The sequence below is a fragment of the Malania oleifera genome, chromosome 10, assembly GCF_029873635.1.
Source record: "Malania oleifera isolate guangnan ecotype guangnan chromosome 10, ASM2987363v1, whole genome shotgun sequence".
Classification (NCBI taxonomy): domain Eukaryota; kingdom Viridiplantae; phylum Streptophyta; class Magnoliopsida; order Santalales; family Ximeniaceae; genus Malania; species Malania oleifera.
Window position 1 is genome coordinate 3,211,458 of NC_080426.1, and position 72,089 is coordinate 3,283,546.

Here is a 72,089-nt window from a genome sequence, read left to right on the forward strand (position 1 = left end):
ATTATCTAGGTTATTATTCATTCATGCATGCATGCATATGTGTGCCCATTCACACGCCATACATGCATGTTCGTTCTCATCCATGCATACACATATTCATGCATTATGTCATTACCCAGGTCATTATTCATTCATGCATGCATGCATATGCGTGCCCATTTACACGTCATACATGCACATTCATTCTTATCCAAGTGTACACATAGTCATGCATTCATGCTTATACAAGCATCATGCATCATTCTTGCACCCTAACATATACCTGAACACACACAATCCACGCGAAAGGCAACGCATGTTGACTATGGTCTCGACCAAGACCTTAAAATGGTTTTCTCCTAGGTTGGTCAATGTTTGACCGGTTCACCCCTCCCGAACCGGTTGGGACCGGCTTTCTTCATTTATTTATTTAGTATCATTTCAATGTTTGAAAAGTTCACAAAAATTCACAAAAAATGTCAAAAAAATCACAAAATTTTTAGAATACTCCAAAAAATATTTTCAGACTTTGACATCTATGGTTTTTTTCTTAATTTTATTTGCGTTATTTTGAAGTTCGGGAAAAATATTGAAAAAATCAAAAAAATCACAAAAAAAAAAAAAAATTGTTTTCACACTTCAAAAAATAACAAAAATATTTTTAGGCCTAGAAAATCATTTCCATCCCGAACAAATTCCAAAAACCTCCCGGAATATTACTTTTCACTTAGAAAATTCTATAAAGATTTCAAAACCCCAGGAGTGTATTTTTGTAAACTATTTTCTTGATTTTCCATCTCGATGATTGCAATGGGAGGTATTGAACTCTTCGGAGTATGGTTTGCCTCAGTTTTGAGGGCATATCTATATAGTATTCATTTTATGCATTTTCTTTGATTTTGAGAGGGAGTAATTTTCTAAGGCTTATTAAATTTATTTTGAGATAATTTTCTATTAATTTGGTACCGTTCATTAGAACGGGCGCATAGGGGGCACCAATACCTTCCCCTCGCGTAACCGTACTCCCGAGCCCGATTTTGGTAACGCAGACCGATTCTACCTTTAATTTGGTAGTAATCAAGTGTTCTAACCACACTCTAAAAGGTTAGTGGCGACTTCATTACACATTGTTTTTTCACAAAAATATTCCTTTTCAAAATATACATCCATTTTTTTCCAACTCGTAGCTGCACCCGTGCCAGCGGTCTGGCGGGTTCGGGACGTCACGACAAAGCTTATCAAATAAGGGTTACAAAATAATAATTAAATACTAACCTTATGTGTACAAAAGACTTGTACTATAACTAAAACACTTCTTTAGCAATCCTCCAGAGGAAAATCCTCCAAAATCTCCCAATCTACTAATCTCTGATTCAAACTCCATGACTTACGCCGAATAAAACCATTGACGGTTTCAGCAAATCGTCTCTCAAACCGTCAATCAATCCATCGCAGGTTTGATCCTACAACTAGCCTCCTTATTCTTTGCATCATTATGCTTTCCCTAGTACATGCATTGCACTTAAATATGAGCCAAATCTCCAACAACAAAGCCGAAACGTGCTGGTTATTAAAGCTTATGTCAACACCTGAATGATTATGTGTGAGCAGTAATACTTTATTTCCCTTAAGCAGTCATAGTTCAAGTCTGAGACCACTACTGACTTTAGAGTAAAGATTATTGTTTACTAAGTGAAGGTTCAATGCAGAGCACACCTTCATTATGTATAATTATTCATCTTTAATTGTTAAACTCTCTACATGCATGGTACGTACATACATAATATTAAAATGAGGGGGGGGGGAATTGTTAGTGTATTTTAATATTATTGTGTTATTTATTATCTTTGAAAAGAGCATGTACCTTGGATTGGATTATGTATCTACATTTAATTAGACCATTAATTTATGTATTTCATAAATGCATAGGATTAATTATATGAATGTGCCTTAAATCTTGATGTGTGTCTATTTAATATATACACACATCTTATTTATTAAATACATCGAGAATGAAGGGTCATTTTGTGCCTATAAATAGACTCTTGAGGCATTAGCACAACACATCAATCTCTTCTCTTCATTCTTATCATATCATCCTTCTTTTGAGTCTAGATAGTTTGATAAGCAGAGAAATGTATTTTTAGTGGAGCTTTGGACTCCCCCGTTTGTGCAGAATTGGAGAGGGTCATACGATTCAGATCGGGCTAGTATATCCTGGGAGAAAAATTCTTGAGGATTTCTACTGCATTGGTTCATGGGTTAAGCCAAAAACCGGAGAAGGTTTGAATCTCCTTAAAGAAAGCGAGATATTCATGTCTTAGTCTATTTGATAATCATATTTATATTTGTATTTTTATTTGCATTTAAGTTTTATTATTTTTATTTTATTAGATTTCCTAACAACAACTAATCCTCAAATCCATAGCTAATTCCATATATCATGCTTATTAGGAATTAGTCTAGCCAGCATAAGTCTAATTAGCCAACTTCCAATCCGACGGTTTCAATTCTTCTACTATTGTATATGCCGCACACATGTCTGCTCAAACTCAAGTCAAAATACTTAATTCTCATGATTAAAATAAAAACCATAAATTCATGATCAGGAAAAGAAATATATATAATTTAATTATTTATTACTAAATGTTGAACAATTTATACCAAATTATAATTTTTAAAATAGTTTCAATTATTATATTATGAAATAAATTGTTTATTCGATGTTAAAAAAAATTATACTTGAGATGATAATGACGAGTTATCTGCTTTTTGCCTTTAATTTATCGACTAATATTATTAATCAAATTTAAAATTTTAATTTAGTTAATGTAAATTCAAATTACTAAATAGTTATTGCTCAATCCAAAATTGTATTATAATAACTACTATGTCATATGCATAGAAAAATAATACGTAACTATTTATATATTTTTAAATAAAAATATTAAGATTTCATAATTTTAATTTTAAATTATAATCAAATTAATTTATAATTAAAAATTAAATATTTTATATTAATTAAAATAATATAATATTATTTATTAATTAAAAATAACTTTGTTATTACCTTATATTCATAACATATGATTATCACATTAATTTATGTTAAAAATTATATTAATAACTAAATTAAGAGTTTTAATTTATTTAATATTAATTTAAATTTATGAACAGTTCTTTATATTCATTCCAAAATTTAATTATTTTTTTAATAATTACTATGTTATAATACATAATAAAATAATGTATGATTATTTTCTAATATATTTTAAATTAAACACATAATATTTTTTATTAACAATTTAATTAATAAATAAGTTAATTGTTTTTTAATTAACATTTATATATTTTTATTAAGTAAGAATAATATAAATATTTTTAACATGAATTTAAATTAATAGATGGTTTTCCATCTTCATTTCAGAATTAAACTATAAATCATTAATAACTAATATATTATTATATAGTAAAAATAGTATATGATAATCTTCTAATATATTTTTTAAAATTATACAATTACCAATAAATTTTCTTATATTTACCAAATTGACCCTGCTTATGAATAGTATCACTTATAGGTGCAAAAAAAAAAAAAATCTTAAATTGCTTCTCAAAATTTACTTAAATAGTTCTTAAAAAAGAAAACACTTTTTTCAACAAGTGTTTGTTGTACTACAAGTCAAATGTCTCTTCTTCTTTTTTTTTTCAATAAAAGTGTTTATTTTAATAAGTGCTTTAAGTACTTTTTAAGTGCTCCTATTAAAAATATATTTATTTATTTATTTATTTATTGTGGCTTTTATCACAGTCGTTGGATCGTCTTTAAATCCAATGGTTGTGTGGTGTCATATATATGTTTGTAAGTCATGAGAAAAAAAGAGTATTATTTGTCATTTTGTGTAAGGAGAACTAGAGGGGGCTTTCTCTCTAGGAAGAATTTTTCTTCACAGGTTTGAGGTGAAGGAGTGTACAGAGGATCTGGGATTGGGAAGAGTCTAATCAGATCCTGTACTGCCATCGTTTCATAGTGGGTTTTTCTCCAGGTGCACGCTCTGTGGACGTAAGCAATCTTGCTGAACCACGTAAAATCTCTCGTCTACATTTTTTCTATGAATGTTCTTTGTGTAATTTATTTTATTGATCGGAAGATTAAAATTGTCGCACGTCAACAAGTGGTATCAGAGTACGGTTTCGATTGGATGCAAATTTGATAGATTAGATCAGATCAAAAGAAATTTTTTTGATCTGTAGTTTTTCCGCTGGAGTGCTCAAGATCAGAGTGGTTCGTTCAAATCGGATTGAGGTATGTAGATTCATATCAGGTGCTGAAAAATTATTATGGAATTTTTCAATTGAAAATCGGATTGAAGTATGCGGATTCATATTAGGTGTTGAAAAATTATTCCGAAATTTTTTTTCAATTGGAGGATCATTTTTCAATTGAAGGTGTGAAAAAAAAAATTCAAAAGGAAAAAAAAAAAATTAATGGCGAGTACTTCAACGGCCAAGTTCGAGGTGGAGCCCTTTAATGGAAAAAATAATTTCAGTTTGTGGCAGAGCACTGTGAAGGATTTGTTGGTCCAACAGGGGCTGATTAAGGCACTGTATGAGAAAGACAAGAAGTTAGAGACTATGCCAGATGATCAGTAGGAGGAGCTAGAAATGAAAGCGGTAAGTACTACTTTCTTAAGTTTTGCTCCAGAAATTAAATACAGTGTGTTGAATGAAACATCACCAGCTGAGCATTGGAAAAAATTGGAGAATATTTATATGTCCAAGTCCTTAGTTAATAGACTGTACTTGAAGAAACAGTTGTATCAGTTAAGGATGACTGAGGGCACAAAAGTCAGAGACTACCTCAATTATTTCAATAAATTAATCATACAATAGCTGAGTATTGAGGTAAAAATTGAGGAGGAATATAAAGCACTAATTCTGTTGTATTCGCTTCCCAGTTCACTTGATACTTTGAAAACCACAGTACTGCTAGGTAAGGAGTATAATGACCCGAAGAATAATTGTGACAACCTGAACAAAAATGAAATTTAAATAATAAACAGAAAGGGAAATGGAAAACAGTAACAGAAGGGGGAAGTCGACTTTGTCGATGAACACGAACTTTGGAAGAATAACTGAGGAATCAGCAGCAAGGCTTCATCGACGAACACAGGGAATTCGTCAATGAAGATAGAATTTGTCGACGAAGAAATACCGAGAGAGGTTTTGAGCAGACTGAATTTCGTCGATGAAGACTGAATTTCATTGACGAAATTATTAAAAGATTCATCGACGAATGACGAGGCTTGTCGACGAATTCCCCTGTTCTATAAATATGAAAAATCTGATTTTTATCTTCCTTATTAAGTTAACTCCTCTCCCCCCCCCCTTCGATTCTCTCTCTCTCTCTCTCTCTCTCTCTCTCTCTCTCTCTCTCTCTCTCTCTCTCTCTCTCTTCGATTCCGGGCCAAATTTACGCCGGATCTACGATTTGAAGCCACCACGACGCTCCTAGGGAAGTTCTCTCCAAATCTGCCAGAGCGGATCGTTGGTGAAAACAAGTTAGGAATCATCCCAGAGTTGAGGTAAGACTTTTTAAACTAAATTTGGTCTTGCGATAGTTATAGGAAATGATGTACGCATGAAAATACTGAAGTTTAATACTGGAGGTTTTCATTTTCAGAGTATTAGTTAGGAAATCCTACAGGTGTTAGACTATAGTATTTTGGGGGCCTTCTCAGTAACCAAGTAAGTGGATAAACTAAGCTAGTATTTTACAAAAAATGTTGTATATTATTATTATAGAATTTGATTTCAGGGAAATGTATATATTTATATATGATTTATAATTGGGAAAATACTATTAAAATGACGATATGTTGAATATGTGAAAATTTGTTAGTGTGGTATGAGTATAAAATGTCATGAAATACTGTTTCTGGAATTGTGACTATGATACGGATTTTTATAATGGGAAAATCGGTGTATGGGCCGAGATTTTTTTATATGTTGCTGGCGTACGGGTCGTGCTATAATATGTTTGCCGGCGTATGAGCCGTGCTATGATGTGATATTCCAGTGTGCAGGTCGTGCTATGATGTGATTTACCAGTGTACGGGTTGTGCTATGATGGGATTTGATAGCGTACAGGTTGTGCTATAATTTGCCGGCATACGGGCCGAGCTATGATAAAATGTGTAATACCGGCGTACGGGTCGATGATTTTGATGATATACGTATATATGCAAAATGATATGATTGATGTGAAAATTAATGATATGAAATATCCATGTATCACAGTTTCATTATATGTATATGATATCAGAACCTGGTTGGCTTGGTCTAGACTAGCACTTACATGGTACCGTTGCTATGTGTCCATGGTCCTCATAATTATGATATCTGTGTTAACGCCGCTGTATAGAGTGGTATGAGATTGGATGGTCGATGTGGTTTTAAGTAGTGTGTGATCGCCCCTAGTGTACAGACCAGGTCAGGCAAATCCATCGGACTTACAGACTGTACTATTGACTTGGTAGTGATCGGCCAACCATTGTTAGGTCCCACCTTCGGGCCACACAACCCAGTCATATGGAGGTAATACATGACAACAGCCAGCTAACCTGTTAGGAATGTTTTGTGTTATTATTATTATATGAGATGAGATATGTTTATGAAAATGCAGTCTGTTCTGCCATGATTTGATATATATATATATATATATATATATATGTTTTCTTAGATCTGACAAAACAGTTATAGTATATGTTATGTATGGTATATGTATAACACGGAATACTCAAGTTGCCACACACTAGTATTAGTTTATTTCTCTTACTGAGAGGTGTCTCGCCCTTAAATTTTATTAACTTTTCAGGAGCCCCTGATAGGAGAGCGAGTAAAGCCTCGTTGATCTAGTACGATAGATCTGCCCCTTTTGGAGGGTAAGTTTTGTAGGGACAGTTAGATTTTGGGGAACTATCCCTAAATCTCATTTTTGGGTTGCATATATATACGGAAATATAGTGGTTATAGTGACTCTGGTAGTTATGGTTATATAATAGATGTTTCAGTATTATTATATTGTGGTTGTATGTTTCCTGCTGCTTAGGCTTCCGTGCTCTGTTTTGATTTATCATTAGTACCCACAGTTCCAGGTGTATTATGATCTGCTGAGCTGGGAATTGTAATATTGATTATATATATAAAAAAATATGGAAATTAAGCAAGTCGTCACAGTGTGGTATCAGAGCCTAGGTTACTAGGCTCTGTAGACTCTAGAATGCAGTAGAAACGATACCAGAGTCTAGGAAAAGATTTAAGTTTGTTCTATAGTGTAGAGGCAGGACTTCCATGGTAGTTTCTGTATTTTTCCTGGGGTGACGATTTCAGGAAAACCATAGTAAGCTATTGTCAGATTGTGTTCCTAGAATGTAGGACTGGGGATTAGATATAAGTTAGAAATGTTGAGCTGAGTAGTGAGGATAGGTGGGTAAATTACGAGGATATGATTACTGAGTTGCAACTGTTATTTTTCAAGATGGATCCAGGAGAAAATAGTGCCCATGTGAGTCGCAGCGATGGAGCAGAATCATCAAGTGCAGCTGGGACCGACTCTGACGCGGTATTACGTAACGTGGCTCAACAGGTCATGGCTGAGATCGCTAGGAGCTTGAGGGAGCAGAGTGGTCCATCTATAAGCCATGGGTGCACTATAGAGAAGTTTACGAAGATGAATCCTTCGACATTCTTGGGTGGAGTTGATCCGGCAGCCGCAGAGAACTGGATGCAGGAAACCGAGAAGGTCTTGGCCATGTTGCAGTGTACTGAGGAACAGAGGGTCCTCTTCACCACCTATAGACTGACAGGAGAGGCCGAGAGGTGGTGGACTGCAGTGAGACTGTTGGAGCAGTAGAGAGCAACCCCTATAGCCATGACATGGGACCGGTTTAAAGAATTGTTCTTCGATAGGTATTTTCCAGCTACTGTCAGGGAGGCTAAGGTAGAAGAGTTCCTGAGTCTGAAGCAGGGACAGCTATCCATCCAGCAGTATGCGGCGCTTTTCATCGTGCTCTCCCGTTTCGCCCCATACATTGTTCCTGATGAAGTGAGGAAAGCCAGGAATTTTGAGAGAGGTTTGAGACGGAGCATATTCAAGCAGGTGATAGTGCTGCAGATCTAGGACTTTTCTAAGTTAGTCGACAAGGCAGCCTTGGCAGAGATTGGTGAGTGTCTTGATGCAAAGGAGTAGGGACAGAGAAAGAGATCTGCAACTGCTGGCTACCAGTAGGGTCATAGACTGGGACAATAGAGGAGAGGAAATCATGGTAGAGGACGGAGGCAGGGGACAGGAGGACGCGAGGTGCAAACAGGGCAAGGTCCTACAGTCTATCAAATTTGTGGTAGGAGGCACTAGGGAGAGTGTCGAGCTGGTGGTGCGGTATGCTATCGCTACGAAAGATCGGGGCACATGGTGCGAGACTGCCTTACCCCACCAGATGCAGTTGGTGGTGTGGTATGCTATCGCTGCGGTAGATCAGGGCATATGGTGCGAGATTGCCTTACCCTATCAGATGCAGTTCCAGCTCCCAGACCCTATCTGGGAGGACATCAGGTAGCTCGGGGAGGATACCAGGCACCACGTGGGGGCTAGCAGAGAAATACGGCTCTAACCAGGGTGTTTACTCTGACGTCGGGTGAGGCTGAGACGGCGGGTGACGTGGTGACAGGTATGGTTGCTATGTTTTTTTTTTAAAGTTATTGCATTGTTTGATTCAAGAGCTATACACTTGTTCATGTCTTCAGGGTGTGTTAAATTATGTAGGGCTGAAACACAACTATTAGAAGTTGAATTGTTGGTATCTACACCGACTGGGTTAGCAGTGAGGTGTAGTAGGGAGCTCCGAGGTTGTCCAGTTGATATTCAAGGAAAGACTTTGTCTGCTGATTTGATAGTGCAAGATGTGCATGAATTTGATGTTATTTTTGGCATGGATTGGCTAGTGACCAATTTTTCCAGCATAAAATGCCGATCACGAGAAGTGATATTCAGACCTCCGGGGGAAATAGAATTCAAGTTCGTAGGGTCGCGAGTGCAATCCCCGCCTCAGCTAGTTTCAGCTATCCAAGCTAGAAGACTATTACTGAGTGGTTGTCAGGGATTTGTGGTGGTTGTGAAGGAGATGTCAGAGAATGAATCGAAACTTACTAGCATGCCTGTAGTAAAGGAGTTTACAAATGTTTTCCCAGATGAGTTACCAGGCTTGCCACCCGATCGTGAGGTAGATTTCCCTATTGATCTACTTCCTGGTACAACGCCGATTTCTAAAGTACTGTACCAGATGGTGCCTGCAGAATTGGCGGAATGAAGAATCAGTTGCAAGATCTACTTGATAAAGGCTTCATACGACCCAGTGTATCTCCGTGGGGAGCTCTAATTTTATTTGTGAAGAAGAAAGACGAGACTATAAGGATGTGTATAGACTATAGGGAGATTAATAAAGTGATAATCAAGAATAAGTATTGTAACGACCCGGAAAAATAATGATATTTGAATATTAAGAGGAAGAGAAATGAAAGCAAAAATAGAAAGGAAGCTGCCAAGCTTCGTCGACGAAGGCTTTAAGAATTTCGTCAACGAATACAGGGCTTTGTCGACGAGAAAATACCGAAAGAGGGTCTGAGGCAGCCTGAATTTTGTCGATGAATACAGGGTTTCATCGATGAAATTTGTGAAGGATTCGTCGACGAACACAAGGTCTCGTCGACGAAATCCCCTAGTATATATATATACGAAATCCAGGAATTATTTCATTTTTAAGAAGCCTCTCTCTCTCTACAACTCTCTCTCCCTTCTCTCTTCATTTCCGGCCCCACCGGTCGCCGATCGACGATCTGAAGCTACCATGACACTCCTGGCGGAGTTCTCCACAAATTTGCCGGAGCGGATCGTCGAGAAAATAAAGTTGGATTTCATCCCAAATTTAGGATAAGGTCTTTTATTGAGTTTTTGACTTTCTAGCAGTTATAAAAAATGATGTAGACTAAGAAATACTAAAATTTTGTTCTAGGACATTATGTTTTCAAGATGTTGGGTTAGGAATCCTACGGGTATACAGCCAGATTTTTATAGGGGCTTTTCAAAATTGAGGTAAGGGAAATATGTTATGTTAGGAGTTTTAATAGAATTAATAGAGATTTTATAAGCATGTTTTTATGTCAGTTTATTGTACAGTTTTTATAGAAAATGAGCATAAATGTTTGTGTGGCCTAAGTAGACTTTCATGTGAAGAATGAATTTATACAGTTATTATGAAACATCATACTATACTAAATACAAAGATATAGATAGTATATACATTTGATATGGTTTTCCAGCATATGAGATTATACAGAGATAGATTTATATTCACAGAGAAATGTACATGCATATACAATTTTTATATGAATAGTTCATGAAACAGATATATATACATATATACAGATACATGTATATAGTATTATTCAGATCAGTATTTATACCACAGCTTTATACAGAATTTGTTATGCCATATTTCCTATTACCGTAATATACAGACAGAGATACAGAGGTAGCATCAAGATGCTACAGATGCAGCATACAGTTTTACGGTATAAATGTATATAGTACATAAAGACAGCGTTACGATAATTTTGGAAACATGATGAAAACAGTAAAAGAGTATATATGTGTATGTATATATATATATATATATATATATATATATATATTCAGATCCCTGAGGAAAGATACATAGACAGATACAGATTACAGAGCACGGTACCCTTGCTAGATACAGATAAGTGCAACCACATATCTCAGATAGTATGTGGGTACCGTCATGCCGTGCTCGGAGAGTGTGCAGCTCCCCAGTACACTGGGTTGAGGGGGCCGGTATTGACGAGGTAGTAGCCAGTCCCGAGCTTAGGAGAGGATGCAGTTTGGTCGGGCTGAGGTAGTGTAGAGTATGATGACCTATCTGGAGGGCCAACCAGATAAAGTCCCGCCTACGAGCCGCACAACCCTGTCATAAGGGGTCAAATCATGACGTACAGAGTCCCAGGGATAAAAACACAGTTTTATACATATATATATATATATATATATATGTTTACAGTTTTATAGTATAGTATGATATTATCAATATGAAAAGTAGAAAAACAAACGATACAATATGTTTAAAATTAAGAAAGAAAGATATGTTTTACAGATGTTTGATTACATTGCAATTCAGTTATTATTTCTAAAAGTATCTTTAACTTAGTTGTCACACACTAGTGATAGCATATTTCCACTTACTGAGCGTTGACTCACCCCATTACTCTAACATTTTTCAGGTGAGTCAGATAGGCGAGCAGATTAGGCTCGCGGATAGAGAGAGTGTTTGGTCACCCTGGTTATAGGGTGAGTTTTTGGTAGAGTTGTGTATGTTTTGGGATTGATGATACTGGAGGGGCATTTTTGTATGATTTGTATATTTTAGAATCTGGTATTGTACAGTTTATGTATAAATGGTTTTATGATTTGTGTTTCTGCTGCGTAGGAATGTTTATTGTATATATAAAAAAAAATGATAAGAATTTTGAGGTCGTTACAAGTATCCTCTACCCCGTATTGACGATTTGTTTGAACAGCTCCAGGGTACACGGGTGTATTCGAAGATTGACCTCAGATCCGGCTACCATCAAGTAAAAGTGAGAGCATAAGACGTCTCGAAGACGGCCTTCAGGACTAGGTATGGGCATTATGAGTTTCTTGTTATGCTATTTGGTTTGACGAATGCTCCTACTGTATTTATGGACTTGATGAACAGGGTCTTTCACCAATACCTAAACCAGTTTGTTGTTGTTTTTATTGATGATGTAGTGGTCTATTCGTAGAGCTATAAGGAGCATGAGACGCACTTGAGGCAGGTTTCACAGACACTTCGGGAAAAGAAGTTGTACGCCAAGTTCAGTAAATGTGAATTCTGACTTGAAAAGGTCGTGTTCTTGGGGCATGTTATTTCAGGAGACGAAATTTCTGTAGATCCCAGTAAGATTCAGGTGGTAGCGAATTGGGCTAGACCAAGAAATGTCCAGGAGATCAGGAGTTTCTTGGGGCTAGCGAGCTATTATCGCCATTTCGTTGAGGGATTCTCAGCCTTGTCAGGACCCTTAACACGATTGATGAGGAAGAATGTCAGATTTGAGTGAGACGACAGCTGTGAGTAGAGTTTTCAAGAACTAAAGCAAAGATTAGTCACAACACTAATATTGGTTATCCCATTAGGGGGCAGGGGGTATGTTATTTACAATGATGTGTCCTTGAAGGGACTTGGCTATGTATTGATGCAGCATGGTAGGGAAGTGGCGTATGCGTCCAGGTAGTTGAAAAAATATGAAAAGAACTACCCTACACATGATCTCGAATTGGCTGCAGTGGTACACGCATTGAAAATTTAGAGGCATTATCTGTACGGCGAGCAGTGTGAGATTTTCTTCGACCATAAGAGCTTAAAGTATTTCTTTACGCAGAAGGAACTGAATATGAGGCGAAGAAGGTGGTTGAAGCTGATAAAGGATTTTCATTGTACCATCAGTTATCACCCGGGGAAAGCAAACGTGGTAGCTGATGCATTGAGCAGAAAATCTAGGGAACCAGTATTGGCAGCTATGGAGATCCAGTATCCGATCATGATGGATCTGGAGAGACTTGGCATAGAGTTGGTAGAGAGTGATCTTCCAATGTGTATTTCCAGCCTAGTAATACAACCTACTCTGCAAGAAAGAATTAAAGCCGCTTAAAAGGAAGACCTAGAATTAGCAGAGGTGATGGATAGAGTACATATTGGTCAGGGGGAAGAGTTCAGTATTGCAGATAACGGAACTTTGCGATTCCATTCCAGATTATGCGTTCCTACCGATACAGAGATCAGGAAAACTATTTTAGAGAAGGCTCATAGATCTTTGTATACAGTCCATCATGGTAATACAAAGATGTACAGAGATCTGCGAGAATCGTATTGGTGGAGTGGTTTGAAGAGAGAAATCGCCGAGTATGTAGCCCAGTATTTGATGTGCCAACAGGTAAAGGCTAAGCACCAGAGGCCGGCAGGGCAGTTGCAGCCGTTATTTATCCCAGAGTGGAAGTGGGATCATATATTTATGGACTTCGCGTCAAGACTGCCGACGGAATTACATGGCCAGAATGCCATTTGGGTGATTGTTGACCGTTTGACTAAGACCACCCACTTTATACCTATCAAGATCAGCTACTCCCTCAACCGTTTAGCGGAGATCTACATTCAGGAGATAGTTCATTCTCATGGGGTGCCTGTATTGATTGTGTCAGATCGAGACCCACGTTTTACGTCCCGTTTTTGAAAGAGCTTGCAGGAAGCTTTAGGGTCTCAGCTATCATTCAGCACGGCATTCCATCCTCAATCAGATGGGCAGACTGAGAGGACGATACAAACATTAGAAGATATGCTTCGTGCATGCGTAATGGATTTTGGGGGTAGTTGGACCCAATTCATGCCATTAGTAGAGTTCGTGTATAATAATAGTTACTAGTCCAGCATTGGCATGACACCATTTGAGGCTCTATATGGTAGGAGATGTTGATCTCCTTTGTTTTGGGATGAAGTGGGTGAGTGGCGAGTAGTGGGGCTGGAGCTTGTGCAGCAAGCGTGTGATAAGGTTCAGCTTATCAGGGACAAGTTCAGTGTAACTCAGAGCCGACAGAAAAGTTACGCTGATAATTACTGCAGGAATCTGAAATTTGATGTGGGTAATCATGTGTTTTTGAAGATAACTTCATTGAAAGGGGTTATGCAATTTAGGAAGAAGGGTAAACTTAGTCCTAGGTATATCGGTCCATTTGAGATTCTAGATAAAGTAGGGCCAGTAGCCTACAGACTAGCTTTACCACTTGTGTTATCTAGGATCCATGACATATTCCATGTAGCGATGTTGAGGAAATACGTCCCAGATCCCTCTCATATCATCAGCTATGATGAGTTGGAGCTTAGTGATTCACTGGGGTATGAGGAGGTACTAGTACAGATTCTAGATAGGAAAGTACAGGAGCTACGTAACAAGAAGATCCCTCAGGTAAAAGTTTTATGGAGGAATCACGCAATTGAAGAGGCTTCATGGGAATCTGAGGAACAGATGAAATAGAAGTATCCGCATCTATTCTAAAAAGTTTGATTGGGTAAAATGTAAGTAGTTAGGTAGTATTTTCTTTTGCAGGTATATGTAATGGTTTAAATAGTATAGCATTGTAGTTTGGGGAGAAATTTTCTTTTATATATGTAATCTCCCAGGACTCGGAATGTAACCACCGTATTCCTCCGCCATAAGTGAAGGCAAGTAATAAGATAGGTAGACCTCTTTTCTTGTTAAGGGACAACGAGTTACGTGAACAGTAAATTTCGAGGACGAAATTTCATAAGGAGGGGAGAATGTGACAACCCGAATAAAAATGGAATTTAAATAATAAATAGGAAGGGAAATGGAAAACAATAACAGAAGGGGGAAGTCTACTTCGTCGAAGAACGCAAACTTTGGAAGAATAATCGAGGGGAATCAGCAGCAGGGCTTCGTCGATGAATACAGGGAATTCGTCGACAAGGGCTAAAGAAAAATCGTCGACGAAGACAGGATTCGTCGACAAAGAAATACCGAGAGAGGTTTTGAGCTGATTGAATTTCGTTGACGAAGACTGAATTTCATCGACGAAATTATTAAGGATTCATCGACGAGTGACGTGGCTCGTCGACGAATTCCCTTGTTCTATAAATATGAAAAATCTGACTTTTATCTTCCTTATTAAGTTAACTCCTCTCTCTCCCCCCCCCCCCTTCGGTTTTTTCTCTCTCTTTCTTCGATTCCGGGCCAAATTTACTCCAGATCGACGATTTGAAGCCACCACGACGCTTCTGGGGAAGTTCTCTCCAAATCTGCCGAAGTGGATCGTTGGTGAAGGTAAGTTAGGAATCATCCCAGAGTTGAGGTAAGGCTTTTTAAGCTAAATTTGGTCTTGCGATAGTTATAGGAAATGATGTACGCATGAAAATATTAAAGTTTAATACTGGGGGTTTTCATTTTTAGGGTATTAGTAAGGAAATCCTACGGGTATTAGACTAGAGTATTTTGGGGGCCTTCTTAGTAACCAAGTAAGGGGATAATTTAAGCTAGTATTTTACAAAAAATGTTGAATATTATTATTATAGAATTTGATTTGAGGGAAATGAATATATTTATATATGATTTATAATTGGGAAAATATTGTTAAAATGATGGTATGTTGAATATGTGAAAATCTATTAATGTGGCATGAGTATAAAATGTCGTGAAATACTGTTTCTAGAATTGTGACTATGATACGGATTTTTATAATGGGAAAACCAACGTACGGGCTGAGATTTTTTTATATGTTGCCGGCGTACGGGTCGTGCTATGATATGTTTTTCGGCGTACGGGTCGTGCTATGATGTGGTTTGCCGGTGTACGGGTCGTGCTATGATGTGATTTTCCAACGAACGGGCTGTGTTATGATGTAATTTGCTAGCGTATGGGCTGTGCTATGATTTGATGGCGTACGGGTCGAGTTATGATAAAATGTGTAATACCGGCATACGGGCCAATGATTTTCATGATATACGTATATATGCAAAATGATATGATTGATGTGAAAATTAATGATATGAAATATCCATGTATCACAATTTCATTATATGTATATGATATCAAAATTTGGTTGGCTTGGTCTAGGCTAACACTTGCACGGTACCGTTGCTATGTGTCCATGGTTCTTGTGATCATGATATCTGTGTTGACACCGCTGTATGGAGTGGTGTGAGATTGGATGGTCGATGTGGTTTTAAGTAGTGTGTGATCACCCCTGGTGTACGGACTAGGTCAGGAAGACCCATCGGACTTACAGACTGTATTGTTGACTTGGCAGTGGTCAGCCAACCATTGTCAGGTCCCGCCTTCGGGCCACACAACCTAGTCATGTGGGGGTAATACATGACAACAGCCAGCTAACCTATTAGGAATGTTTTGTGTTATTATTATTATATGAGATGAGATATGTTTACGAAAATACAGTATGTTCTGCTATGATTTGATATATATATATATATATATATATTTTTTTTTTCCTAGATATGACAAAACAGTTACAGTATATGTTATGTATGGTATATGTATTACACATAATACTCATGTTGTGACACACTAGTATTAGTTTATTTCCCTTACTAAGAGGTGTCTCACTCCTACATTTTATGAACTTTTCAGGAGCCCCTAATAGGAAAGTGGGTAAAGCCTCATTGATCTAGTACGATAGATCTGCCCCTTTTGGAGGGTAAGTTTTGTAGGGACAGTTAGATTTTGGGGAAATGTCCCTAGATCTCATTTTTGGGTTGTATATATATACGGAAATATAGTGGTTATAGTGACTCTGTAGTTATGGTAATATGATGGATGTTTCAGTATTATTATATTGTGGTTGTATGTTTCCTGCTGTTTAGGCTTCCGTGTTGTGTTCTGATTTATCCCTGGTACCCACGGGTCCAGGTGTATTATGATCTGCTGAGTTGGGAATTGTGATATTGATTATATATATAAAAACAAATGTGGAAATTAAGCAGGTCGTCACAATAATGGTATTTAAATAATAATTAAGAGAGTGAAAAATGGAAACAGCAACGGAAAAAGGCAGCAACCTTCGTCGACGGACGCGACGTTGCATTGTGGGCTCGTCGACGAGGGTACGCTTCGTCGACGAGAAGATACCGAGTGGATATTTGGGAGACTCTGAATTTCATCGACGAGGGGGGGAGTTCGTCGACGAATAACTTTCTTGACCTCGTCGACGAAGTGACGTGGCTCATTGACGAGGGCCATAGTATAAATAGTGCAAAAACTTGATTTCACGCAGAAAAAACCAGAAATTCTCACTCTCTCTCCTCCCTACAGTTTCTCTCTCCTCTCTCTTTGATTTCCGCTCCGTCGTTCACTTGATCTATAACGCCTCAACCTGGGTCTGCCAAGGAGCACTGCGTCTCTCTTCCTCCACCTGGACCAGATAATAGGGGGCGGGCCTTATCGGACTAATGACTAGTCCCACAAACCAACACGTATCCTTTTCAGTGTGTTTTGTCCTCACTCATACACTTCCTGAGAAAACTTCCCAAGTGTTCACCCATCCCAAGATTGCTCCAAGTCAAGCACGCTTAACTATGGGTTCTTATGGGAAAGCTCTCGAAAAGAAAGGTGCAACTTGTTGATATGGGTAGTAACATCTAGACTTTTAAGTCTTTCATCCATGGGGTATCACATGATCGACTATTTAAAGCCATCACAACACTCCTGGAGAAGTTCTCTCCAAATCTACCGAAGTGGATTGTTGGTGGAAGCAAGTTGAAATTCATCCCTCCTTTCAGGTAAGGTTTTTTAAGCGAAATTTGGTCTTACCGTAGTTATAGGAAATGATATTCACAGAAAAGTACTAAAATTTAGTTCAGGAAGTTGAACAGGGAACTCTGCAAGTGCAGGACCAGTATTTTAGGGGGTTTCTTTTCAGTGTCAGGTAAGGGAATAAACTAAAGCAGTTATTTTTCACGTAAATTACTATTATTTATCAGCAAATTATTTTTCAGAAAAACATGTATTATATCTGAATATTATTGAGTAAAATGCCTATTTAGGAAAATACTACTGTTATACAGGAATTACACTTTTAGAATGAAATGTATGATTTTATTCAGTATTGTGTGGCATAAATATTATTTTTACATGATATGCATTATATTATGGCAATTTTACGAATAAGCATGTTTTTCAGTAATTATGAAATAAGACAGTATGTGATGATTTTGAAATACATGATTAATGACTTATTTACTCAAAATGATACATATGAGATTTTCGGCGCAAGGCTGTGTATGTTATATGTTTTCGGCGCCAGGCCATGTTATTGAAATGTTCGACGCAAGGCCGTATTTACGAAATGTTCGGTACAAGGACGTATTTATGAAAGTATAGAAATGCTATCAATCCATTTATGTTAAATGCTATATTATCACATACAATATGTTATCAGAACCCAGATATTAGCTTAGTTTAGTTTCGAGAGCATGGTACCGTAGCTATATAAATCAGATATCTATGTTCAGACTTGTGCTAACCACCCCACAAGGGGGTGGGAGATGGATAGTCGATGTGGATTTCAGTGTAGAGTTGTAGACATCTACCTGGCAGTCTAGACCAGGGTGTGGCAGGTCCATCGTACTTACAGACATTTTTGACTAGGCAGTGGTTAGTCAGCCATTGTCGGGTCCCGTCTTCGGGCTGCACAACCTGTCATGGGGGGTAATATATGACATCAGTTAGTTATTTATCCTGGGTATGTTTTTAATATTATCAGCTATACTAGACATTTTATGAACTATATGATTTATTAGAAAATACGAAAGTATTTGATTATTTAGTATGTTATGATAAATGTTTCAGATATATGAAATGTACTGCATATGTATAATTGTATCAAATATTCATGTTGCCACACAACTGTATTTAGTTTATTTTTTCTTACTGAGAAGTGTCTCACCTGCAAACATTAAATGATTTTCAGGAAACCCAGAAAGACCGGTGGAGCGTGACCGCCATTGAGTCAGTTGTACTACTCTACTAGGAGGGTAAGTTTGGACTAGGATCAGGGGATTTTGGTATGAGGTCCTAGGGATGTTTTGTATTTTTGGGAGATTGTATATAAACACAATATTTTGAGATATACTTGACTCTGGTGTTATGTATCTTATGGTTATGAGAATGTGATTTATATTTACTGTTTTCTAGGTTTTGCTGTGTATAATAGGTGTCCTCGTTACCAACGGGTTTGGGTTGACTATTTTACTTACTATGCTTTATTATATGATAAGATAAGCAGGTCGTTACAGATGATATCAAAGCAAAAGGGTAGTTACCCCCGATCCTCAGGAACTCTCGCTTATGAATGATTGTGGCGAAGTAAGACTCTCCGCCTGGGGGCTTGCTGAATTGAGGGACGTCGATACGTAACGCCTCAATCTCAGTGAGTGCTCTGATAGGTACCCGTTATTTCCATGGGGGCAAGGCCCAAAAGGAAAGTGACAACGCCCAAAAGGGGGGTCATTACAAGGAGACTCTTACAGTTGATGAGGTGACTACTGCCATTTTGGAGAGTGAGAATTTTCACAAATTAAATTATGCAGGACATGGAGAAGGGTTGGTGGCTAAGAGTGAGTCTAGCCAACAGCAGGGCGAGAGTTCTAGCAGGGGTAGTTAGAATCGAGGGAAATCTCGATCCAAGTCCAGCTGTAAAAATGGGAACTAAAGGAGTGGTTGTTTTTATTGTGGGTAAGAAGGGCATATGAAGAATGACTGTCTAAGGAGGAAAAAAATAGGAAGTTGACTGAGTAGGCTACTGTAGTTGATAGCAGTTCATCAGTTTTTGATGGGGATCTTTTGGCTGTTACTACAGGTTTCAGTTACTTAGTCAATACCTAGACTTTGGATTCGGTGTGCTTATATCATATGTGCCCATATAGGGACTAGTTTGACTCATATAAACCAATCTCTGGTGGAACGGTGTTTATGGGTAATGATGCTTCCTTGGCATTCTTGGTATTAGAACGGTCAGCATTAGGATGTTTGATGGTGTGGTTAGAACCATCAAGGATGTGAGGCATGTTCCAAATATGAAAAAGAATCTGATTTCCTTAGGCTCTTTGGATAGTAATGGTTTCTTTTTTTTAGTTAGGGATGGTGTGCTGAAAGTGGCTAGAGGTTCACTAGTAGTAATGAAGGGGCATCTAAGGAACAATTTGTACACTCTGGTGGGTAGCACAGTGACAGGTGGAGCTGCAGCTAGTACCTCTTTAGATACAAATACAAATGATACTACTTCGTGGCATATAAGGCTAGGTCACATGAGTGGGCGTGATTTGTAGAAGCTGCACAGGCGAAACTTATTGGGAGGTAATTCTTGTTGTAAGCTTAAGTTCTGTAAATACTATTTTTTTGGTAAACAACGCAGGGTGAGTTTCAGAATAGGAAAGCATACGAGCAAGGAGGTGTTGGAATACATTCATTCAGATGTATGGGTTCCAGTACAGGTACAGTCTCACAATGGTGCTATTTATTTTTTCTCCTTTATTGATGATTTTTCTAGGAAAGTCTGGGTGTATTTTCTGAAGCACATAAGTGAGGTATTCAATAAGTTTAGGGAATGGAAAACTCAGGTAGAGAAACAAATAGGGAAATAGGTAAAGTTTCTGAGATCTAACAATGGACTAGAGTACCAAAACAACCAGTTAATTGACTTCTATAAGGAAAAGGGGTTCATTAGGCACTATACAGTTCCACATGAGCCACAACAGAATGGGGTGGCTGAAAGGATGAACAGAAGATTACTAGAGAGGGCAAGATAAATGAAGATTCAGGCTAATCTTGTAATACCCCAACCCCGAAGGGTTTGGGATATTTACTTTTTACCATTGATTTACAGCGGAGGTAAATAAACTCAATTATTATTAAACCAGAGCGCTAATTATCCATATTACAATCATTTATTTCTAAAGAAGAAAAATTACATAAATCTAAATTTCTGGCATCATACTAACATCTATAATCATGCTTCATTTTTTTCTATTCTATTCCCACCCATATGCTTGCTATGCCTGATTTTCGATGTCCTTCAGAGTCATCTGAAATGTAAAAATATGATTGGGGTGAGACGACACTCAGTACGTAAATAAGATTATTATTAGTGTGAGGTCAAAATGAGCTTTTAAAAATTTCGTAAAATAATATTTAATACTATAACTTCAAAACTGCTTCTAAAATAAATGTAAATCTAAAAATTTCTGCATAAAACTTTTACCATCAAGTATAACAGTAAAATTTAATAACCATATACTATGACTGTTAAATTAAACTTTTAACTTTAAAATTATAAAAAAATATATTTAATTATATACATACATATACTTTTCCTTATACGTTTCCTTTAAATCGCCATTTAGGCACAAGAATAGTCATTTTCATATAAACTTATACTTTTCCTTCAAATCATTAATAACTATGTACACGTAATTAAATGTGTATAAACATATATTGTAAAAACCACCCTTAGACCTGTTGTCGTAAGTCATGTTTACCCCTATGACTGGGTTGTGCGGTCCGAAGATTGGACTTAGCTAGCTGGCTGACCAAACTAAATCAACGTACGTAAATATTAAGTGAGATCTTCCTTATTAAGTCCTGGTCCGGAACCAGATGTGCACTCAGGAGAAATCCACTAACATAAATAACCACTCTGTAAACAGTGTGGGTGCACTCTGATCTGTTTAAACTTTGAGCTACGGTACCGAGTATCTGTAACTTTGAACTTCCTTTGCCATAAGGAGTTTTAAAAACCATTTTATTATAATTTATGCAATTTAAAATGATCTCGTGAAAATCTCATCTTTACTCATATTTTCATAAAAATGTAACGTAGAAATAAACTTATGCCACACAATTTCTGTGTTAAAAATATATATAATTTCTTTTGAATAGAAAGAATTGCTGAAAATTTACCCGAGTGGATTAGAACATTTTTTAACCCAAAGATAAATGCAAGTGTATTAAAAATAAAACTGGTATAATTAAATATGCGTAAAAATAAACTCAGAAGAATTTTATGAAATTAACTAATATAATCGAAATTTACTTACAAATAAACTCGGGTATAAATTTTAAATAAAAATCCTAATATAATCAAATTTACTTACCTCTTCTTTTACCTTGTGCTACAAACTTAACAACTATCTCTAAGAAATGAGATCGGAAAGAGTGGGTGAGTGAGAACTTACTCAAAAATTCTCTCTCCACCGCTAATTCTTTCACTCACTGATCCTTCTTTTCCTTTAAAATTTTTTGTAAAAAATGAAGGTTGAGAACTTCCTATTTATAGGAAAATTTTGGGGAAGAAGTGAAATTTGTAAAAGTGTGGGGAAAGGGGTAAAATTATAATTTTTTTTAAAATTAAAGAATGAGCATGGGATGGGCTAGGTATGGGTTGAGTATGGGATGGGGATGGAGGCCATGTGGGAGTGCTTGCCACCATTGCCATTAAATAAATTTTTAATTAATTACTTAATTAATTAATTAATTAGTTAATTAATTATTTTATTATTTTATTTTTTAAATAATTATTATCATTACTATTATCATTATTATTACTTTTAAACTATGTTTTAGTATTTATTTATTTATTTATTTTTTTAAAAAATAAAATTTGAATTTCGAAAACTCATGTGGCCCCACATGGTCTTGTAGGTCCCACACAATTTCGAGACCCAAGTGGATCTTACATAACTCCAATAGTCCTTATACGGTTTTATGAGCCCTATATAATTCCAGGACTCATGTGAATTTCACACGACTTCAGGACTCATGTGGGCCCCATATAGTCTTGTAGGACCCACATATGATACCTATATTATTATTATCTTACTATGTATTTCTACAAATTATGTCTGTCAAAACACAATTTTATGTATATGTACTTATTTACGTGTACAAACAGTGTCTATCCTGTTTATCCTATGAAATTCCATTTTGACCAGACCAACCTCTAGGGAGTGACTGAGTCGCAATGGTATTTGAGTACTCACTAAGACAAGGTCTTCCTTAGACATCAAACATAGAATCAAGGATCCTACAGAAAAATACTTATGTATTGATATGACCATTTTATTATTTTATTATTATTGTGCTTTAATCGTGTATATATTTTTGAGTCATCACAAATCTGCCTAAGTCATTCTGGGTAGAAGTAGTGAGTATGGCATGCTACCTGGTAAACAGGTCTCCTCATGTAGCTATTGATGCAAAGGTTCCAAAGGAGGTATGGACAGGTAAGACAGTAGATTACTCTGTGTTGAGAATATTTGGTTGTCCATCGTATATGCATGTGCAAGAACAGGACAAATCAAAGTTGGACTCTAAGTCCAAACAGTGCATATTTCTTGGTTTCCAAGAAGGAGTGAAAGGATACTAGTTGTGGGATCCTATAGCACAGAAGGTGGTCATTAGCAGGGATGTGGTCTACAATGAGGAAGCCATGTTAAAGGAGAATGTTGATAAGAAGGTGGAGTCTGATTCAGCTGGAGTACTTATTCAGGTGGAGTTGGATAGTATTCAAAATTCAGGTATGGGTAATACTCAGATTACTGTTGTTGATTCTGTTGCACAAGATATAGTGAGACGGGCTATAGTTCCTTAGGAAATTCCGCAGACAGGTGATAGACATATGCCTACAGGGCTAATCACTGCCAGAGAAAGGAGGAATGTTAAGCCTCCGGTCAGGTATGGGTTTGAGGACTTAGTTGCATTTGCTCTGATTACTAGTAGTGGTGATCCTTTTGATTTTCAAGAAGCAGTTCAGAGTTCTGAACGAGATAGTTGGCTTGGAGTCATGGTTGAGGAGATGGAGTCTCTTCATAAGAATAACACTTGGGTGTTGGTTTAGAAGCCCAAGGACAGGAAGCTGATTGGTTGTAAGTGGGTTTTCAGAAAGAAAGAACCTACTTCAGAATCAGAAGGGATAAAATATAAGGTCAGGTTAGTAGCAAAAGGATACAAATAGGAAGAAGATGTAGATTATAATGAAATATTTTCTCCTATAGTTAAACATGCTTCTATTAGATCCTTGTTAGCATTAGTTGCCATACATGATTTAGACCTGGAACAGATGGATGTAAAGATAGCTTTCCTTCAAGGTGAGTTGGAGGAAAATATCTTTATGGAGCAACCGGAGGGATTTGTTGTAACACCCCAACCCCGAGGGGTCTGGGATATTAACTTTTTACTATTGATTTACAGCGGAAGCAAATAAACTCAATTATTATTAAACCAGAGCGCTAATTATCCATATTACAATCATTTATTTCAAAAGAAGAAAAATTACACAAATATAAATATCTGAAACCATACTAATATTTCTAATCAATCTTTATTTTTCTAATCCCCACCCGCATGCTTGGTAAGCCTGATTTCCGACAGGGTTGTGCGGTCCGAAGATACTTAGCTAGCTAGCCGACCAAACTAAATCAACGTACGTAAACTTTAAGTGAGATTTTCCTTATTAAGTCTTGGTTCGGAACCAGGTGTGCACTCAGGAGAAATCCACTAATATAAATAACCACTCTGTAAACAGTGTGGGTGCACTCTGATCCATATAAACTTTAAGTTACGGTACCGAGCATCTGTAACTTTGAACTTTCGTTGCCATAAGAGGTTTTAAAATCATCTTATTATAATTTATGCATTTTAAAATAATATCGTGAAAATCTCATCTTTACTCATATTTTCATAAAAAAATGAAACGTAAAAATAAACTCATGCCACACAATTTTTGTGTTAAAAATATATATAATTTTATTTTTGAATAGAAAGAAATGCTGAAAATTTACCTGAGGGGATTAGAACATTTTTTAACCCCAAAATAGATGCAAGTATATTAAAGATAGAACTGGGATAGTTAAATATGCGTAAAAATAAACTCAATGTAATTTTGTGGAACTAATTAACATAATTGAAATTTACTTATAAAATAAACTCGGGTATAAATTTTAAATTAAAAAAAAAAACTAACATAATCAAAATTTACTTACCTTCTTCCTTACGAATACTGTAACTATTTCTAAGAAATGAGATCGGAAAGAGTGGGTGATTGAGAACTTACTCAAAAATTCTCTCTCCACCACAAAATTTCTTTCACTCACTAATGCTTCTCTTCCTTGGAAAATTGTTGTGAAAAATGAAGGTTAAGAGTTTCTTATTTATAGGAAAATTTTGGGGAATAAATGAAATTTATAAAAGTGTGGGGAGATTGGTGAAATTATAATTTTTAAAAATTAAAGAATAGGCGAGGGATGGGCAAGGTATGGGTTGAGTATGGGATGGGAATGGAGACCATGTGGGAGTGCTTGCCACCATTCCCATTAAATAAATTTTTAATTAATCACTTACCTAATTAATTAATCAATTAGTTAGTTAATTATTTTATTATTTTATTATTTTTCTTAATCATTATTATCATTGTTATTAATTTTGAACCATTTTTAGTATTTATTTATTTTATTATTTATTTTTGAATAAGAATTAAATTTAAATTTTGAAAACTCATATGGGCCCCACATGGTCTTGTGGGCCCCACACCACTTCGAGACCTAAACGGATCCTACGTAACTCCAATAATCCTTATACGATTTTATGAGCCCTACATAACTTCGAGACTCGTGCAAACCTCCACACGGCTTCGGGACTCATGTGGGCCCCGCATATGATACCTATATTATTATTATTTTATCATATATTTCTGCAAATTATGTCAGTCAAAATATTATTTTGTGTACTTATTTACGTGTACAAACAGTGTCTATCCTGTTTATCTTATGAAATTCCATTTTGACCAGGCCGACCTCTAGGGAGCGATTGAGCCGTAATGGTTTCTGAGCACTCGCTAAGATAAGGTCTTTCTTAGACATCAAACATGGAATCAAGGATCTTACAGAAAAACACTTCTGTATTGATATTAACTTAATGACCATTTTTATTATTTTATTATTATTGTGCTTTAATTATATATATATATATATATATATATATATATATATATATATTTTTGGGTCATCACATTTGTGGAACAAGGTAAAGAGCACCTAGTATGTAAGTTGAATAGGTCTCTTTATGGTTTAAAGCAATCCCCTAGGCAATGGTATAAGAGGTTTGATTCTTATATGTTGAGGATTGGGTATGTTAGAAGCAGTTATTTAGAAGCAGTTATGACAATTGTGTTTACTTCAGATTGCTTAACAGTGGTGTATATGTGATCCTTATGCTATATGTGTAACGACTTGCTTAATCTCCATGATTTTTTTTTATTTTATATAATGATATTCTTCATGCTCTGATACCATACTAGGGTAAACCCAATCATTAGCCTGAACAGTGAGAAGCAAAAATCACATAGGCATAACCATATATAAATATATATATACAATACTAGAGTACTAACATGTTTCCCAAAATATACACATATATTTGTTTCCCAAAATACCCCTAACTATGCTGGGATATACAAAAATCTTTCACAAACATACTCACTATCTACTGACAAGGCAGCACTGAAGCCCCTCTATTTGCCAGCCTGATCTGCTCGCCTACCTGAATCACTTGAAAAATGATTCAACACTGGGATGAGCCAACGCTCAGTAAGACGAAATATGTTATTACTAGTGTGTGGCAAATGAGTTACAATATTATGAAATTTTGTTTTCATATAATAATATATAACTAAATATGTAAATACAATACAAATGATAAAATACATCACCCTTTCCATGTTACTTAACATAACAGTGTTATAGGTTACTATTCAAAATACTTCTAGTGAACATAAGTATATTCCTTGTTTTTGTAAATCTGTATATACGTAATAGTAACTGAAAAATTTCCCTGTGGATAACTGTGTGTCATGATTTAACCCCTCATAGCAGGGTTGTGCGACCCGTAGGAAGGATCTACACTGGTTGGCCGACCAGGGTAAATCACTATACTCCATCGGTCTGATCCGCCCACCTCAACCCATATCTGATGGGGAGCCTGTCCACGTCAAGGGCCTAAGTGATCAACCTACTACCACGTATTATCTAAATAGGTAGTTGCACTCATAACATAAATATCGGTAGCTACGATACCGTGCTCTGCTGTATGGACTAATAGGGTCTGATACTATATAATACATCTCTATATACAACTATCTAATTTACCATGATTATGAAATAACCGTAATAACCATGATACTGAATAAATTGTAACTGTAATCCATATGTCATAGTATTAAGAACTGTATAATCATAACACTGAAAACTGCATAATCAGTACTGAAATTTGTATAATCATGGTACTGAGATTCGTATAATCATGGTACTAAAATTCATATAATCATGGTACTGAAATTCGTAAAACATATCTAGGTACTATATTCATATTCTCAAGTCACACCATACTTTAATACATAATATTCATAATTTAATAAACTGTATATTATTTTAAAATTACCCAGCATAGCATATTTCCCTTACCTAACTACTAAAAAGCCCCTATGGTATACTGACCTAACACCTGCAGGGCCTCCTACACAACACCCTGAAAATAACATTTTCTAGAATAGAATATCAGTATTTTTTCACCGACATTATTTCCTATAACGGTCATAAGGCCAAAAATAGACTAAAAGGCCTTACCCTGAATTTGGGATGAAATTCAACTTTGTTTCACCAACAATCTGCTATGGCAGACTTACAAAGAACTTTGCCAGGAGCGTCATGGTGGCTTCGGATCGTCGGTCTGGCGACTAGCGGGGCTGAAATTGAAGAGAGAAGGGAGAGAGACCGTAGGAGAAAGAAAGAGAGAGAGAGAGAGAGAGAGAGAGAGAGAGAGAGAGAGAGAGAGAGAGAGAGAGAGAGCACTGAAATTTGTTAAAAAATCAAAATTTGCACTATTTATAGGGCTAGATTCATCGATGAGACACGTCACCTCGTCGAAGAGTCCTTCAGTAAATTCGTCAATGAACCTTACCCTTTGTCGATGAAATTTAGAGTAACCCAAATCCGTTGCTCGGTATTTTCTCGTCGATGAGACGGAACCTCGTCGACGAGATCCTTAAGACCTTCATCAACGAATCCCTAAAAATTCTTGAAATTATTATTACCGCAAAAATGCAATGTCATCGACGAAGCCTAATGTCTCCTTCTGTTTCTGTTTCCATTTTTCTCCCTCATTATTATTTAAATACTATAATTCTTCGGGTCACTACAATATGCAGATGGCATGTTGATTGCCTCTAATAGTACTGATGAGTTGAATGTGTTGAAAGTTACAGGATGAGTTTGAGATGAAGGATCTTGGTGCAGCTAAAAATATCCTTGGCATGGAAATCAGGAGGGACAGACAACAGAAGAAGTTGTGGTTGTCACAGGGTAAGTATATTGAGAATGTGTTGGAAAGGTTTAATATGGATAAGGCTAAACCGGTAAGTACACCTCTAACTGCTCATTTTCAGTTGTCTGCTAAACTGTGTCCTTCTATAGATGAGGATAAGTTGGATATGGTTGGTGTGCCTTATACCAATGTAGTCGGGAGTCTGATGTATGCTATGGTATGTAGTAGACCAGACTTGTCATATGCAGTGAGTTTGGTAAGCAAATATGTGTCTAATCCAGGTAGAATGCATCGGAATGCGGTAAAATGGATTTTCAAATATTTGTGTGGCACTTCTGATTATAATATCTTGTTTGAAAGTACTGATGATTGTAATGTTCAGGGTTATGTGGACTCCAATTATGCAGGTGATTTGGATAAGGGGAGGTCTACTTCTGGCTTCATTTTTTCCATGGCTGGTGGTTGCATTAGTTGGAAGGCTATGCTGCAACCTACTATAGCTTTGTCTACTACAAAATTTGAATTCATAACTTTTGTAGAGGTAGGTAAGGAGGCTTTGTGGTTAACTAGAATGATTCAGGAACTTGGTGTTATACAAGATAGGTTACATGTTTTCTGTGATAGTCAGAGTGCGATCCACTTGGTAAGGAATCAGGTCTACCACTCTCGCACGAAGCATATTGATGTGCGGTACCATGCAATTAGAAATTGGGTTGAAAGTGGTAAGTTCCAATTATTGAAGATCCACACAAATGGAAATGATGTAGATATGCTCACGAAGCCTGTTACATTAGCTAAGTTCAAGTGCTATTTGGACTTAGTTAATGTAGTCTCTTGTTGATTATTGACAAAGCATGCCAGAGCATGGGGATGGAATGTTGTGCTTGACTGTGATTTAAAGCCAAGATGGAGATTGTTAAAAGAATATGTTTTTATTTATTTATATATTGTGACTTTTATCACAGTCGTTGGATCGTCTCTAAATCCAATAGTTGTGTGGTGTCATATATGTGTTTGTAAGTCATGGAAAAAAGAGAGTATTGCTTGTTATTTTGTGCAAGGAGAGCTAAAGGGGGCTTTCTCTCTAGGAAGAATTTTTCTTCACACGTTTAAGGTGAAGGGGTGTATAGGGGGATCTAGGATCGGGGAGAGTCTGATCAGATTTTGTACTGCCATCGTTTCATAGTGGATTTTTCTCTAGATGCACGCTCGTGGACGTAGGCAATTTTGCTGAACCACGTAAAATTTCTTGTCTACATTTTTTTTTTGAATGTTCTTTGTGTAATTTATTTTTTTGATCAGAAAATTAAAATCGCTGCGCGTCAACAACTACCAAGTTAAGGGATTAAATCTGTCAATTAATTGAGTTGGATATTAGTCGTTATTTTCTAACTTGATAATTTGTCAATTCACTATGAATTACTTGACCCAATTCACTTTGTGAGGTTTAACCTCTACTTTTATGTAGAGATTCTATTTGCTTGGACACGAACATATGACCAATTGGTCACAAAAGAGAAACCATCTCATTGATTCAAGACCTGTCTTCAAATACACACAAGTCTAATTGCCCATGCTTCTTGTCCTATAACATATTTAGAATTCCATTTATAGGCTTGTCCCAAATTGAATATATATATATATATATATATATATATATATATATATATAATGGAGGATGAGTGTTAATATATATAGTTGATTACGAGACCTAATGGCTTCGTGAAAAGAAAAGGAAGGTAGGTTGGTAGAGCTCAAATCATCTCAGCCTCTTACCACATGAGAAGAGCTTGGTACACTTCGAGGTAGTAAAACTTGACCTTAGACGAACTCTAACTTAGTTGACCATCTCCTAGTTGCTTCGTAACTCTTATCTAACCAAAAAAATAAAAATAAAAAATAAAAAAACGGTTGAAAGAAAGAGAGAACACGTACATATAAGAGGTGGAAATAATGATGGTTAAAAGTTGATTGGGGAAGAAATCTCCCATAAGGAGAAAATAAATTTGTAATAGCAAAGTGACAAATGAGGAATGAAATAAAAGATAACATGGTAAAATAAGGCACCTGTCAACCAATGAAGAGATGTCTCTTCAAAATTTTTGTCCATGGAATTGAATTTATCCAAAATAATAATAATAATAATAATAACTAAAAGTAAGAAAATAGAAAAGCTAACCTTAATTGAAGTCCTCCTCCAACATGATTTACCTCATTAGGCATAGATGGAGACACCTGCTAATAATTGAGCTCATCATAAAAATAAATAACAGATCTTATATAGGTAACTCTATCATGTGTAAATCACGTAAAAAAACAAACTTACTCAAAACAGATTTATCATTTATAGGTCATATAAAAGAAAAGTCTATGACGATCAAGTTTGTCACATTTAGGTCATATTATAGGCATGCCCAAAATAGGTTTACCTCTTATATTGAATGATTATAAAAATAATGATTCATATTAAAAAGTGACTAATTTAAGATGATAATAATAGATATAAATCATAGGTTATATTTTTAAAGTGTCAAATTACTTGCCGTAATAAAAACAGATACTACAGCAGCAGCAACAACGATAACAACAAGAAAGACAATAAACGAGCGTGAAAGCCGGGCAGGACACGTGTGTGGGTTAGATAAGCCTCCGAACCAGTCGTATCAATCACATTTATTTTTCATTTATTACACCACCAAATATTCGACCAACGCACCCTGCCCCATTCTCGCTGAATCATTTGGTATTTACTCTGCCACTGACACTCCCCCTCCCCTCCCCTCCCCTCCCCGTGAAAAAGCTTGACCATCTTCTCTCGCAAGTTGCAAACACAAGCATGTCCCACCCATCGCCCATCATCACTAACCGGTCACCGCCCTCCGCCCCATCTCCGCCTTCGTCCGCCACCGCCGCGTACCACTGAGCCGATCCCCATGGCGTCCCAAGACTCCCAACCATTCCACTGGCGCTACAACGAGTTCGACGACCGCAACTTCCAAATCCGGGGCCGAACTCTGTTCCTCGTCGTCATCTTCTTCTCTGTCATCCTCCTCGTTATGCTCCTCTTCCTCTACGCCCGGAAGGTCTGCCGCTTCCGGCGCCTCCCCGCCGGCGGTGGGGTTTCCGTCCCGCCGCTCCCGGTGCGCGGACTCGATCCCGCCGCCATCGATGGTTTGCCGATAATTTTGCACGGATCGTCTCCAACCAAGCCCGCACGGACGGGGGAAATTGCTGAGTGCTGTATATGTCTCAGTACGTATCAGGACGGCGACAAAGTTAAGGTTTTGCCCGAATGTTGCCACTCCTACCATTGCGAGTGCGTCGACAGGTGGCTCAAGACCCAGCCGAGTTGCCCGCTCTGCCGATCTTCGCTCCGAGCCGCCGAGCCTCCCGATTCGGCCGTTCCCCGAACCCCAGCAGAATTGTCCAGCTCATAAGCAGCAGCTAGCGACCCTAGCGCGATATATTTTGAATTTTCTGGGATTAATTTATTCCGAGTGCTGTCTATTTTGTGTGTATGAGTTCTGTAAATTCCCGTAAAGAAAAAGAATCGAGCCAATTTGTTATTGCTTGAATTTTATAAGAACTTTTTGTTTTTGTTATCGATTGCTTGCTGCTGTTGTTTTTTTGGGTTTGATCGACTCTGGCTTTTGCTTTAGAATTCAAATTTCTAGTTTCGGAACCCCATTTCTGCAATTTTGTTATTGATCAATAAGGGGAAAGGAAGAGAGGGTTGAGATTTTTAACCTATTCTTTTGTCTCCACCTGTTCGATGAATTGCCTGGGTGAACTTCGTGTGTCCGCCAATTGCGGAATGGGCATAAAAGCATAAAAATCATCCTCCATTGATTCCGTTACGATTAGCCGATAAGAATCGAGTTTGTGATTTTGGCGCAAACTGCGAAGATTTCCCCCCGCCAGCGCCAATATCTTAGGGAGAATTTCTCGTGCGCAGCTTCTAAGGAGTTTCAATCCAACAAAACAGGGGAGGATTCCAACTTCGAAGACGCATCGCAGTGGAAGAAAAGGAGCTGTCGTCTTGATTTGATTGTGAGATTGATAATTGAATTATTAAGCAGGCCTAAGATTGTCTTGTGTGAAGCTACAACTTTATTCTTGTGATGCCCCACTTTATGAATAAGTCATTATAAAATGATTTTTTTTATATATATTTTTAATCATATTAAAATAATTTTTTATTTTTAATAATTTCTAATATAAAAGAAAAATATAATGAGAAATGAGTTTTCCCATTCCTTTTGAAAATCCTCCATCCAAATGCATTCTTAATCTTTTTTTTTTTTTTTCTTGATTAGTAAATGTAAATTTTATAGATAAAAAAGGATATCTAGGTGTCAAGGCAAAATAACAACTCAAAAAAACATATGAAATAGAAGGCTTAACAAAACACAGCCCATCAAGACCACAACCCATAAAAAAACTCAAAAACAAGCATCTACAAGCAATTAACCAAATCCCAATCCTAAGAAAACATAGGAAATCTACCCTAAAAACACCTTCAGGTGATGGAGTCTCCCCTTCAAATCTCATTTTGTTTCTGGATAGCCAAATGAAGTACACTGTTGCAGCCAAACTCACTCTCTTGACCACAGCTTGTGCACCAGTGGCTTTAACTCCTTTATGCAACCATTTAATAGTAGCTTTCAAGGTATACATTAGTTTATTCATCCCCAACCATCTTCGAACAAGGCTCCAAACAGACTTAGAAAATCTACAATTAAAAAATAAGTGCTCCACAATTTCATCCCCAGCTCTACACAGCAAACACAGATTATCAACAAGGTCCCACTATCAAGAAATGAAAAAAAATAATTTTCATTCGTATATTTCAGTAAATAGTACAGGTGGGTATATATACAAACATCTAGGGGCAAAATCGTAATTCTACTGACACTAAATACAAACTAATATAACAGAAAAATAAAACAAAAAACTTATTACTCCCCCTCAAGATGGACTATATATATTCATTAGTCTCATCTTACCAATAAAATGATTAAATTGATACAACCCAAGGGCCGTGGTTATAGTATCTACGATCTGATCATTTGTTTTTACATGAAATAGCTTGATAACTCCCTCTTGTAATTTCTCCCTTACAATGTGACAATCCAATTTGATATGTTTAGTTCTTTCATGATATACCGAATTGGAAGAAATATGAATCGCAGCTTGACTATCGCAATACATCAAAGCCGAATGATGAGATGTAATACCAAAATCTGAAAGTAAATTTTTCAACCAAATAACTTTACAAACAGCCACTGCCATAGCTCTATATTCTGATTCAGCTGAAGATCTAGAAATGGTATGTTGTTTCTTGGACTTCCAACTAATCAAATTATCACCTAGAAAAATAGCAAAACTAGTAACAGATCTCCTAGTATCAGGACAAGCTGCCCAATCTGAATCTGTATAAATTTTTAACTGAAAACTATCTGAAACAGCAGAGAAAAACAAACCCAATCCCACCGTACTTTTGATATATTGTACTACCCTATGAGCTGCAGCCATATGAGGTGTTCTAGGTTTATTCATAAATTGACTTAGCCTTTGAACAACAAAAGTAATGTCTGGCCTTGTTATAGTCAAGTATATCAACTTTCCAACTAACCGTTTATATTGAGAAGGATCTTCTAGTTCATCACCATCACTAGAATTGAGAGACAAATTCTGAATCATTGGTGTATTAGTTGGTTTACAGCCAAGCAAGCCACAATCCTCAATAATTTCTAATGAATACTTCCTTTGACACAAGTGAATTCCTTTAGAAGACCTAGCATGTAACGCCCCGAACCCCTAAACCCGGGTCTGGCGCGTTATACCTGATATAATCCCTAATAATTCATAATCCATAATATATGTAGCGGAAATATAACCATAGTCTCCACGTAACATAATACCAGAGTTTACTAATTCTAACTACCAACCATAATAAATTAATCATCCACCAATATTCAAATATATACATGTCTCCAAAACATAATCCACTAATACCAGTATGTTTTACAACCATCCATATCTTATAAAACTTAAAACATAAATTATAAAACATGAAATATACACATCAAAATTAACATAAAAATATACGATTTTCTCTTTCTATTTACCAAAAATGCTATAAAATCTCGAATTTTCTAACCTCGATCTCGAGGAAATCCTGAAAAAGATAATTTCATATTCTGGTGAGACACATCTCAGTAAGGGAAGAAACAATATATTAAAACAGTGTGTGGCAAACATGAGTTTATATATGACATATTATTTAACATTTGAAAATCGTTAACATAATTTCTGAAATCATTCCCTGAACCTAATCAAACACATGCAAATGTTTAACCCACGAGATTACCCGAGGATATGGGTGATTACCCGCCCATACAAGTAGCACCCCTCTGCTCTAATACCTAGGCAATCCAAAGGGCGCAGTTAAAGCATACCAGGGCACTCACCTTACTCAGTAAGCCCTCAAGTGTTAAATTAATCTCGTACTCACGCATTCAACAATAGTTTACCGACAAAGGCCCCAAGGATAGGGAATTCTACCCGCCTATACAAGTAAGTTCCCTCTGCCTTAGTACGTTATGTGGCTACTGCCACATCTGTAGCTACTAGTGCACTCGCCTTACTCAGCAAGCCCTCAGGTGAAAGGTACGCGTCGCCCAATCATAACATGTTCTACGTACATACGTACTTCTAATATCATAATACATCATTCTGTTCTGTCATTATACATTCATGCACATTCATTCCTGTTCATAACTTAACTTTACATTTCGTTTCACTTTAAGTGACTTTTTCCCCATTTACACCATTTGCCTTTGTTATTTCATTTCATTGCCATTTCATCAGTCATTTCATTGCATAACATTTCATTTCATTACTTCGTACTACAGCTGGTCTTTAGCCATCATCAATTAGTCTACGTAGAAACGTGCTAAATCTGCTAACACAGCTCCTTTTAGCTGTCATCAGTTAGTCTACACAGAAGTATGCTAGATCTGCTAACATGACTCTCTTTCAGCTGTCTTACATCTACATGGTTGCATTTAACATACATAGGCAACATTGTCCATATCATATTTTATTCTCACTGTTTTACTTACTTAGCCTGCATCTTATACATTTAACATATATTTGCATAGATTCTCATGCCACACAATTTAACAGTAAAATTCATATATTGCCTGTAAAATAAGCCAACCAACATTTAATGTTTATATACTAAAAATACCTTTCATGCCTTACATAAATATTCTGAAAATATTTTTCCACTTTCATAAGTTTATTTTCGCATATACATATCTAATAAACAACCCTAAACTCGAAAAAAAATATAATTTAAACAGTTGGCATTTTACCCATACTGAAACATATACACGTACATATAACACAATTTATTTTTTCATTCAATTCATAAAAATTCTAATTTAATATATATTTTCCTCTTACCTGGTTTCTTGAACTACGCCAACAGGGACTCCAAAAAATACCTGCGGTGCTCACCCGGACCCTGTAATTAAATTCCTAGTTCCAATAAATTATTCTTGAATAAAATGTTATTTAAATATTTCCTAAGGTCATAATTCCTAAATATATAAGTATACTCTTAAATTTAGCCAAATTGCCAAAATTTTTAAATCCCACTCTCGCTTTGGAGTAGGGCCTAGAAAACCCCAATTGAAAAATTACCTATGTTAAAATGACGACAACGACAATTAGGACCCCGTGGTGGTGCTTGATCGTCGATTCAACAGTAGATTTAACCAGAAATTGAGAAATTGGGGAAAAATTACCTTTCCCCAAGAGTAGTGCCTAAGCCGTTCCCACGACAAATCTGCTCCAGTGGAATTATCAGTGGCGGAGCTAGGAACCCAACGGCACCTTCTGTTTTTTGATTGGTTGAATATTCATCGAAAAATGAGGGGAGAAAGAGAGACGGAGACGGAGGAGTGGAGAGAGACGAACTGAAAGAAGAAGTAAGTTTAGAGAGAGAGAAAGAGACGCAGGTCTCTGAATTCAGGTTTCTTTCTTCTTCTTTTATTTATTTATTTATTTTTTACTTACTTACTTTAACTATATATATATTTATACATTAACTTATACTTTAACTTTTATATACATATATATACATTAGCTTATATATATCTTTATTCCATTTTTTTTTTACTATTTATTTTTATTTGTTTATTTAATTTAATAAGGTTTACTTAATTCATTAATTAATTAATAATTACTTTTTTTTCATACTATTTCTTTTTATTTGTTTATTTAATACATTAATTTAATAGTGTTTAACCAAATAATTAATTAATTATTTTAATTAATTATTTTTTTTTCTGGATTATTACATAGTAGCTTCAAGTCCCAAGAAATATTTCAAAGGACCTAAAACTTTTAGCTTTAAATGAGTATTCAAATAATTCTTCAAAAAATCCATAACATTAATATCATTGCTAACAATTAAAATATCATCAACATAGACTAAAAGGATGATGATAGATGCTCCTTCAACCTTAGGGAAAAGGAATAATCTGATTTTGATTGAGTAAAACCAGCAACTGTTAAAGTAGTAGAGAATTTTGCAAACCATTGTCGTGAGACTTGTTTTAAACCATACAAGGACTTTCTAAGCTTACAAACCATATTAGTCTCCCCCTGGCCGTCAAAACCAGGTGGCAATGTCATATAAACCTCTTCATGAAGATCACCATGTAGAAAAGCATTATTCACATCCATTTGAATAATTTGGTAGTTCTTGACAGCAACAATGGATTGAAAAAGACGAACTGTTGTAAGCTTAGCTACATTTTTAAAAGTCTCATGATAATCAAAACCCTCCAATTGAGTGTACCCTTTGGCAACCAGGTAAGCCTTACATCTTTCAACACTGTCGTCTGAATTTAACTTCAGTTTATAAACCCATTTGTAGCCAACATGATGTTTTCTAGCAGGCAAAGAAACTAAGTCTCATGTATGATTCTATTCCAAGGCTAAAATTTCCTTTTGCATAGCAGTCCTCCATTTAGGATAAGAAATAGCTTGAGAAAAAGTCTTTGGCTAAAAAAGAATGGAAGTGGTTAGGACAAAATGCTTATGAGAATCAGATAATTTTTCATAAGAAAGATAAGAATGAAGAGGATGATAAGTATTCTGAAAAGAAAACCCAGCATCCTATGAAGAAGAAAAACCAGGAGAATGTAACATAGCCTGCTGACAGTGATAAGATTGAAGAGATGTAGGGGGATGTCTTAGACAAACTGATCTTCTAGGAGGATCAACTTAAGGAAGGAAAGCTAAAGTATGGTTTGAATGTAGAACTGAACCAGACGTAGATGAAGTAGGATGCAAATCAGATGCTAAAGCAGGTGATGAAAGAGAAATATCTGAAGCAGGTGAATCTGAAAATTCAGAATCTGGAGCTATCGTGGGTAAAGAAATAGAAGAAAAAGATGGAGAAAAAGAAACATCTGAAGAAGGAAAAGATATGGAGGAAGACTTGTCAAAAGGAAAAACATTTTATGAAATACCGCATCTCTAGAAATGTAGGAAACATGAGTTTCTAAATTAAGCAATTTATAGCCTTTAACACCAAAAGGATATCCAAGAAAAACTGATTTTACAGCTCTAGGAGAAAACTTGGTTCGATTATGAGAAAGTGTAGAACCAAAACACATGCATCCAAGTACTCGAAGATGAGAATAAGAAGGAGGTTTATGATATAAGAGTTCAAAAGGACTCTTATTAAGAAGAACAAGACTTGCAGTTCTGTTAATAAGATAAATAGTTGTAAGAACACTGTCCCCCCGAAAACATATAGGAACCTTAGCATGAAAAAGCAAAGATCGTGCCACATTAAGAATATGTGCCACATTAAGAATATGTTGGTGTTTTCTTTCCACAACAGAATTTTGTTGTGGAGTAGCAACACAACTCAATTGATGAAAGATCCCTTTGGAAGCAAAGAATGATTTTAATGCAAATTTAGGTCCATTATCACACCTAACAATCTTAATTTTTGCAGAAAATTGAGTTTCTATATGAACAAAAAAAGATTGTAACAAAGTACTAGCTTCTAATTTTGATTTCATTAAAAAAATCCAAGTAACTCTAGAAAAATCATCCACTGTAGAAAGGAAATACTTGAAACCTTCCTTTATAGGAATTGACATGGGTCCCCATATATCACAATGAACCAAATGAAAGGAAATAATATTAGAAAAATCATCCACTGTAGAAAGGAAATACTTGAAACCTTCCTTTATAGGAATTGACATGGGTCCCCATATATCACAATGAACCAAATGAAAGGAAATATTAGATTTATTATTGCTAATGGGAAAGGGCAATCGTTTTTGTTTAGCAATAGGACATGTAGTACATGTAACATATTCAAAAGACAAATGAGGAATATGTTTATTCAAAAGTTGTAACCAAGAAAAATAAGGATGTCCTAATCTAAAAGGCCACAAAGCTTCATTTGACTGAATGGAAACACAAGTAATTGAAGATTTATTATGCAAAATAAAGGAAGAATTTGAAGAAGTCAATTTGTACAGGCCATCTTGCAATTCACCAGTCCCAATCATCTTCCAAAACATAAACAATATTCACATACTTAATTCCAACCAATTAATTTTTTCAAAAATATTTATTATAATTTATTCCCTTTACCTGCTTACTGAGAGAATTCCTGTGAAGATCCTAAAACCCAAGCTCCTGGGGATTCGGAACTCAAAACCCTGAAATCACATTTCCCCAGTTCAATCAACTCAACCCTAGAATTACATTTATTATAATATTTCCTAAGCCCACACACTCCCAATAACTAATTAAACTTAAAAAATTATTAACGGATATAATTTCATTATCCTTACCCTAACCTTAGAGTGGTACCTAGGAAACCCAAATTAAAAATCTGCTCCGATTAACATGATGAGAATCGAAGTTAAGACCCTGTGGTGGTGCTTGATTGTCAATTTGGCTGAAGATTTGAAAAAAAAAAAAAAAATGATGAGAGAGAGAGAATTTACGTTATCCCATGAGTGGTGCCTATGACACCCTAATCATGAATTCACTCCGGTTAAAATGTTGGTGATCGAGAATGGAATCCAGTGGTATTTTTCGTTCTTTAATCGGCCGAAAATCGAAGAAGAAATTGAGGAGAGAGTGCGAATTATTGAGGAGAGAGAAAGTACAAAAAAAAATAGAGAGAGAGTTGACCGCCACTGGGGGTTTTTTGTTTCTTGATTTCAAGATTCAATTCGAAACTTCAGGTTGTACTATTATTATTATTATTATTATTATTATATATAATATATCATCATTAGTTTATTATATTAATCATAATAACTAATTAAACTTTAAAAATTATTAACGGATATAATTTCATTATCCTTACCCTAACCTTGGAGTGGTACTTAGGAAATCCAAATTAAAAATCTGCTCCGATTAATAGGGGTGAGCATAATTCGGGGAAACCCGAATTAACCAAATTAACCGATCAATTTCGGTCGGTTCGGTTCGGTTAACAAATAGGGGTCGGTTGGTTCGGTTATGGGTTCGCTAAATTTCGGGTAATTGGTTATCGGGTCGGTTATGAAAAAATTTAATTCGGTTAACCGAATTATCCGAATTAAGAATTAATTAAAATTTAAATATAAAATAGATATATATATATATATATATATATATATATATGCTAAGTCCTCTCCAGTCTCCTTTGTGCCAGACGGCCCCGACTGGCCAACTGCTCGTGTCCTCTCAACTCTCAAGTTTGATCTACGTCGCAGCTTCTGCCTTCTCGATGACTCCGTCGCGGCGTCTCGGACTCGGACCCTTAGTTTTCTTTCTCCAGTTCTCCTTCTCCAGTTCTCCTTCAAAGTCTCCTCTGCACTGCAACCTCTCCAGTCTCCCCTCTCGGTCTCGGACCGCGCCGCAGCCTCTTCAGTCTCCCCTCTCGGTCTCGGACCTCAATTCTCCTTCTCCTTCAGATTTCAGTCCTTCTTCTGGTTCCCTCCGCCAGACTTAGCAGACAGTCCTTCTCCACTTCTCCTTCTCCCTCTTTGCAAATCGTCTCTTCAATCTTCGTTGCTTTGCTTGAGGCTCAAGCCCTAAGCGCCGGCGGCTAAGCCCCTCTTCCCACTTCCCACACTCCCAGTTCTCTGTACTCGTCCCGATCTTGATCCCAAATCCCTCTTCCAGTAGTTGGATGGATCGATTAAGTGACTCAGGTACATATTCCATTCTTTAATAATTAATTTTAATTATTTCAGTTAAATTCGGTTAACCGAATTACGTGAAAAGGAATTCGGTCGGGTTCGGTTCGGGTAGCTTTCCTTGTTCGGTCGGTTCGGTTAACAGAATTTATTAACCAAAATTTTCGGTTGATTCGGTTAATTAACCGAATCTGACCGAACCGATCGTTTGCTCACCCCTACCGATAAACATGACGAGAATCGAAGTTAAGACCCTGTGGTGGTGTTTGATTGTCAATTTGGTTGAAGATTTGAAAAAAAAAAAATTGAGGAGAGAGAGAGAATTTACGTTATCCCAAGAGTGGTGCCTATGGCACCCTAATCATGAATTCACTCCGATTAAAGTGTTGGTGACCGAGAATGGATTCCAGTGGTATTTTTTGTTCTTTAATCGGCCGAAAATTGAAGAAGAAATTGAGGAGAGAGTGCGAATTATTGAGGAGAGAGAAATCATAGAGAGATGAGAGTGAGAGAGTGTGAGGGATGGAAAGATTTTTTAAGAGAGGCTAAGAGAAAGAGACGAGAGTAATAGATAGTTAGAAACATAATAAATTTGTTAGTTGGGAAGTCAATGAGACTTGAAAAAAAATTAAATTGCATTTATTTTACATTTTAAAATACAATTTCATTTATTTGTTAGTTGAGAAGTCAATGTATGGGAATAGAGCTTAATAAATAATGTTAACATTATTTAATTAAAAAAAATTTTGGGGTTTCAAAAATATATTATTATATTAAAAAAAAATTGGGGGCTCCAAAATTTTTAGGGCCCTAGGCGAACACCTCAACCGTCTAATGGTTAGGCCGGTCCTGTTGATCTGTAATCTGCCTCATCTACCATGAATTATCCAATCCGATACCCTTATTAGGTTTCCCTTGAAAGACTTGTTTTTAAATGAACTACAAAGTAGAGTTTGTCTTTTTTTGGTAAACCTTCCTAAAATTCTTGAAACTTTAGGGGTGATATTTGAAAATTTTAAAACATTAGGAGAGGTGACTATGTTTTTTGCCAAAAATTTTGTTTAATTCACAAAAATAATGTACCGATCACTTAGATTGATGGACGGCGGAGGGTCGAGCTCGCGACATTGCGCAACCAAAAGTAGGGTTTCCCTATAAATACCAGTGAGCCACCACTTCTCTCGCAAATTCCCGATTCACTTGCAGCGCAGCCGTCCTCTGAAAGCTAGGGTTCTGAAGTTGAGAAGAACAAATCTCACGTTCGCCTCATTACCATGAGGGCCAAGGTACGCCCTAATTCTTCAGTTTTCTTTCCTTTGATCTTTCGACATATTGATCATACGCAATTACTGTTTCAACTGCGTTCTTCTGTTTATTTTCTGATTCTCTTTCATTCTTTTCGTTGATCAGTGGAAAAAGAAGCGTATGAGGAGGTTGAAGAGGAAGCGACGAAAGATGAGGCAGAGATCCAAGTAGTCAGATAAATCGATTGTCCTTCAAGTCAATTCCGTCTTTTCCTTGAAGAGCCCATTTGTTTTTTCGCGTGTTTTGTCTTTATTAGTACTGATAGATTAAAGACTAGTACCGTTAACCTTTGTTGCGATGTTTTTATTAGGCTTAGTTTTGTGAACCTCATTCCCTGGAATATGATATCTTTTATAATTTCCTAATACCTGGGTTATATCCTGATTGCTATGCTAAAATTTTCTACAGCCGTGATCGTGTTTTACTATTTAGATAATTTTATTCATGGCTATTTGAATTTCCTCGTGTTTTGTTTTTTATTTTTTTGAGTATGTACCTAAAGCGTTTGCTCAGTAATGGATAAGATTCTATTTGTTTATCTTTTGATTTACTGAATGTTCATTGAAATGCTCTTGGAAATTGGATGCTTAAGATTAATTTTGAAATCAACTTAGAAACTGCACTAGTTTGGGAGCAACAGATGTTGGATGCCCACCATAGACATTCATAGGATATTCGAAGTCCAAAGCCCATCAGCTCTATTTATGTTCAATATAGGAATTAATTTGGAGAGCAAGTTCAGATTTGGGTGAGGAAATTATAGATGCACACAAGTATATGGCTGGTGATTGCATCAATGCTGCAATTTTCAATATTGAGAACAGTGATGTCATGCACTATGCACATGCCCTTAATTTTTGTGTTTGATTTAGGAATTCAATTGGAGGGAAAGTTTGGATTTTGGTCGGGAGTCATAATCTATGTAAAATTTGTAGTAGCTATTGCTAATTGTTGAGGCATAAAATAAGACTATTCATATCGTAACATGCCTCCTTTAATTGGAGGGTGAAAACTTGAAAATACTATTCTTCTCCTTTGAAGAGGGATGTATGACTCAACCCTAAAACTTCCAATTCTTTAATGAAATATTCTCCAACTTGAGCCTTTAAAGGGCCCATTGAGATCACCGTTGGTCTCCTAATCTCTTTTTTCTCAGCTGTGGGAGGTCATTTGAGTAGCTTTTCATGTGGAGATTGTTCTTTAAACTAGTAGACTGTCACTAGAGAAAGGGCTACTGTACCTTTTGCCTTATTCTGTTTTGTTCTCCCAATCATAGTTTTGGTTTTATTGAACCTTAAATGAAACAAAAAGGAACCTCATTGACTCTCAAGTAGCATGATTCTTTGAATAATTGGAAGTAGGGTTGAGAATCATCCTTTCCTCCTCTGGGGAGGTTAGCACTTATAAGGGTTTTTTAGCGCTAGTTTTTAGCCTTCCTCTAATTGATGGCAACATATTGCAGCATGCCTTGGGTTTGTTTTATCCTCCGAAAACAGGAAAGCATAAACTCAAGAAGAGAGAGTATGGAGAATCCGAAGGGACACATGCCAATATTAATATTGGGATTAGCAATGTAATATTATCCCATTTTATATTCATCTGTAAAATATGAAGCAATTTGGAGGGCATGTTTGCATTTTGGTTAGGGGAATTACAACATAAATATTGCGGGCAGAGACTGCTTAAATATTGTGTTTTGCACACTTAGATTCTTGGCATTATGCTACCCAATTTTATTTGTATAGTTGTGTTAAATCTAGGAAGTAAATTGGGAGTGTAGATTTTGGGGGAAAGTTATAATGTACGTACCTTCCACATGTTTGCATTCTTGTTATTTAGATGTGAGACATTGTAAGTGATCCCTTTCATGATGAGCATGATGTTCAATGAAGTTGATCCCTTGGATTTGGATTTGGGTGGATTTAGACAAATTTCAATATAATTTATATTAAATCTTATCCAAATCTAGTGCCAATTCCAAATCCAAGACCTCTCCAAACATAAGGAAAAGAACTTTATAAAGTCTTCGGTAGTAAAGTAATGAGTTACAGCTCATGTTTATATATTTGGATGGGTGGAAAGTTGGAAGAAAATTAGAAATTAAATGGTGGGGAAATCTTTCTGTTGTTTCAAAAACAATTCTTTGGTAAGTAGGACTATTAATAGAATGAGACTTGCCCAATATTTTGGTGATTTTTCTGTTCTCTCATTTTTCTTCATTTTGCCAAACAAGGGAAAGAAAAAAGATACACGTAGCTTGCAGCTGCCTCTCCCCTCACTTGGATCATCTGTCAATGGGTCAATCAATTACTTCTTCAGAATGCTTAAGATTACTTGGTTTTCTTACTAGTTGTGTACATCTATACTACATAATATAATAGAAATATAAAAATACACAAAGAAAGACCTTTCTCAATCCTTAATTTTATCATTGATCTGGTACTGGATGTAGTGTTTCCGCTGGAAACACAATTTTTGCCCCATAACCTCTTTGTAAGTTGGATGTGTTCTAGGAAAAAGAACATGTGATTTTTTGTAACATTTAATTCTTACTTTGCTTGACGTGGTAAGGTGCCCAATTATGCAATATATTTGGAGGAACACCTTTGTTGTGCTTGTGGAACACCTCTCTTGTGCACAACCTAAAAGCAAACACCATGAAACACTAGACTCTTAAGAGTTAGTAACTTTACATGGTTTTGCTTTAGGTTTGAACCATTGGCCACCCTTTGAATGTTGATCCAAAACTCACCCTAATTGCTTATGAATTTTAATCACTCTAGTTGCTCAATGTGCATAGTGGTCATGTGTTTATGATATTGCATGGCAGATAAACTTGTTTGATCTATTGGGGAATAAGGTGGTTTTAGGAGATGGATCTGGTATTTTCAGGGTTTGTTTGGGAGAAGAAAATGAAAATAAGAAGGATATCAAATATCAATAGAAATGGAAATTTATTCCAGTATGATTGAGAATAAAGAAAAATCAAAAGTTAGTGATGTGGAAAATCAGGTTTTTGTTCATTTGATGTGGTAAATCGTTTGATTTCTTTCCTCATTTTCTTTGATACCATACGGCAAAGGATTTTTTGTGTTTGATATCTTTTTCCTATTGTTATTTAAGTTCCAAATTGGGTATGGAGGAGTTGGTAAAATTTTGTAGGCAGTGGTTGTATGATTAGGGTTTGCAGTTGCAGTTTGTTGGGGGGAGGGGATGATGTAGGTGGATTGCCATTTGCCAAAGGGGAAGAAAATAAAGAGGATGCCCTGGGGAAAAGGAGAAGCTGTGTTAGGCTCGGTTGCCTTCAGGATGTCAAATAGAGTGTAGTTACATTTTGGTTCGCTATTTCATCCCCTTTTGCAACCATTTAAAGTTCAAACAGCTGTTTGGTCATTGTTTTAAGGTTAGGCGTAGTTTGATTTTAGGATGTCATGTGATGTGCGTTGCTGTTGCCTGAACCAACGCCTAACCAAAATACTATTTTCTGAGAAATTCCTGTTCAAACTCTTCAGAAAATTGGCAACTTGGCAGCAGCTACTGCAAATGGTGCACCAAAAATAGTAGCAACAACAATTGCAGGTAAGCCCACCAACTTCAACAAATAATTTAACCAATCTTAAGGTTCTTTTGGTTTGTTAAAATCACTTGATTTTAGAAATGTAGTGGAATATACCGAGTATATAGGGATGCAATAATAACCAAAAAAAAAAAGGATTTGTTTCTGCAAACTAGTCGGTTTGTTCGAGTTTGTAAGCCCTAGATACAAGCAGGACTGTACAAAATTATTTGAAAACGGAATCAAGGGGACATTGATTTGAACTAATATTTTTGGGAATAAGATGCAATATAGTCTAAATTTTGAAAATTAAGAAATAGTTATTTTTTGTATGTTATTTATTTCATTTAACATGTAATAAGAAATTCATAAATATCTTCATAATGAAATTTGGAAATAGTTATTCGTTATCTATTTCTTATTGTGAACTTTTATAAACTGTTTCAAATTGTTTTATTTGCTAATTATATAATTTTTTATATAAGTAATGGTAACTAACATAGGAAAATGAATTTACTCTTGGAAATGTAACCTGAGGTTTTAATTTAGTTATTTCTATAATTTTATTATTATTATTTTGGTTTTAATTTTTAATGCTTATGAATGGATGAGAGGGGCGCAATGATCAAGCCACTGCATAATCTCACGCATGTATCAGATCTGAACTTCACCATAGCATGCGTTAAATTTAATGGGTAGATGCAAGTGTAAGACATAATTCTCTCCCCCTCTCAAAATGTATGATGTTTTTTTATGGAAAAAATTGTCAAATATTTAGGGTGCCTTTGGGAGCATGGATGGATTTGGATAAATTTTAACACAATTTTGTATGATATTTTATCAAAATCTAATACAAATTTAATTTTAAATATAAAATTATTTTTTCTTTTAGAAGAACTGAAAGTGATAGACGGTGCAGTCATCATAGATGATCAAAATTTATTTTTACAAAATCAGTAGGCCCAAAAGCTTCATTTATGCAGCAACTTATGACTTAGGCTCTTCCTTTAAGTAAATCTTTGAATTTAAAAAATTTAAGAACTTTTAATATATATTATCTGGGAAGGATGAGTAATATTTAGATTGGCATGTTAAGTTTTGGAAATCAAGAGATTGGTACATAGAAATAGTAATATTATTTTTGGTCTTTTATGGCAATCATAAGGGTTGATTAGAAGCATGCAAGCTGCAAGAGTTCATTGACTCTCTGAAGTTTAGTCATACATCAAGTGGCAGCCCAAGAAGTATTAGGATAAAAGTACTCATCTATAATAATCTTGGTTGAATGGAGGATTGGTTTTTCAATATTAATCTAATTATTATAACATATAGCCTACAACTAGCTTGAAGACATTGATTTTGTCAAGTCCTTGAATCCGATTCTCTTGAAATCCTGCTACTCGCAATGCAAAAAAATTGCGTCTTACAACATCGTTCTCTAAAAATTAGACAACTTGAAACTATATGATTGAAGTGTACTTCTAGAAAAAATAAATAATGTGCACATCACTTGCTAAGATTTGGATTTGGCAATAACTCATTGACAGATTTGAAAATTCTTAAGAGAAAGTTAGGCTTTTTTTTTTTTTTTCCATGTGTATCGTATAAATTTGGTGTCTTATTTGCATAGAATTATGTCATGTTATTTTGTTTTTGACATACAACCCCTTCCCCAGGAAAAAATTTTTTGCGAACAAGTGTCATTATGTAATAGCAGTTGAAAGGGAGAGTTAGTTAAAAAAAAAAAAATGTTTTTAAATTTAGTTATGTTTGTTTGACTTGTTAACATCTATTGTTATGAATACAAAAGATAATTATAGCGTGACGAAAATTACATAGGCATATAATAATTCGAAAAAGTTGCTCATGCAAAAGTTTATATTATTCAATTTAACAAAGGGATAAGAATGGAACATATAGTTCAATTGTAAAATTTAAGAATAGTAATTTTTTTTTATCAATTATCATGGATTTTTAAAAGTTGCATTACTATTTGTTTATGATATATATATATATATATATATATATATATATATATATATATGTTACAAAACATACATAACCTTTTTGAATTGTCCTGTATATAAGAATGGAACCAAATGAGATGGTATTTGATGGGCAAACTATAGACCAAGGGTAAACCTCTTCTATAAGGGTTAGGAAAATCAACTTATACTTTCTTGTAGTAACCCCCCTCTATGTTACCATAGGGGCACTCCCATTACTGAATGTCCAGATTGGGTTGTAGTTATCCAAACAAAGGATTGGGATGTAACCACATTCCCATCGAAGCTCTAGTGATCCAAAACTCCTTTGCATGTTTGAAAGAAACACTATTGCAAATGGGTTTGACTTACATTTGACTTGAGCCACTGACCTTAGAGATATGAAAGATTAGCCTATACCAACTAAGTATTTGGGTGGAAAGGGAGTCAGTGACTAGCTGTCATGCCCCGAACCCCGAAATGGGACCTAAGGGTGAAAATATAACCTAACCTATCCCTGTATTATACAAATCATCACAGATACAATATAATGGATAAGGGTCTGACCCCGTAGGGTTCCTAGGCACCCTAAACACATCCAACCACAATCATATACGTAGCGAAAAAAGTCATTCTATATCAACATATGCAATACCATACCAGAGTCTATAGACGAGCCAAACATAGCTCTATCCAAACGTACAAACGGGTGCCCAACAAATTCCAAAATGGCAACCCCACCAAAATTACAGTCCTAGCACTTACCTAACGCCAAATGCGGTACACCGGCCACTACGCTCCCTACACCAGGACGCTAGTTCCGGTTACCCGAAGGACTTGTAAAAATGTACGTACAGCAGGGGTGAGACACCTCTCAATAAGGAAGAACACATGTTATATCGGTGTGTGACATTTGAGTGTTATCATGATACAACATACACGCAGTTAAATGCAAATCCAGTACTAATTTACAGTGCATAAACGCACACACAACACATGATCAGAAATCTTGGTGTCGTCACACCCTTTGGCCTGTAGCCAACCCGCAAAACACAGCACCATCGGCACATGGTTAGTCCTCGACTCCCATGGCATTGTACCAGTGCCAATTGGTGGATCCACACCCTTTGGCCTGATCTGCCGGGATAGGCTCACGCCCTCGGATATAGAGCCGGACACGCTGGCCTACGTGACAAGCGATAAACACACGCCCTCGGATATAGAGTCGGTCATTCTCAGTCCTTGGAATCATTAGAATCGCGGTCCCATAAGCAATTTCGCATATCACACACACATGTATGCTTATATAACCAAATAAACCACACTCATTTGGTAATCTAAATCATGGTTTTCCAAAAAAATACAGTTTAAACAACGTCAAGACACGACTATCCCAATATCACAGTATAAATCACACATATACTCGGTTTTCAATAAAACCTGGGATTTAGCCCGTTGCCCCCTTTTTCCCAAAACTGCAATAATGAAAAACTCATAGTTTTCCCCGTTAGATCCCCCCAAATGAGTAGCCAAAACACACACAGGAGCATGGACCACAGTTCCACCGAGTCCGATTTCAAAAATAACCAATATAACATAGTTTCCCCTTACCTTAACCCCGTATAGCAAATCCTAAACTTTAAGGCTCATAAACAGTGAATCGAGTTCCAAAACCTACAATCAACAATATAGAATATACTAACAAGACCATCCTCTACAAAACTACCAGATCAGAAATGAAAACCGAGTCTTACCTCGATTTTTCGCTAAAACCCGAAAACTTCCGAAACGAGATTCCGATCCATAGAAGTTGTAGAGAATCCTTCCATGATCCTCGAGGTAACTTCTGTTTCCTTATTCTATCAACGATCGGCGAAGAAATCTAGAGAAAGAGAGAGAGAGTAGAGAGAGTTTAGACAGAGAGAGAGAGAGAGAGAGTAGAGAGAGTTTAGAGAGAGAGAGAGAGAGAGAGAGAGATAAACTTGAAGTAACTTAATGAGAAGTAAAGAAAATTTCCTTTTATAGCCCTTTGACCTGGCAAAATTTCCAATTTTGCCCCTCTCTTAATATTTAAACCCATTTTTCATATTTCGAGTTCTTACACTAGCGTAGTAAGCCTCCCCCCTCCCCGAGCGTTACCATAGGGGCTCTCCTATTGCGGAATGTCCAGATTGAGCTATAGTTACCCAACTCAAGGATCGAGATTGTCACCACATTCCCATCGAAGCTTAGTTTAGAATTCCCCTACATGTTTAAAGACCAAGCACTACTTTCGTAAGTAGTTTTGACTTACGTCTAATTTAAGCTCTTGACCTAAGAGACATGGAAGATCAACTCATACCTAGTAAGTTACCATGTACCTCAGTTACTCAACATGTAATAAAATATATATATATATATATATATATATATATAAATTCCGATGATGAAATTTAGAATTTTTTTTTATAAACTCATAAAAAATATCAGGTTATTAATAATTAATCTATTATAACTAATCTATTTTTGAAACTAGATATTTTGTGAACCAAACATAGGTTAGTATTTACGAACATTCTGTGCTTCAAAGATACATGAAAGACCATTCACGTAGAAAAGGAAAAATGGGAGTAGGTAAAGGGCCTTTCTCTCTGCAACTTTTTGAGGATAAAATCAAACACCATATGTAATATTGAATGCTTCAAAATATTTGATAGTCTCCTAGTTGTCCTTATCTTAATTCTTATTCTCCAAAGTTTCATTTACTAAAATTTTCAAGTGAAATCAAACTTAATTTACTAAGCACAATCATTATTGCAACTTTGCATCTAACATTAAAAATACTTTAGTACATTTTTTTTTTAAAGAGAAAAGCATGATGTATGTATAATCCATGTTTTAAAAACATGAGACATGTAAAAAAATATGCATTTGTAGTTATATAATATCAGCAATAGAATGATTAAGTTTTATATAAAATAATTATATAATTAATTAGACCTATTTAGATCACTAAAACATATTTTTTTTTAAAGTAATAATGATACATGCCGCACTATGATTTATTTTTTCGTTTAAATTTACAAAACATGCAAGAGTACTCTAAATCTATTTAAAATTTTAAATCAAATCTTTATCCAAGGAAAAAAAAAAGATAAATAAAAATTGAAATAGGTGAAATTGAAAACCCTAACTCCTCTACGCCACCCCCAAACCCCTCCATTCTCATCGTTTAGGGTTCCTCACTCCATTCCCACCACATCTCTCGTCACCTCAAAGTGAATTAAACCTAAAGGAAACAGAAACAAGTCCATTTTTTCCTTTGTTTTTTTCAGCCTCTTTATTTTATTATTTTCACTGGTCCTGTCCAACCGCGGGCTCCAGCCCAAACCCAAATCCTTCCCGGGTCCTCATTAGGCTGATGTAACTCCTCACCTCCTGTGCTATCATACGCTGCATGATCGTCAACAAACGCGTGTCGCCTATCGACACCGTACATCTGTCCTCTCCACCGATCCTAACCCTCCGATCTTCCTGATCCTCACTTTTCGGTTCCACCTTCACCAAAACCTCTTCACCCACTTTATCGACCTCGGGTAACGTTAGCTCCCTCTGCCCCGGCGGCGACAGCGACAGCGACGTCGCGGGCCCCGCCCACCCCTCAATGATCCCGCCGCCGTAACTGCTGTGCTCCGGCGACGCGCTGAGGCACTGCCGCTTCAGCGCCGAGTCGGAATCGGACGAGGCGGAGACGTCGATGATCGGGCGCTTCGTGCCGGAGTTGGAGGCGGAGGAGTGGTTAGCGGCGCGGCGGCGGCGGCGAAGGGTGGAGTTCCAGTGGTTCTTGACGGCGTTGTCGGTGCGGCCAGGGAGGAGGCGGGCGATAGTTGACCACTTGTTGCCGTGGATGGCGTGGGCGTGGATGATGACGGAGTCCTCGGAGGCGGTGAAAGGGCGGTGGTGGACGGAGGGGCTGAGCTGGTTACACCACCGGAGGCGGCACGACTTGCCGGACCGACCGGGGATGCCGGAGCTTATGAGGGACCAGTTTCTGGGGCCGTACTTCTGGACGAGCTTAATTAGATTGGCGTCCTCCTGTGGGCTCCAGGAGCCCTTGATCCGATCACTGCCGTCCGCGCTCATCATCATGTCCATCGTGTTCATGTCCGTCATCATCATATATTCTCCAAATCAGATCCTGCGTCGATCGTGAATTACAATATAATATAAAAAATATCAAATATTGTGGGAGAGGATGAAGACGAAGACGAAGACGTAGACGGAGACGGCGCTGAGGGTGGGGGTGGGGTGCTTTTTATCCAAGGGCGGGCCCTCAACCGTCCAACGGAGGAGTTGTTGGCGTGAACCGTAAACTGCTCGCCTGGAAAACCACGCTCGTCCAAAGCGCGTCTGTTCAATCTCTTTCTGTTTTTCTCTCTCGAGGAAGTTGCAGCTTCCCGGATAACTGATTCAAATAACGGCTTTCATCTGCCGGGTTACTCATCAACGGCTGAGATTGCAAATATCCGAAACTCAGGCAGTTAGGTTCCTATTAGTGTTTGTTTTGTAACAGAAGTCTTTCGTTGTAACTCGCGGGATCCAACGGTGGAGATTGGTCGACGCTCGAACGGAATAGGTTGTCACTTGTAAGATGAGGAGGAGGTGGGAGTTATGAACGGAGTGGACAAAAAGCGCGGGGTTGGGGGTTGTTTGATTTTGGTTGGTTTAACTAATCAGGTAGACTTTGAAATTTCAAATCGAAATTGAAATTGTGGTTGGATGACGTGGAGAAGGCGTAACGGCCGTGCGTGCGTTGTGTTGGGCTGGCTACGGTGGAGCGCGGGGGAGCCGTAAGGTTGGTGGGGAGTAATAATGTCACATTAGCGGCGTGTTACGTGTGGACACGTGGGGGACGTTTGTGGGACCTCCCACATGGGGACGGGGCCGTTACGGTGTTACCTGTGTTACCGACTTGCATCTTGTTGAACACAGCTTTGCATTGGCCATTTACTATTCATTTATTGATTATTATTATTATTATTTTAATTACATATAAATTTCAGCTACGGATTCCCTAATACGACACTAAACCTATGGATTATTCGGGATTTATCGATTATTATTATTATTATAATATTTAATTGATTTCTTTAATTTTTTTTAAAATATGAAATATTACTATCTAATTAAATTAGGCTAATGAGAACTTAGTTGGTATGAGATATTTGCTTGTTAATCCCCCAGTAAATTTCTTTTTGTAATAAGTTCAAATATCACTTATAGGTGAGATGATAAAAAATTTTGGGTTTGAGATAATTATTTTCTTGATTTTGTCAAAGTCGTCCTATGACTCTTTATTCTCACAACTAGCTAACAACTACCCTATTTGATTAATGTGTTTAAAAATTAAGAGTGAAATTATCAGTTATAAATAGCAATTGATAGGCATGTAATAATTTAGAGATATGTGTTGGGAATTAACACGAAATTCTCAGATCCTGTGAGAAGCAAAAAAATAGAAAAACAATCTATGCCAAAGAAAAAAAATCACACGTATAAGACAATATTTACGTGATTCGACAATTTTGCCTACGTCTACGGAGTTGTAGGGATTTCACTATTATCAGGAAGAAAAATACAGAGAGTGCGTCGTACAATAATTTTCTCTCTTGCTCTCAAAATGATAGTCTAACCTAATCACTCAAAAAACAATTATTTTATATGCTGTGTGTAGGGTTTCAAATGAGATAAAAATCTCTCATTAAAAGCCACGCAACATTAATTCGGGTTGGGTCATCATCATCCGAATCAAATGAAACTAGGCTCCACAAAACTCAACAATATGCATATTATAAAGATGATTGTAGTTGATGGAGGTAGATAGTTCACACTAACGTAATGTTGCAATGAGTACATCTTAGGTATAATTCGATTAACCTTTTCTCCATTTTTTATGGAGTAAATAAAAAGATCTCATAGATTTTATTCTATAGAGAAATGTTAAAAAATAATGCAATAAGAAGAGAGGCGAGAGTACGGGAGTTTCAAGCGCACGATAGTTATGGGCCCGTGAAGAAGAACATTACTCTATATACCGCATATAACATTAATAATTGTAATGTGACACTTTAACCCATTCCAAAGCATATGGGTCAACATTGTCACAACGTAAATAATGTATACAAAATTTTTGGACACTGATTCCAAAAACATTTTAGAATGTTTGTTGCGAGTACATGTTCTGAGGGTGGCTCTCTGCCTGGAGATATTTCTCCTGTATTACGAAACCCAGCCAAGCCCAGCCCATTTTGAGATGATGGATCGCATACAGTTATTGGTTGCACCCGGTGATTGACTGATATATGGCTTAAATAATTTAATTTAATTTAATTTAATTTAATATTAGTATGCATGAGTAGTTAATTATGACCAAATAGAAATTTTATTTGAGATGGAGAATTTGTATAGAAATATTTTCAAATGTTTAAGAAACAAGTATTAAAGAAATTATCCAGAATCAAGCAGCCTGTGGCAATGGATGGTGATAGCATATGTTACGAACCTAGACTTCGAATAATGTTAGAAATGCGTAGTCCCTATCGATTATGCAAAAGTAGGTTACCAAGATTTTTTCTATTCTTGGGGATCTTACACTTCATGTAAGAAGTTTTCTTAGGTTAACAAAGATTTAGGGTGTGTTTGGATTAAGGATTTTACTTGGGACAAAGAAAAAAGAGGAAAACGAGGAGGAAACTATTTTTTTTTATTGCATTTTTCTTCTATATTAAATACTATTAAAAATAAAAATTTATTTTAATATGATTAAAAATATGAAAAAGTCAAATATTAGTGATATATATATATAGAGTCAATATGTTGTTCATAGATTTGATGTATTTTTTATTTTCATATTCATTTTTCTCAGTAACCAAACATAAAATATGTGAATTTCTTTGATATTTTTCTTTTCTTTCTCTAGTGTTTTAGAGTTCAAAACGAAGCCCTAGGGTGAGAAGAATGGGAAAGATGAGGACTACATGGGAAGTTCTAAAGCCACGATTGTGAAATTGTTATAAATTATTTATCCTTTGGGCAATTATTTGATACACTTAAGTGTATACATCGGAAGTAACATGATTTCATGATTTCATCACGTGTATGTATTTGATTGAATTAGGTTTTTTTTTTTTTTTTTTTTTTTTAAGTTTGTACATATAGCGAGATTATGTTAGTTATGGGTGTATACACTTTGGTGTACCTAATCTTTTTCTTCTTTATCTAATAGGTTTTATGTCTTTCCAGGATAATAAGAACCTGTCTTAATAACAAATAATAACCCATTTTTTGCTTTTGTCATATGATCATCCATGAACAAAAACCAAATTGTAATACATGAATCTTTAAAGATGGGTCATTAGCCATTATATAGACTATACACATCTCATTTTATCGAGGGGCTTATATAACAAAATTGAATAATAATTTTTTTTTATTTCATGAAAAAATACAAGAAAAGGAAAAAATACAAAGAAATTGAATTTTTATTTACATTGAAAACAAAAAAATAGAAATAATATATATATAAAAGAAATCCAGATTCTCCAATCCTTCGTGCTGGCACCTGCACACATGCACAAAAGAGTAATAGAAATCATAAATAAAAGCTAATTAACATGTTAAATATCTTTGTGCTTAGATTAACCAAATTTTCAATTTGTTTTAAGTTTGGTTGATCAATTGATCAATCAAATTTAATAAAAATTGATTCCTCAAGCCTATAAATAGAGGTGTCCCAAGGATGACAATCAAACAGAGGTAGATAGAAGCAAACGAGAGTGGGAGGCAGAAAATTGAGAGTTTGAGAGAGTTGTGAGTTTGGAGGATAATTTGTGAAGATTAAGAAATGGTAGAATTCAAAAGAATTTTGATAAAGGCTACGAGGTTAGAATTCAGAATCAGAGAAGTTGCAGAACTTGAGGCTTGAAGATTGATAAATGGAGGACTAGACTTAGAGAAACCATGAAGGTTTGACGCCAAGCTTAAAGATTAGAGGAGTTTGAAGACAAAGGTTAGTTACTTTTTAATTTTTGTTTAATTTTGTTTTATTTGTAAAAATTTTTAAATTCAAAACTCTGTGGTTTGAATGTAAATCTGGATTCAAGATTTGGATCTGAACACCAAGACCCGAATACCCATATTTAGATTTGAACCCATATACCCAAACCCAAGTTAACTACTCGAGATCTAAACTAATTAGTTGATCGAGAGACCCAATACCCTGGTCTAATTTGGACCTAGGTCCATTGACCATTTACCTATGACAGCTCAGCCCAATCCCATTCAATCAGACCCAAAGCCTAATTGGGCATGTGACAACTCAGCCCAATCCTGTTAAGTTAAACCCAGAACCCAATCGAGTCTGAGATAGTTTAGCGCATTTAATCCAAGCCCATTAACCTAAACATGCAAACCCATTTAATCCATGCCCATTAGCTTAAACATGCATAACCCCATCAAATTTAAACTAGCTAACCCAATTTAAACTAACCTACCAAGTTAGAATCTTACCTAGGTTAGATCCTAATTCTTGTTTGGTTTATGAGAATTGCTAGGAAAATTTAGAGAAATTTCTAGAAAAGGACAAGAACTTATCTTTGAAACCAACAATTTGAACTTAAAAATAGAAATCCAAAGCTCTCTTCTGATCCAAATCAGCAAAATAAAAAAATATGAGATGAGATAAAGTGTCACGACCTGCTCATTTTTCCACTTATTATTATTATTATTATTATTATTATTATTATTTTTTATAACATCAAATCATAAAATCAATACTACATATCCCACAATACAGCTCAGCAGGTCATCATCCACTTGGACCCGTGGGTACCAGGGATATAACAGAACATACAGCAAAAGTCTACGCAGCAGAAAGTATAAAATCATATACATCTCATCATAATGTGCATAACACATACCAAAATACTACAAACACCATCTCTCAGTATATACATCCCAAAAATAAATCTAGGGACAATTCCCACAAAAATCTAACTGTCCTAACCAAGACTTACCCTTCCAACAAGGGCAGATAACTGCTCTATATCAGTGAGGCTTTTCCCGCTTTCCTATCTGGTGCTCCTAAAAAGTTAATGAAATTTATGGGTGAGACACCTCTCAGTAAGGGAAATAAACTAATACTAGTGTGTGGCAACATGAGTATATCGTGTTCTACATATACCATACATAACATATTCAATACTGTATATCAAATCTGGGAAAACATATGTATATCAAAACATGGCAGAACATACTGCATTTTTATAAACATTTCTCATCTCATATAATAATAATAATAACATAAAAATCATCCTAGTAGGTTAGCTGGTTGTTGTCATGTATTATCCCCACATGACTGGGTTGTGTGGCCCGAAGGCGGGACCTGACAATGGTTGGCCAACCACTGCCAAGTCAATAGTCTAGTCTGTAGGTCCGATGGGTCTACCCATGTCATAACCTACTCATTTGACTCATTTTTTTTATATTATCAACATTATAAAATCATTACTACATATCCCACAATCCAGCTCAGCAGGTCACCATCCACTTGGACCCGTGGGTTCCAGGGATACAACAAAACATACAGCAGAAGCCTACGCAGCAAAAAGTATAAAATCATATACAACTCATCATAATGTGTCCAATACATACCAGAGTACTATAAACACTAACTCTCAGTATATATATACATCCCAAAAATGGAATCTAGGGACAATTCCCACAAAAACCTAACTGTCCCTACAAAAAACTTACCCTTCGCAGAGGGCAGATAAATAACACTACTTCTGCGGGGCTTTTCTCGCTTTCCTATCCGGGGCTCCTGAAAAGTTAATGAAATTTAGGGGTGAGACACCTCTCAGTAAGGGAAATAAACTAATACTAGTGTGTGGCAACATGAGTAATTCGTGTTCAACATATATCATATATAACACATTTAGTACTGTTTCATCAAATCTGGGAAAACATATATATATATATATATATACACACATATATATCAACATGACAGAACATTCTCAACTCATGTCATAATAATAATAATAACATAAAACAGTCCTGGTGGGTTAGCTGACTGTTGTCATGTATTACCCCCACATGACTGGGTTGTGTGGCCCGAAGGCGGGACTTGACAATGGTTGGCCAACCACTGCCAAGTCGATAGTCTAGTCTGTAGGTCCGATGGGTCTACCTAGACTGGTCCGTACACTAGGGGCGATAACAGCACACTTCTCGAAAATAACCACATCGACCATCCAATCTCACACCACTCCATACATCGGCGTTAACACAGATATCATGATCACAGGGATCATGAACACATAGTAACAGTACCGTGCAAGTGTTAGCCTACATCAAGCCAACCAGGTTCTGATATCATATACATATACTGAAGTCGTGATACATAAATATCTCATTTCATTTATTTTCACATCAATCGTATCATTTCACAAATATACATGTATCATAAAAATCATTGGCCCGTACGCCAGTATTTCTCATTTTAACATAGCACGGCCCGTACGCCGAAAAATCACATAGCACAGCCCGTACGTTGGAAAACCACATAGCACGGCCCGTACGCCGGCAAATCACATAGCACGGCCTGTACGCCGGCAAATCACATAGCACGGCCCGTACACCGGCAAACCACATAGCACGGCCCGTACGTCAGCAAACATATCCACACACACACACACACACACACACACACACACACATATATATATATATATATATATGTACAAAAACATCTCGGCCCGTACGCCAGTTTTTCCCTCATGAAAATCCACATCATCCACATTCCCAGAAAACAGCATTACACAATATTTTTACTCATGCCACACAGTAGATTTTCCATATACTCAACATACGATCATTTTCACAGTATTTTGCAAATATAAAACATACGTATATATAAACATATACATTTGCCATAAATCAAATGATAACTATATATATATAAGCATTTTTCAGAACAGTACTAGCTTAGTTTATCCTCTTACCTGATTCCTGGAAAGCCCCTAATAAAATTACCCCGCACCCGCAGGGTTCCTAACTCAACACTCTGAAAATAAAAAATCTCAGAATTAAAGTTCAGTATTTTGAAGTATACAATATTTTCCTCAACTGCTAAAAACTCAAATATTGGGTAAAAAGTTTTCACCCAAAAGCATTCAAGTTTAATACCTGAGGGGTTTCCTGACCAATATTTCAAAATTGAAAACCCCCAGTATTAAACTTCAGTATTTTCATGCGTATGACACTCCTTCTAACTAGCGCAATACCAAATCTAGCTTAAAAAGCCTTACCTCAACTTTGGGATGATTACCAACTAGCTTTCTCCCACGATCCGCTCCAGCAGATTTGGAGAGAACTCCGCCAGGAGCATCGTGGTGACTTCGGATCGCCGATCTAACGACTGATGGGGCCCGAAACGTAGAGAGAAAGGAGAGAGAACCATAGAGAGAGAGAGAGAGAGAGAGAGAGAGAGAGAGAGAGAGAGAGAGAGAGAGAGAGAGAGGTTTCTTAAAAAAAACATTTCTCCCGGATTTTCATATATATATAAAATAGGATTTCGTCGACGAGCCCGACCTTCGTCGACGAGACCCTGTATTCGTCGATGAAATTCAGGCGGCCTCAGAACCTCTCTCGGTATTTTCTCGTCGACGAAGCCTTGTATTCGTCGACGAATTCCTTTAAGCCTTCGTCGACGAATACAGGGGATTCGTCGACGAAGCCCTGAAACTCCCCCCTTTTGTTTTTCTCTTCCGAAATGCAATGTCGTCGACGAACATGGAAGTCTAAGGCTTCCTTTCGTTTTCGGTTTTCATTTCCCTTTACTTATTATTTAAATTTCATTTTTAAATTCGGGTCGTTACAACCCAGACTGGTCTGTACACCAGGGGTGATAATAGCACACTTCTTGAAAATAACCACATCGACCATCCAATCTCACACCACTTCGTACAATGGCGTTAACACAGATATCATGATCACAAAGACCATGGACACATAGCAACAGTATCGTGCAAGTGCTAGCCTAAACCAAGCCAACAAGGTTCTGATATCATATACATATATTAAAACCGTGATACATAGATATCTCATATCACTCATTTTCACATCGATCATATCATTTGCATATATATACGTGTATCATGAAAATCATCGGCTCGTACGCCGGTATTACACATTTTAATATAGTTCGGCCCGTACGCCGGCAATCACATAGTCCAACCCGTACGCTGGCAAATCACATAGCTCGGCCTGAACGTCGGAAAATCACATAGCACAGCCCGTACGCTGGAACATCTCATCCACATAGCACGACCTGTACGCCGACAACCATATCCACATAGAATGGCCCGTACGCCAGCAAATCACATATATATAAAAATATATCGGCCCGTACGCCGATTTTTCCATAATAAAACTCATATCATCCACATTCCTAGAAAATGGTATTTCACAACATTTTATACTCATGTCACACAAACGGATTTTGCACATATTCAACATACGATCATTTTCACAGTATTTTGCAAATATAAAACATATATATATACATATACATTTTCCATAATTCAAACGATAAATAAATATATATATATATATATATATATATATATAAGCATTTTCTCAAAAACAGAAACTAGTTTAGTTTATCCCCTTACCTGATTCCTGGAAAGCCCCTAATAGAACTGCCCTGCACCCGTAGGGTTCATAAGTCAACTCCCTGAAAATGAAAAGTTTCAGAATTAAAGTTCAGTATTTCTAAGCATACAATATTTTCCTCAACTGTTAAAAACCCAAATATTGAGTAGAAAGTTTTTACCCAAAAACATTCAAGTTTAACACTTGAGGGGTTCCCTGACCAATACCCCAAAACTGAACACTCTCAGTATTAAACTTCAGTATTTTCATGCTCACAACATTTCTTATAATTAGTGTAAGACCAAATATGGCTTAAAAAGTCTTACCTCAACTTTGAGATGATTTCCAACTAGCTTTCTCCCACGATCCGCTCCAGCAGATTTGGAGAGAACTCCGCCAGGAGCGTCGTGGTGACTTCGGATTGTCGATCCGGCGTAAGAATAGCCCAAAAACGAAGAGAGAGAGAGAGAGAGAGAGAGTGAGCCGAAAGGGGAGAGAGTGTTATATTCTTTAAGAAGCTTAAATATCCGGATTTCGCCATATTTATAGAATAGCGGATTTCGTTGACGAGTCCGTCCTTCGTCAACGAGTCCTTCACAAATTTCGTCGACGAAATCCACTCCTCGTCGACGAAATTCAGTCAGCTCAAAAACCCCTCTCGGCATTTTCTCGTCGACGAATACAGGGCTTTGTTGACGAAATCTTTAAAGCCTTCGTCGACGAAGTCGACGGCTTCCTTCTGTTTCCGGCTTCCATTTCCTTTCTTTATTATTTAAATTTCATTTTAAATTCGAGTCGTTACATAAAGTGAAATGAAAAGAAAAAAAAAATTGAAAAGAAAGAAGAAAGATCCGCGTGAGAGAAAAAAACAGATAGAAAAATAAAGAGATATGAGAAAAAATAGAAAGATCCATGAGAGAGAAAAAAGATAGGGAGAAAAAAAAGTGCGAGAAGAGAGAGAAGCGTAGAAGGATCTGCGGGGAGAGAGAGAGAAAAAGCAGATCTGTGAGGAGAAAGAGAAAGAAAGAAGAGAGAAATGAGAGAAAAAATAGAAAGAGGAACACAAAGAAAGGAGAGAGAGAAAGGAAATGGAGAAAAGAAAAAAGAGAGAGAGAGAGAGAGAGAGAGAGAGAGAAGAGAGTTTTTATATGTGTGTTAGTATATATGTTTAAGGCCGTACATTCAGAGAGTAACGTGGCGCAATCCTATCCGTCCAATCTGTATTTTCTTTAGACAATCGGATTGCTAACGTTTAGCAATCCGTATCAAATTTCCAGAATCAACCAAATGCTACCATGTGGCAGATGATGTCATGCCAACATCACCCTGCTGCATAAAATTCAAAAAATATATATATAAATAGAGAAGTTGTTGTAATGCCCTAAAAATAATTATTACAAGAGGATGTAGTGATTCTAAAAAAAAATATTTAAGATTAATTATTAATTAATTAATTAATTATTAAATTGAATTAATTAAATTAAGTAATATGGTGGTTATATATAAGTATATAATATATTATTATTATTATAATATAATATACGTAAAGATCCTATTGATTGTCTTTCTCTCAGGGGAACTCCCTTAATCCCGGAAGTTCCTGCGCTTCCTTCTAGCCTACCACTGCTTGGTGCCTAAGAAAAAGCTTTCAAAGCAAAGAGCTTCTTCTCACGAGTTGGAATTTCATCCCAGCGCCCCCCCCCCCTTTATGTGACATCTCTTTCTCTCTCTCTCTCTCTCTCTCTCCTCCGCCCCTCCTTCTCTCTCCCTCTCTCTCCTACATTTCCTTGACCCAACGAGCACCAATTGGAAAACAGAAAATACCATTGGGTTCCTATCTCGGCCACCAACACTTTAATCGGAGTGGATTCATGATTAGAGCGTTGTAGGCACCACTCTTGGGGTAAGGTAAACTCTCACTCTCTCTCCTCAATTTTTCCTTAAATCTTTAGCCAAATTGACGATCGGACACCACCACGGGGTCCTAGCTCCGATTCCTCGTCATTTCAGTCGGAGCAGATTTTCAATTTGGATTTCCTAAGCACCAATTCAAGGCTAAGGTGAGGATAGTGGAATTATATCCGTTAATTATTTTTAAAATTTAATTAGTATTGGGAGTGTGTGGGTCTAGGAAATATTAAAATAATTATTATTCTGGGAATTGAATTGATTGATTTGGGTGAAATGTGTATTTCAGGGTTTTGAGTTTTGAACGCCGCAGACATGGGATCAGGTATTTTAGCAGACCTCTTAGTAAGCTAGGTAAAGGGAATAAATTATAACAATTATTTTTGAAATTACTAGTTGTGTAATTATGTGAAAAGAAAATTATAATGTTTTCCACGTGAATATTGCATCATGAATATCAGATGAAATTATGTAGCATGAGGAACGTGAATAATATTTTATACTAGAATTGTGATAAAATGGAATAAATATGCATATGTTTTGGAATGGAAAGAAAAGAGAAGATGAGATATATTGATATGATGATACAGAAATGAAAATATGAGAAATAAAGATATGTTTTATAGAAATGATGAAACGTGATATGCAGAAATGGGTTTTACTGAAAATGATGAAACATGTTATACCGATATGTTTTTACAGTGATATGATAAAATACGAGATGCGTGTATTTTATTTGAACGATGTTATACATTATGTAAGATATGTTGGTACAGAAATATTGAATTGAGCTATATACTGATATGAGATTAAATATGAATTGGAATGATGAAATGAAGCAGAAAATGATGAGAATATTACTAATGTGATGAAATGTACCAACATACTGAAATGTGAACAATGAAATGTGAATATTGCAATGTGAATTCTGCAATGTGTATACTCAAATGTGAATATTGAAATGTGAATATTGTAATGTGAATATTGAAATGTGAATACGAAAATGTGAATATGGAAATGTTGAAATGAGAACTCTGATGGACTGGAGTATTTTGAAAGCATGGTACCGTTACTAGTGGGATAATAAGTGCAACCATACGATCTCGTGGAGAGTGTGGCGTGACAGTCGATTGTGCTAGTGAGAATGGTAGTTTTGCTACCTGACGTCCAGACCAAGAGTAGGCAGGCCAATTGTACTACAGACGGGTAGTTTCATTGTTTTGATCTAACCAGGTAGGCCAACCATGGTTTAGATCTAACCTTCAGGCCACATAACCCCGATCATGTGGGGAAGCATGATGTGGAGAATATCCTCAGAGCAACCATGAGTTATAGACAACACATGGATGGGTTATCGTGGACACTAATGAGGTAGAATGTGAAATGAATATGAGAAATGAACAAGTGTGAGTTTAATTATATAAATAATTAAGGCGAAATAAAATTCTCCGCTTGAGGGTTTACTGAGTAAGGTGAGTGCCCTATAAGTATCAGTTGTAGTCGCACCTGAACTATTCGAGTAAGGGTACAAACGATATCAGAGCAGAGGGGTGCTGCATGTATGGGCGTGTAATATCCCCTATCCTTGGGAATTTTCACTGATAAATATTGACTACTTGTGTATGAGTTTGAGAAACGGAATTAAAAGCTTATAAAAGAATATGTTTTATATTTATATGATTATGAGTACATATCTGTATATTTTCTTAAAGATATCATCATTAAAATGAGTGTATTATAACATAACTAAACTCATGTGCCACACACTGTAAATATTTATTTCATCTTAGTGAGAGGTGTCTCACCCTAAATATTTAAATATTTTACGGAACCGTAACAGACTAGGAGATAAAGTTCCGTGATAGAGGGGCGCTGGTACCTTGATAGTCAAGGTAAGTGTTTTGTGTTGGGGATTTGTTTGTGTAATCTCCTAGAGAGTGTTATGGATTTTTGGGTTGTGTATGGATGTTTAAAACTCTAGTTATTTGTATTCTGGATAGTATGTAAATATTGACTTCCACTGTTAGAAATGTGTGTATATGATGAACTGATTACCCAATACCCTATTTCGGGTCGGGTTATGTTGGTATGGTATCAGAGTTTGTGACGTGGCGAAGGATTGATTTATTGATTATTGTTTATATTTTATGGAAAAAAAATTTGTATGAAAAATCAGGGTGTCACAGTTGTCATGTGACAAGATGACATCATGTTGGCATCACCTTACTACAGTAAATTCGAAAAAAAAAAGTAAAAATAAAGTGGACCCACTTGTCTCCACTGTTGGCAGACACGTGACCCACTTATCCCAACCAAGTCAAACTCAGTTCAGACCGTTTTGAACCGATTCAATTTTTAAACCGCTAGTTTATTTATTTTATTTTTAAATTAATTTTAAATTTTTTTTAAATATAAATTTTAAAATCATAAAAATAAATAAAAATTATTTGAGTTATTTTGACTTGAATAACAAAAAAATATAAGAAAACAAAAATACCAAAAATAAATAAAAAAATCTTTAAAAATCTGAGAAAATTTTAGAAAATTTTTCAAAATATTCTAAAAAAAAATTGAAAAAAAAAAACTGCAATATTTTAAAGACAATTTTTTATCAAGTTTGAAGAACTTTTTTGAATTTATTATTTGTATATATTTAATTTTTATGTGTGTGCATCCCAATGATTTAAAAAAGGGTAAAGAGGTATTTTGGACTTCATCTATATTAGTTATGAGGGAGGTTTATCTAACAAGATCTCCTCCTTTGAAAGTCTTATTAGGCATTTCTAAATCACACTATATTTTTTATTTTCCTTTTAAATTTTTATTTATTTTTTTATTTTTTTATTTTAAATGAGTTAATTGAAGACCATTATATTCAATTTAGAGATAATTCATAATTAATTAGGTATCATTTGAAAAATGGGTGTATATGAGGTGCTTGTACCTTCCCCTCGCATAACTAAACTCCCGATCTCAATTTTGATTAATGCAGTCCGAGGCTATTGCTTCCTTAGCCTAAGATTAGTCTAGAAGACCAATCAGTAAGTAATAATTAAGTGATCTAACTACACTTAGGAAAATAACAGATTACTAGTCACTCCATCAAAATTTCAATATTATTATTCCTCGTCATCTGAACCCTACTCTGGGACATTGCGAATAGACCTTCAATCTAGTACCAACACTAAAATGTTGACTTTCATTATTCACCATACACTTTAGTTTTCTATTATGAGTGACATATCTAGGTGACAAGCACATACAAGTCTAGTCGATGAACAAAGTCTATTAATCATGAACCTTCCATAACCTTTCTAAGCTAATCCATGAAAGTAAGATGATAGATTACTCATCTAATTAAGCTATCATGTTGGCTTTGATTAACACCAATTGAGTAACAAGTTGATCAAGAATGTAACGATAATAAAATTCACTATGGATGGTCATTAAGAGCAAGAGATCAAAATAACTATTGAGGTGGTAGCCTAGTGGAGCAGAGTTATTTTCCATATCTCTAAGATTAGGAGTTTGAGTAAGACATAAGTCAAAATTGCTTGCGGTAGCAGTGCTTGACCTTAGAACGTGTAGAAAGGTTTTGGACCCTAGTATCGTGATGATGGTATTAGTCTTTTGACCAAGTAGCTATGACCTGTGAAAGCTCAAATATTTGGAGAATTGCTGCCTTCCCTTAAACACAGGTATAGGCGTGTATTTATAGAGATGTAAAATATATTCTTGTTACAATTGAATCATAGAAAGATAGAAATAGAGGAATACATTTGAATTTAAACATTTGAATTGAAACTGATTACATATCTAAACAAATATATCAAGAATCCTGGGAAATATTTGAACTGATCTTCATGTAACTGCATATCAAGAATCCTGGGAAATATTTGAACTAATCTTCGTAATCTTCGTGTAACTACTTTGTGAAAAGCCGCTGGTTGTTGCTGTGGATAAGTCTCTAACACGCCCCCTCAAGCTTAACTGTGCATATGCAATGTTTAGCTTGTCACGAAGAAGAGAGAACTGAGAGGAAGATAGTGGCTTGGTAAAGATATCAGCGATATGATCTCTGGTAGAAATGAAGCGGATGTCTAATGTACCACGAGCAACCAAATCTCGAACAAAATGAAAATCTATCTCAACATGTTTGGTTCGAGCATGAAAAATCGGATTTGAGGATAAATATATGGCACCAATATTGTCACACCAAAGAATTGGAGTTTTAGAGGGAAGCATCTCAAGTTCAGTCAGAAGAGAACATAACCATGTGATCTCAACCGCGGTATTTGCTAATGCTTTATATTCAGCTTCGGTGCTTGAGCGGGCTACATTAGCTTGCTTCTTACAACTCCAAGAAATTAGATTGCCCCCAGGAAAAACACAGTAGCCACCTATGGAGCGTCGATCATCCCTACTTCCAGCCCAATCCGCATCAGAGTAGGCTTGTAGTGAAAAGGAGTGCGATTTGTGAAATTAGAGACCAAAATCCACGATGTGCTTGAGGTAGTACAGCAAGCGCTAGGTTGATTGCCAATGGAGAATTGTGGGCTTGTGAAAAAACTGAGAGAGCTTGTTTAATGTGAATGCTATATTTGGTCTGGTGATATAGAGATATTGAAGAGCACCAATAGTGCTTCTGTAAAGTGTTAGGTCCGAAAATGCTTCACCTTCATAAGCTGAGAGTGGGTTGCTATGGCCATAGGAGTCTGAACCAGTTTTGCTTCTAGCATATTGGTACGTTTCAGGATATCCATGATATATCAATGCTGAGATAGAATGAAGCCCTTGGAATTTTGAATCATTTCAACACCAAGAAAAAAATGTAAAGGACCCAAATTTTTAACAGCAAAGTCATTGTGTAAAGTGGATAGCAAATCATCAATAACTAACCGTTTATTGCTTGTGATGAGAATATCGTCCACATATATAAGCATAAATATTCTAACCGTGGAGGATGTATAAACAAACAAGGAAGTGTCAGACTGAGTACCTTTAAAACCAAGATCAAGAAGCTTGTTGCTGAGTCTAGCAAACCAAGCCCAGGGGGTTTGTTTGAGACCATACAAAGCTTTTTGTGATTTACATACATGGTTTGGGTACTAGGGATGAAGAAAACCAAGGGGCTGAGATATATATACTTCCCCTGATAAATTCCCATGTAAGAAGGCATTTTGAATATCGATTTGATGAATAGCCCAACCAGCTGAGATAGCTAAGGAAAGAACAGTATGTACCGTTGTAGGCTTGACAATAGGGCTAAATGTTTTACCAAAATCAATACTTGGTTGTTGGTGATAGCCTTTGGCGACAAGACACGCTTTATAACGTTCGATAATACCATCCGCATTTCTTTTGATTCGAAACACCCATTTGGAGTCAATTATGTTAGAAGCTGAATCAGCAGGAACCAGCGTCCATGTTTGATTATGAAGCAATGCATCAGATTCAACGTTCATTACTTGGCGCCATAGTGGATCTTCGATGGTTGTGGTATAACAGGTAGGTTCGGTAGGCTGTTGGGATGATTCGGTAAGGAGAGCACTTGGGATTGGGTATTAGATCATGTCTTCAGGAAGATGTTTGGGTTTTTGGATATTATTTTTGGACCGGGTGATCATTGGGTGTATTGAGGATATTTGGGCATCAGTGGTGGATGAAGGAGAGTTGTCTGAGTGCAAAGAAGAGGTTGGGTTTTCTGAAATAAACTTGTCGGACTTTTCTGAGTTTTCTGAGTGCAGAGAAGAGGTTGGGTCGGTGGCATGAGGTGAGGTTACGGAGAGCTCCGGACTGGGTGTGTTTGTTTCGCTTGGGAGGTGGTTGTGGTTAGGAGTGTCTATATGGTCCATTAAGGGATGACTCTGAGGAGTTGCTGCTGTCGAGACCCTTGTATCCGATAGACTCAGAAGATGACCATGATAGAATTGAGATGGAGGAGAGTGGCACATTGTGTTGTTTTTGAAAGGGAAATTAAATTCATCAAATTGCACATCATGGGAGATATAAACACGGCGAGAGGGAACATGGAGACACTTATATCCTTTGTGTAAAGGACTATATCCAAGGAAGACACACGGGAGAGAACGAGGTTGGAATTTGTTTGCATTGTATGGTCGGAGGTTAGGCCAACAAGTGCAACCAAATATCTTGAGAAAAGTGTAGTCGGGTGGCGATTTGAAAAGAACCTCATATGGATTACGATTTTGAAGTGTGGGAGTGGGCATTCGATTAATTAAGTAACAGGCCGTGAGAAAGGCATCATCCCAAAATTGTTGAGGAACGTTTGCTTATGATAATAAGGCAAGGCCTGTCTCCACTATGTGGCGATGTTTGCGCTTAATAGCACCATTTTGTTGGTGCGTATGAGGGCAAGAAATACGATGAACGATACCTTGATCTTGAAAAATTTTATGAGCGAGTGATATTCACCGCCTCAATCAGATTGCACAACTTTGATTTTGGTATTAAAATATCGTTCAACATATGATTGAAATTTGAGAAAAATACGACTAACATCACTTTTTAAAGGAATGGGATAAAGCCATGAATATTTTCTAAATGCATCCAAAAAAGAAACACAATATTTATTGCCGGTGTTTGAACAAATAGGAGCAGGGCCCCATAGATCGGTATAGATCAATGCTAAAGGTTCTATACCTTGAGTTAAAGAAGCAGAAAAGGGTAATTGCCGACTCTTTGAACGCAAGCAAGTAGAGCATTTTTGAGAGATGGAGGGGCGATGTACTGGGACTGCATTTGACGAAGGATATGATGAACAATTTGAAACGAAGGATGACCCATACGAGCGTGCCATAAAGAGAGAGTGGAGTGTTCACTTGAGAAAGCGGACATAACACTTTTATTTTTGGTGGCTGAAATTTGATAGAGTCCATGGTTACTCGGGCCTTGGAGCAGCAACTTCCCCGTAGCCCGATCCTTTAAAAGAAAATAAAATGGGTGGAATTCAAAAAAAGTATTAGTATCTTTGGTGAAGTGCTGGACAGAGAGCAAATTTTTGCAAATATGGGGAACAAGTAACACATTATTGAGTTGAATTTTAAGTGAGGGAGTGGAAATTTGAGTGGTTCCAATATGATGAATAGGAAGACCATTACCATTGCCTACACGAATTGTGTCAGATCCTGAGTATTCTTCAGCTTTAATATTCAAATTGGCAAGTTCCGAAGTAAGATGATGTGTAACACCCGAGTTCGGGTACCAAGTTGCATCAGTCAAATTTTGGGAAGTTGATACAGATGCTTGGCCTTGAGAGGAATCCCGCTAATACGATTCATCATACCTGTAATAACAATCAAACGTCACATGACCCGTTTTGTTGCAAACTTGGCAAACGGGACGAGAGTTGTTGGAAGAGGATGAAGAACTTCGACCACGCCCCCTGCCTCGGTTGTTCCGAGATGGTGAGTTCTGATAATTGCCTCGTCCATTGTGGCTTGGAGAGTTGCGATGATTGCCACGACCACCGCAATTTGTGGTGTTGCGGGATGTGAAATTGGCATTGGTGATAGTTAGATCAACTATGGCTTAATGTTGCTCCAATCGCTTTTCATGAGTAAGGAGATGACCATAGAGGTCTTCAATGGAAAGAGGTTCAACTCTAGTGGTAATAGATGAGACAAAGGAGTCATAATCCAGTCCAAGGTTTGCAAGAAGAAAAGAAACAAGCTCATAATTGTTTAATGGTTGATCAACAGCAACAAAGGTATCAGTGAGGTTGGTAAATTGTTGGAAATAATCAGAAATTGAGAGGTTGGCTTTTTTTTAAAGTAGCGAGCTGAAAATGTATATTGGTGATCCGGGCATAAGAGGTGGAGGAAAACATGCGTTCTAGTGCAAGCCATATTTTGCCCGAGGTGGTGCACTTGACTACATGAGATAGAATTTTTTCCGTGAGGGAGGAGGTAAGGACACTCAGGATGAGTTGATCTTAAAGGTGCCAAGAGTGGAAGGCATGATTTGGAATGATTTGGGTTGAGTTGTCACTATCGGAAATATGAGTAGGTGGTGCCAGTAGAGAACCATCAACATAGTCGAATAGACGAGTGCTTTTAAGGTAGGGAACAATTTGGGCACGCTAGAGTAAGTAGTTATCACGACTTAGCTTGACGGTGATAAAGGAGTGAGGAGTAAGAGAGGTGGGTGGGGATGGAATGAGAGCAGAGGAGGAGGAGGTCATTGGGATCAGACGTAGGTCACTTAGGCTCTGATACCATGAGAAAGCTCAAATATTTGGAGAATTGTTGTCTTCCCTTAAGCACAGGTATAGGCGTGTATTTATAGAAATGTAAAATATATTCTTGTTACAACTAAATCATGGAAAGATAGAAATAAAGGAATACATTTGAATTTAAACATTTGAATTGAAACTGATTACATATCCAAACAAATATATCAAGAATCCTGGGAAATATTTGAACTGATCTTCGTGTAACTGCTTTGTGAAGAGCCGCTAGTTGTTGCTGTGGATAAGTCTCTAACATGACTCAACACAAATATTTTTGTAACAAGGGAAACACCTATGGTAACACCTTGGGGGACTGCCATGCTGGTCGTACCCCTACCCTCCTTTCACTGAGCAAAAAAGAAAAGAATGTAGGTAGTTTTGGGATATATTCAACCCATGTTTTAACAAGAATCATTTAGATTATAAAAAATTAGACTCCAAAGAGCTATAAATAATGACTTATGAGTAAGTTATAGAATAGTTATATAGTGACTATGAAGAGTTATGAATTGGCTATGAAATATACAGTAGCAATTTACTATTTAACTGATAATTTTACAAAAATTGAACTTGGGCCTTGAGCCTCGAGTTCATCACCCAACACCTACTCGAGAATTCAGGTTCTAATTCATCAGAAAGTCGGTCTGCTTGGGGGCTTAATAGGGTTAAGGTAGAGTTTAATTTTGGTTGCCTGTAAATCATCACAGCTATAAATTGTTTCGGAAAAATGTGACTTCCATTTAGTTTTCTCTACATATATTCAATTAACAATCCCGAAATTGGTATCCATGCTGTTTCCAAATGGCCCCGCATCTTGCTACACTTCAACTTTGAAAAGGACACAAGAACTAAAAATGTATACACACACAATCGTACAGAGTATTTCATTTCATTTCATATCTTTTATTTATGTCATAGTAAATCAAATTGACACTATAGATCTTTAAAGTATTTAATACTAATTAATAATAAAAAGAGAAAAATCCTTTTTGTTTTTTGGCAATCAGACCTGATGAAGTTCAAAGAGCAAGATCAATCTCATAGGGTGTTTCTAACCATGGGAAGGCAAGAAGAACCTCTGCCTTTTGCTTGTAAAGCGACAGATTGAAGCTGCAGAAGAAGCTGCAATTCTAGTCAGTACTACTCTAAGTGACTCTTTGACACTGGCTATTGAAACACCCTCTTCCCTATGCTCACTGCTCACCACCAAAATGCTCTTCACTCTGCCTCCCAAGCTGGCTATATCGGCCCGAACCAGTGTCAGTCTCAGCCCCTTCAGGGCTCCAACGAACTCCCCGAACAGCTCGGGCCGGTCATCGCAGCACACAGAAGCCTTTATGAACATACCCTCCTTGCCCTCGTCCAAATCTTGATGATCACAATCACAATCATTGATGATAACTTCATCAACTTCTGTCGGGACGATGAAGGATTTGCTGGCTTCAGTTGCTTTTCTCTTCAGCTCCTTCACATGATCAATTGCACTCCCCAGCAGAGCTGCCTTGTCCATCTGAAAAGAACCCAACAAATTTTGAGTTGTAATTGATCTTTTCAATTAACATATAGTTGCACGAGGGTAAGGGAGGTGTTGTGGTATACCTTTTCAGACTTGGGAATTAGTTTCCTGAGAGTGGCAAGCTGAGCATTGATCCTGTCTCGGCGCCGCTTCTCGGCCTGGCTGTGGCTCTTGGAAGCACTTGCAGCTCTATCTTCTGCAAGCCCTTCGAGCTGCGGGGAATTCATCGGTGTCACCATCGGTAGCCACGGAGGGAATCCCGGAACCTGGAAGGTCGGGGAAGAGGCATTAGCAGACACAGGCCATGGAACCAAGACGGTGTCACTGCGCAGGGCAGCTGCCCAATTCCCCTCTTCAGGAAAAAAGCAATTTGCCATGCGATCTTCTTCCGGCTAGTTCATGATAATGATCAAATCTGATTTTTTTTTTTTTAACTAGTGGGGGCTCTATCTGCCTGCTTTTATCACACATGATGGATGATGAAGCCACTGTTTCCTGCAATAATAATGCGTGATCTTCGTACTCTGATGGCGATTGGTGTGATATCTAGTAACCCTTTTAATTGGGTCAAATGAAAATCTTGTTTGGCTTTATCCACCATCATTTGTCA

At 36.6% G+C, this 72,089-nt stretch overlaps 3 protein-coding genes and 2 long non-coding RNA genes across 5 annotated transcripts; 2 read left to right on the plus strand and 3 right to left on the minus strand.

The window, feature by feature from the left end:
* Positions 1 to 26,033: 26,033 nt before the first annotated feature.
* On the minus strand, positions 26,034 to 32,072 carry LOC131166374 (uncharacterized). The gene is made up of 3 exons (XR_009139810.1): positions 31,774 to 32,072; positions 30,206 to 30,261; positions 26,034 to 26,247 (listed from the first exon to the last, which is right to left on the minus strand). It is a non-coding gene; the product is annotated as an uncharacterized LOC131166374 (long non-coding RNA).
* LOC131166373 (RING-H2 finger protein ATL66) lies at positions 30,702 to 31,628 on the plus strand. The gene has a single exon (XM_058124861.1). It carries the CDS (start codon positions 30,960 to 30,962, stop codon positions 31,461 to 31,463), a length of 504 nt encoding a protein of 167 aa, XP_057980844.1. The 5' UTR covers positions 30,702 to 30,959; the 3' UTR covers positions 31,464 to 31,628.
* Positions 32,073 to 41,201: 9,129 nt separating the features above from the next.
* On the plus strand, positions 41,202 to 41,935 carry LOC131165773 (uncharacterized). Its single transcript, XR_009139645.1, has 2 exons — positions 41,202 to 41,551; positions 41,676 to 41,935. It is a non-coding gene; the product is annotated as an uncharacterized LOC131165773 (long non-coding RNA).
* An 8,264-nt stretch (positions 41,936 to 50,199) lies between these two features.
* On the minus strand, positions 50,200 to 52,147 carry LOC131166042 (transcription factor MYB44-like). The gene has a single exon (XM_058124268.1). The coding sequence runs from the start codon at positions 51,267 to 51,269 to the stop codon at positions 50,445 to 50,447; it is 825 nt and encodes a 274-aa protein (XP_057980251.1). The 5' UTR covers positions 51,270 to 52,147; the 3' UTR covers positions 50,200 to 50,444.
* A 17,837-nt stretch (positions 52,148 to 69,984) lies between these two features.
* LOC131165676 (transcription factor bHLH51) lies at positions 69,985 to 71,920 on the minus strand. Its single transcript, XM_058123667.1, has 3 exons — positions 71,563 to 71,920; positions 71,020 to 71,473; positions 69,985 to 70,310 (listed from the first exon to the last, which is right to left on the minus strand). The coding sequence occupies exons 1-3, from the start codon at positions 71,854 to 71,856 to the stop codon at positions 70,297 to 70,299; spliced, it is 762 nt and encodes a 253-aa protein (XP_057979650.1). The 5' UTR covers positions 71,857 to 71,920; the 3' UTR covers positions 69,985 to 70,296.
* Between the last annotated feature and the right edge of the window lie 169 nt (positions 71,921 to 72,089).

Bases quoted from the DNA above. Each gene is read 5' to 3' on its own strand.
- LOC131165676 (XM_058123667.1), bottom strand. From the start codon at position 71,856: ATGGCAAATTGCTTTTTTCCTGAAGAGGGGAATTGGGCAGCTGCCCTG. The intron at 71,474-71,562 runs GTATACCACAAC...GGTTCTTTTCAG, and splicing joins TAATTCCCAAGTCTGAAAAG to ATGGACAAGGCAGCTCTGCT.
- LOC131166042 (XM_058124268.1), bottom strand. From the start codon at position 51,269: ATGATGATGACGGACATGAACACGATGGACATGATGATGAGCGCGGAC.
- LOC131166373 (XM_058124861.1), top strand. From the start codon at position 30,960: ATGGCGTCCCAAGACTCCCAACCATTCCACTGGCGCTACAACGAGTTC.